Here is a 72089-nt window from a genome sequence, read left to right as displayed (position 1 = left end):
TGTTTTCTGCATGTCAATGTATCTGTTCCCATGACCATGAGATCATGCAACTCTCGGACACCGGAGGAATACCTTGTGTGTTATCAAACGTCACAATGTAACTGGGTGACTATAAAGGTGCTCTACAGGTATCTCCAAAGGTGTTTTTGGGGTTGGCATGGATCAAGACTGGGATTTATCACTCCGTGTGACGGAGAGGTATCTCGGGGCCCACACGGTAATACAACATCACAACAAGCCTTGCAAGCAATGTGACTAAGGAGTTAGTTACGGGATCTTGTATTACAGAACGATTAAAGAGACTTGCCGGTAACAAGATTTAACTAGGTATGGAGATGCCGACTATCGAATCTCGGGCAAGTAACATACGGAAGGACAAAGGGAACAACATACGGGATTAACTGAATCCTTGACATAGAGGTTCAATCGATAGAGATCTTCATAGAATATGTAGGAGCCAATATGGACATGCAGGTCCTGCTATTGGTTATTGACCGGGGAGTGTCTCAAGTCATGTCTGCATAGTTCTCGAACCCGCAGGGCCTGCACACTTAAGGTTCGGTGACGTTTCGGTATTATTGAGTTATGTGTCTTTGGTAACCGAAAGTTGTTCGGAGCCCCGACTGAGATCTCGGACATCACGAGGAGCTCTGGAATGGTCCGGAGGTAAAGATTGATATATAGGGAAGTGGTTTTTTAACTCCAGAAAAGTTTTGGACATTTTCGGTAGTGTACCGGAAGTGACGAATGGGTTCCGGGGGTCCACCAGGTGGGCCCACCCACCCCAAAGGGTCTCATGAGCTGTGGGAGGACGTGGACCATCCCTTAGTGGGCTGGCCGAAGCCTCCACTAAATCCCAAGGCGGATTGGAGGTGGGAAGGAAAGAAACCCAAGTGGGGAAGGGAGGAATCCTACTAGGAGTAGGATTGGAGGTGGACTCTTCCACCTCCTCCACTTCGGCCGAAGCATTTGAGGGTTTTTTGGATGCCTTCTCCCCTCCCTCCTTCCTATATATACTAGAGTATTTAGAGGGGAGAGCTAGCCCTAATTGCCACGTGCTTCCTCTACTTCTCTCTAGATCTGTTTCTCCTCTAGTCAAGTTCAGCAGTGCTTAGGCAAAGCCCTGCTGGATTAGTTCACCACCACCACCACCACGCCGCCGTGCTGGAGAACTCATCTACCTCTCCGCCCTTATTGCTGGATCAAGAAGGCGGTGATCATCATCGATTTGTACGTGTGTTGAACGCGGAGGTGCCATCCGTTCGGCACTAGATCGGGATGGATCGTGATGGGATCGTGGGACGGATCGTGATGAGATCGCGGGACGGGCAGCGATTTGGATCGTGAAGATGTTCCGCTACATCAACCGTGTTATATACGCTTCTGCTTAGCGATCTACAAGGGTATGTAGATTCACTCTCCCCTCTCGTAGATGATCATCACCATGGATAGGTATTGCTTGTGTGTAGGGAAAAAAATTCCCATGCAATGTTCCCCGACAGTCTTCACCATCCGAAGCCGACCGTCTCGTCCGCGAGAAGGCCCAAGCCGAGAAGAAGGTGGTAGAGGATGTTGCCGCCGCCACCGCTGATGCGGCCAACTGGCCGATCGGAGGGTATAACTCGTTTATCCCGCTCCTGTTTATTTTAGTCCTAGTAGTACTAGTTATATGCGTATATGTTTCTACTATATGTGTAATACTTGCTAATATGCTCCGTAATCAGTATGTCATGAATCTAGTCAATGCCATGTTAGTGATTATTTCATGGATTAATCTATTCATAAAATTAACTATTTACACAACAAGAAGTATAAAAACTACAAGAAGAACAAAATGTGTCTAGAGTCATCGAGTTTCTACAAAACGTGCAATATAGTCATCAAACTCAGAAACTGCTCCGTGTAGGTCCTTAACCTCATAAAGTGGGCATATATGACCCTATATTTTGTTCAAAGCTCAAAATATATTTATTTATTATGAAATTATAATAAGTGAGTGTTTTCTCTCGGGTTATATGGCGTAATACAATGTTGGCCCTCCGATCGAGCACGTGAATCTCGTTGTGGTGACACCATAGCAACCCCATGATGCAAAACTGCCCTCTCCATTCCCTCACATATGCAAACGACGCAACGATTTGATATGTTGCTCCCTTCTGTGTGACGTGACATGTACCGTTATCCCATGTCCTCGTGTGTAGATGAAATTTTTGTTGGAATTATGCCCTAGAGGCAATATTAAATATAGTTATTATTATAATTCCTGTATCAAGATAATCGTTTATTATCCATTCTATAATTGTATTGAATGAAGACTCATTTACATGTGTGGATACATAGACAAAACACCGTCCCTAGCAAGCCTCTAGTTGGCTAGCCAGTTGATCAAAGATAGTCAGTGTCTTCTGATTATGAACAAGGTGTTGTTGCTTGATAACTGGATCACGTCATTAGGAGAATCACGTGATGGACTAGACCCAAACTAATAGACGTAGCATGTTGATCGTGTCATTTTGTTGCTACTGTTTTCTGCGTGTCAAGTATTTATTCCTATGACCATGAGATCATATAACTCACTAACACCGGAGGAATGCTTTGTGTGTATCAAACGTCGCAACATAACTGGGTGACTATAAAGATGCTCTACAGGTATCTCCGAAGGTGTTGGTTGAGTTGGTATGGATCAAGACTGGGATTTGTCACTCCGTGTGACGGAGAGGTATCTCGGGGCCCACTCGGTAATACAACATCACACACAAGCCTTGCAAGCAATGTGACTTAGTGTAAGTTGCGGGATCTTGTATTACGGAACGAGTAAAGAGACTTGCCGGTAAACGAGATTGAAATAGGTATGCGGATACTGACGATCGAATCTCGGGCAAGTAACATACCGAAGGACAAAGGGAATGACATACGGGATTATATGAATCCTTGGCACTCAGGTTCAAACGATAAGATCTTCGTAGAATATGTAGGATCCAATATGGGCATCCAGGTCCCGCTATTGGATATTGACCGAGGAGTCTCTCGGGTCATGTCTACATAGTTCTCGAACCCGCATGGTCTGCACACTTAAGGTTCGGCGTTGTTTTATGCGTATTTGAGTTATATGGTTGGTTACCGAATGTTGTTCGGAGTCCCGGATGAGATCACGGATGTCACGAGGGTTTCCCAAATGGTCCGGAAACGAAGATTGATATATAGGATGACCTCATTTGATTACCGGAAGGTTTTCGGAGTTACCGGGAATGTACCGGGAATGACGAATGGGTTCCGGGAGTTCACCGGGGGGGCAACCCGCCCCGGGGAAGCCCATAGACCATGAGGGTGGCGCACCAGCCCTTAGTGGGCTGGTGGGACAGCCCAAAAGGGACCTATGCGCCATACAAAGGAAAATCAAAGAGAAAGAAAAAAAAGGGAGGTGGGAAGGAAGGGAAGGACTCCCACCCACCAAACCAAGTCCAACTCGGTTTGGGGGGGAGCCTTCCCCCCTTGGACTCGGCCGACCCCCTTGGGGCTCCTTGAGCCCCAAGTCAAGGTCCCCTCCCTCCCACCTATATATACAGAGGTATTGGGGCTGATTTGAGACGACTTTTCCACGGCAGCCCGACCACATACCTCCACGGTTTTTCCTCTAGATCGCGTTTCTGCGAAGCTCGGGCGGAGCCGTGCTGAGACAAGGTCATCACCAACCTCCGGAGCGCCGTCACGCTGCCGGAGAACTCTTCTACCTCTCCGTCTCTCTTGCTGGATCAAGAAGGCCGAGATCATCGTCGAGCTGTACGTGTGCTGAACGCGGAGGTGCCGTCCGTTCGGTACTAGATCGTGGGACTGATCGCGGGATTGTTCGCGGGGCGGATCGAGGGACGTGAGGACGTTCCACTACATCAACCGCGTTCTCTAATGCTTCTGCTGTACGGTCTACAAGGGTACGTAGATCATTCATCCCCTCTTGTAGATGGACATCACCATGATAGGTCTTCGTGCGCGTAGGAAAATTTTTGTTTCCCATGCGACGTTCCCCATCAGTGGCATCATGAGCTAGGTTCATGCGTAGATGTCTTCTCGAGTAGAACACAAAAGTTTTTGTGGGCGGTGATGTGCGTTTTCCTACCCTCCTTAGTCTTTTCTTGATTCCGCGGTATTGTTGGATTGAAGCGGCTTGGACCGACATTACTCGTACGCTTACGAGAGACTGGTTTCATCGTTACGAGTAACCCCGTTGCTCAAAGATGACTGGCAAGTGTCGGTTTCTCCAACTTTAGTTGAATCGGATTTGACCGAGGAGGTCCTTGGATGAGGTTAAATAGCAACTCATATATCTCCGTTGTGGTGTTTGCGTAAGTAAGATGCGATCCTACTAGATACCCTAAGTCACGACGTAAAACATGCAACAACATAATTAGAGGACGTCTAACTTGTTTTTGCAGGGTATGCTTGTGATGTGATATGGCCAACGATGTGATGTGATATATTGGATGTATGAGATGATCATGTTGTAATAGAAAATATCGACTTGCACGTCGATGGTACGGCAACCGGCAGGAGCCATAGGGTTGTCTTTATACTAACGTTTGTGCTTGCAGATGCGTTTACTATTTTGCTAGGATGTAGCTTTAGTAGTAATAGCATGAGTAGCACGACAACCCCGATGGCAACACGTTGATGGAGATCATGGCGTGGCGCCGGTGACAAGAAGATCGTGTCGGTGCTTTGGTGATGGAGATCAAGAAGCACGTGATGATGGCCATATCATGTCACTTATGAATTGCATGTGATGTTAATCCTTTTATGCACCTTATTTTGCTTAGAACGACGGTAGCATTATGAGGTGATCTCTCACTAAAATTTCAAGACGAAATTGTGTTCTCCCCGACTGTGCACCGTTGCTACAGTTCGTCGTTTCGAGACACCACGTGATGATCGGGTGTGATAGACTCAACGTTCACATACAACGGGTGCAAAACAGTTGCGCACGCGGAACACTCGGGTTAAGCTTGACGAGCCTAGCATGTGCAGACATGGCCTCGGAACACATGAGACCAAAAGGTCGATCATGAATCATATAGATGATATGATTAGCATAGGGATGCTTACCACTGAAACTATACTCAACTCACGTGATGATCGGACTTGAGCTAGTGTAAGTGGATCATGAACCACTCAAATGACTAGAGAGATGTACTTTTTGAGTGGGAGTTTAGCAAATAAGTTGATTAAGTTAAACTCTAATTATCTTGAACATAGTCTAAGTCCACTTTGAATATATTTGTGTTGTAGATCATGGCTCACGCGACTGTCACCCTGAATTTTAATACGTTCCTAGAGAAAGCTAAGTTGAAAGATGATGGAAGCAACTTTGTAGACTGGGCTCGTAATCTTAAGCTAATCTTACAAGCTGGGAAGAAGGATTATGTCCTTAATGCTGCGCTAGGAGATGAACCACCCGCTACGGCTGGTCAGGATGTTAAGAACGCTTGGTTAGCACGTAAGGAGGACTACTCAATAGTTCAATGTGCAGTCTTGTATGGCTTGGAACCGGGACTTCAACGTCGCTTTGAGCGTCATGGAGCATTTGAGATGTTCCAGGAGTTGAAGTTTATCTTTCAGAAGAACGCCCGGATCGACAGGTATGAGACCTCCGATAAATTCTATGCTTGCAAGATGGAGGAAAACTCGTCTGTTAGTGAACCTGTGCTCAAAATGTCTGGGTACTCAAACCGTCTAGCTGAGCTGGGGATTGAACTCCCGCAAGAGGCTATCACTGACAGAATCCTTCAATCACTACCGCCAAGCTATAAAGGCTTTGTGTTGAACTACAACATGCAAGGGATGAACAAATCTCCCGGCGAGTTGTTTGCGATGCTGAAAGTCGCAGAGTCTGAACTCCGTAAAGAGCATCAAGTGTTGATGGTGAATAAGACCACTAGTTTCAAGAGAAACGGCAAAGGCAAGAAGGGCAATTCGAAGAAGAGCGGCAAGCCTGTTTCCAATCCGACGAAGAAACCCAAAGCTGGACCTAAGCCTGAAACGGAGTGTTACTATTGCAAGGGTATGGGTCACTGGAAGCGCAATTGCCCCAAGTATCTGGCAGATAAGAAGGCGGCCAAAGAAAAATTAGGTATATTTTATATACATGTTATTGATGTGTACTTAACCGGCTCTCGTAGTAGTACCTGGGTATTCGATACCGGTTCTGTTGCTCATATTTGCAACTCGAAACAGGAACTGCGGAATAGACGAAGGCTGGCGAAAGATGAAGTGACGATGCGCGTAGGAAATGGTTCCAAGGTTGATGCAATCGCCGTCGGCACAGTGTCACTTCAGTTACCATCAGGATTAGTGATGAACTTAAATCATTGTTATTTAGTGCCTGCGTTGAGCATGAACATTATATCTGGATCTTGTTTATTGCGAGACGGTTACTCTTTTAAGTCAGAGAATAATGGTTGTTCTATTTCTATGAGTAACATCTTTTATGGTCATGCACCTAATGTGAGAGGATTGTTCATATTGAATCTTGATAGCGATACGCATATACATAACATTGAGACCAAAAGAGTTAGAGTTAACAATGATAGCGCCATATTTTTGTGGCACTGCCGCTTAGGTCATATTGGTGTAAAGCGCATGAAGAAACTCCATGCTGATGGACTTTTGGAGTCACTTGACTTTGATTCACTTGACACGTGCGAACCATGCCTCATGGGCAAGATGACTAAGACTCCGTTCTCCGGAACAATGGAGCGTGCAAGTGACTTGTTGGAAATCATACATACCGATGTGTGTGGTCCGATGAGCGTGGAGGCACGCGGTGGATATCGTTATTTTCTCACCTTCACTGAAGATTTGAGTAGACATGGTTATGTCTACTTGATGAAGCACAAGTCTGAAACATTTGAAAAGTTCAAGCAATTTCAGAGTGAAGTGGAAAATCATCGTAACAAGAAGATCAAGTTCCTACGGTCTGATCGTGGGGGTGAGTATCTGAGTTTCGAGTTTGGTGCTCACTTAAGACAATGTGGAATTGTTTCACAGTTAACACCGCCTGGAACACCACAGCATAATGGTGTGTCCGAACGTCGTAATCGTACTCTATTGGAGATGGTGCGATCTATGATGTCTCTTACTGATTTGCCGTTATCGTTTTGGGGTTATGCATTAGAAACACCTGCATTCACTTTAAATAGGGCACCATCAAAATCCATTGAGACGACACCATACGAACTGTGGTATGGCAAAAGACCAAAGTTGTCGTTTCTTAAAGTTTGGGGATGTGATGCTTATGTCAAAAAGCTTCAGCCTGAAAAGCTAGAACCCAAAGCGGAAAGGTGCGTCTTCATAGGTTACCCAAAAGAGACAGTTGGGTACACCTTCTATATCAAATCCTAGGGAAAAGTGTTTGTTGCTAAAAACGGAGCTTTTCTCGAGAAGGAGTATCTCTCGAGAGAATTGAGTGGGAGGAAGATAGAACTTGACGAGGTTGTCGAACCTCTCATCCCTCTGGATGGTGGCGCAGGGCAAGGGGAAACCTCTGTCGTTGCAACGCCGGCTGAGGAGGAAGTTAATGATGATGATCATGAAACTCCAGTTCAAGTTTCTGTCGAACCACGCAGGTCGACGAGACCACGTGCTGCTCCAGAGTGGAACTGTAATCCCGTCTTGTCAATCATGTTGTTAGACAACAATGAACCTGCGAATTATGAAGAAGCAATGGTGGGCCCAGATTCCAACAAATGGCTAGAAGCCATGAAATCCGAGATAGGATCCATGTATGAGAACAAAGTGTGGACTTTGGAGGTACTACCTGAGGGCCGCAAGGCTATTCAGAACAAATGGATCTTTAAGAGGAAGACGGACACTGACGGCAAAGTGACCGTTTATAAAGCTCGACTTGTGGCAAAGGGTTTTTCACAAGTTCAAGGAGTTGACTACGATGAGACATTCTCACCCGTAGCGATGCTTAAGTCCGTCAGAATCATGTTAGCAATAGCTGCATTTTTCGATTATGAGATCTGGCAGATGGATGTCAAAACGGCGTTCCTTAACGGTTTCCTTAAGGAAGAGTTGTATATGATACAACCCGGAGGTTTTGTCGATCCTAAGAATGCTAACAAGGTGTGCAAGCTCCAGCGATCCATTTATGGACTGGTGCAAGCATCTCGGAGTTGGAACAAACGCTTTGACGAGGTGATCAAAGCATTTGGGTTTATACAAGTGGTTGGAGAATCTTGTATTTACAAGAAAGTGAGTGGGAGCTCTGTGGCGTTTCTAATATTGTATGTGGATGACATATTGCTAATTGGAAACAACGTGGAGTTTTTAGAGAGCATAAAGGATTACTTGAATAAGAGTTTCTCTATGAAGGACCTAGGAGAAGCTGCTTACATTCTAGGCATTAAGATCTATAGGGATATATCAAAACGCCTGATAGGACTTTCACAAAGCACATACCTTGATAAAGTTTTGAAGAGGTTCAAAATGGAACAGTCCAAGAAAGGGTTCTTGCCAGTTTTACAAGGTACGAGATTGAGTAAGACTCAGTGCCCAGCAACTGATGAAGATAGAGAGCATATGCGCTCCGTCCCCTATGCTTCAGCCATAGGTTCTATCATGTATGCAATGCTGTGCACTAGACCGGATGTTAGCCTAGCCATAAGTATGGCAAGTAGGTTCCAGAGTAATACAGGACTGGATCACTGGACAGCGGTCAAGAATATCCTGAAGCACCTGAAAAGGACTAAGGAGATGTTTCTCGTGTATGGAGGTGACGAAGAGCTCGCCGTAAAAGGTTACGTCGATGCAAGCTTCGACATAGATCCGGACGACTCTAAGTCGCAAACCGGATACGTATTTATTCTTAATGGGGGTGCGGTAAGCTGGTGCAGTTCCAAGCAAAGCGTCGTAGCAGATTCTACATGTGAAGCGGAGTACATGGCTGCCTCGGAGGCGGCTAAGGAGGGTGTCTGGATGAAGCAATTCATGACGGATCTTGGAGTGGTGCCAAGCGCACTGAATCCAATAACCTTGTTCTGTGACAACGCGGGTGCCATTGCCTTAGCAAAGGAACCACGGTTTCACAAGAGGACCAGACACATCAAACGACGCTTCAACCTCATCCGCGACTATGTAGAGGGAGAGGACGTGAATATATGCAAAGTGCACACGGATCTGAATGTAGCAGACCCGCTGACTATACCTCTTCCACGGCCAAAACATGATCAACACCAGAACTGTATGGGTGTTAGATTTATTACAATGTAATTCACATGATGATGTGAGGGCTAGATTATTGACTCTAGTGCAAGTGGGAGACTGTTGGAATTATGCCCTAGAGGCAATAATAAATATAGTTATTATTATAATTCATGTATCAAGATAATCGTTTATTATCCATGTTATAATTGTATTGAATGAAGACTCATTTACATGTGTGGATACATAGACAAAACACCGTCCCTAGCAAGCCTCTAGTTGGCTAGCCAGTTGATCAAAGATAGTCAGTGTCTTCTGATTATGAACAAGGTGTTGTTGCTTGATAACTGGATCACGTCATTAGGAGAATCACGTGATGGACTAGACCCAAACTAATAGACGTAGCATGTTGATCGTGTCATTTTGTTGCTACTGTTTTCTGCGTGTCAAGTATTTATTCCTATGACCATGAGATCATATAACTCACTGACACCGGAGGAATGCTTTGTGTGTATCAAACGTCGCAATGTAACTGGGTGACTATAAAGATGCTCTACAGGTATCTCCGAAGGTGTTGGTTGAGTTGGTATGGATCAAGACTGGGATTTGTCACTCCGTGTGACGGAGAGGTATCTCGGGGCCCACTCGGTAATACAACATCACACACAAGCCTTGCAAGCAATGTGACTTAGTGTAAGTTGCGGGATCTTGTATTACGGAACGAGTAAAGAGACTTGCCGATAAACGAGATTGAAATAGGTATGCGGATACTGACGATCGAATCTCGGGCAAGTAACATACCGAAGGACAAAGGGAATGACATACGGGATTATATGAATCCTTGGCACTCAGGTTCAAACGATAAGATCTTCGTAGAATATGTAGGATCCAATATGGGCATCCAGGTCCCGCTATTGGATATTGAACGAGGAGTCTCTCGGGTCATGTCTACATAGTTCTCGAACCCGCAGGGTCTGCACACTTAAGGTTCGACGTTGTTTTATGCGTATTTGAGTTATATGGTTGGTTACGGAATGTTGTTCGGAGTCTCGGATGAGATCACGGACGTCACGAGGGTTTCCGAAATGGTCCGGAAACGAAGATTGATATATAGGATGACCTCATTTGATTACCGGAAGGTTTTCGGAGTTACCGGGAATGTACCGGGAATGACGAATGGGTTCCGGGAGTTCACCGGGGGGGCAACCCACCCCGGGGAAGCCCATAGGCCATGAGGGTGGCGCACCAGCCCTTACTGGGCTGGTGGGACAGCCCAAAAGGGCCCTATGCGCCATACAAAGGGAAATCAAAGAGAAAGAAAAAAAAAGGAGGTGGGAAGGAAGGGAAGGACTCCCACCCACCAAACCAAGTCCAACTCGGTTTGGGGGGGAGCCTTCCCCCCTTGGACTCGGCCGACCCCCTTGGGGCTCCTTGAGCCCCAAGGCAAGGTCCCCTCCCTCCGACCTATATATACAGAGGTATTGGGGCTGATTTGAGACGACTTCTCCACGGCAGCCCGACCACATACCTCCACGGTTTTTCCTCTAGATCGTGTTTCTGCGGAGCTCGGGCGGAGCCCTGCTGAGACAAGGTCATCACCAACCTCCGGAGCGCCGTCACGCTGCCGGAGAACTCTTCTACCTCTCCGTCTCTCTTGCTGGATCAAGAAGGCCGAGATCATCGTCGAGTTGTACGTGTGCTGAACGCGGAGGTGCCGTCCGTTCGGTACTAGATCGTGGGACTGATCGCGGGATTGTTCGCGGGGCGTATCGAGGGACGTGAGGACGTTCCACTACATCAACCGCGTTCTCTAACGCTTTTGCTGTACGGTCTACAATGGTACGTAGATCATTCATCCCCTCTCGTAGATGGACATCACCATGATAGGTCTTCGTACGCGTAGGAAAATTTTTGTTTCCCATGCGACGTTCCCCATCAATTTTCATGTGCTTTAATTTGTTCACACGGATCCAGAACAAGTGAAAAAATAGATCATGGCAACTTATGTGTTTAGGCTCGTATACATGGCACTTACACTACTGGAATTGATAAATTTGCCATCTGTCGTGCCTTTGTCGTCTGCTGACGCATGGCAAAGATGCTCTTTGCCGTTAGTTGGTACAAAGCGGACGGCAAAGAGGTTGCCGATGGCAAAGGTTTTATTTGCCGTCTGCCACCTCTTTGCCGTCTGCTGATGCATGGCAAAGGCCCTAAAGGCGGACGGAAAAGAGCACGCGGACGGCAAAGGGGCACCACCCTAAGGGCCAACTCACGCCCCACCCCACCCACCCCTTTGTCATCTGCCTCCCAGCCTTTGCAGACAGCAAAGGAGCTCCCCCTAACGGCGCCGAGCCCCCACCCCCCGCTCCCCTAATGGCCAACTCGCGCACTGCCCACGCACCCCAGCGCAACTCCTCCACGCGCACTGCCCACTCCAATGCCGCCGCCACCACCATCGGAGCTCGCCGGAGCTTGCCCTCCCCTCCTCCCCGCGCAACTCCTCCCCGCGCCCGTCCTCCACGCGCCCCTCCTTCCCGTGCCCTGCCCACCCGAGTGCCGCCGCCGCCACCACCGGAGCCGCTCCGGCCCACCACCGCCGTGCGGCCGGAGGTCGCCCTCCCCTCCTCCCCCCGCACCTCCTCCCCGCCGCCCAGGGCCGGAGCTCGCCCTCCCCTCCTCCCACTGCCCTCCGCCCCGGCCGCCCACTGCCCCTACGCAGGTAAGGTTTTTTTTTCTTTTTCGCTTTATTTCTTGTTTTTTCTTTTAAATTAGATAGTTAGTTTATTTTGTGTTTTTCTGTTAAATTGGATAGTTAGTTTTTTCTTCTTCTGTGTTTATGTTAAATTAGATAGTTAGTTTATTAAGTAGAAAAAGTAGATAGAAAAGAAAAAAAATAGATAGAAAAAAGAATTGATAGATGAAGAAGGGTATGGGCCCCAAAAAAGAAATGGTAGATTTGCATTTGAAGTAAATGTGCATTTTTGACAGAAGTTGCATGTTAAGCTTTTGGTCTGAAGATAGGAGGTGTTGACATAAACCTCATGCATGAAGCATTGATGTAGTTTTATTTGCACCTCTTAGATCTTAGCCTTTTGAGGTTCTATTGTGATAGAAACATGTATGTTTGTGCTGAATTGTATGTTATGCTCCTACTCTACATGCTTTATCTAGTCAAACTTAGAAGAAAATAAGAGAATAATAAACTAGAAGAAGAAAGAAGAAGAAGAAGAAGAAGAAGAAGAAAGAGGAGAGGAGGAGAAAGATAAAAGAAAGAAGAAGAAGAAGAAGAAGAAGAAGAAAGAGGAGAGGAGGAGAAAGATAAAGGAAAGAAGAAGAAGAAGAAGAAGAAGAAGAAGAAGAGGAGGAGGACGAGGAGAAAAAAGAAGAAGAATAATAATAATAAGATGATCAAGAAGAAGAAGAAGAAGAAAAGGAGGAGAGAGGAGAAGAAGAAAGAAGAGGACCCTGACCCCCGACCCGCGGCCCCCGACCACCGGCGCCCGACGCCACCAACCCCCGACCCTCGACCCCCTACCTCCGACGCCACTGACACCCGACTCCCGACCCTCGACACCCGACACCACTGACCCCCGACACCCGACTCTCGACCCCCGACGCCCGACGCCACCAACCCTCGACGCCCGACGCCACCAACCACCGACCCTCGACCCCCGACCCCCGATGCCACTGACACCCAACTCCCGACCCCCGACCCCCGACGCCCGACACCACTGACCCCCGACCCCCAACTCCCGACGCCCGACACCACTAACCCCCGACCCTCGACCTCCAACCCCCGACTCCCGACCCCCGACCCCCGACCCCCGACGCCACTGACCCTCGACCCCCGACCCCCTACCCCCGACCCCCTACCCCCGACCCCCGACGCCACTAACCCCCAACCCCGGGCCCCCGACACCTCTTTGGCCTCTTGTTGACCAAAAAGACCCCAACCCCGATGCTAGTGACCCTCGACCCCCGATGACACTGACCCCCGACCATCGACGCATTTAACCCGACTCCCGACCACCGACACCCGACATCACCGACCCTCGACGGCACTGACTCCCGACGCCACTAAGCCCCGACCCCCGACACCTCTTCTGCCTTCTGTTGAACGAGAAGGTGCTTTTCGGCCTTCTAGAGGCCCACGGGGTCATAATTTTGTAAATTATGAGTTAGGTCACATATTTTCCGATTATGTTAATTATAAAAAAATCGTATTTGTGTTGATCGGGTGAATTTCAATGTGCAGTTGTTCGACGACCTCCACGTGCGTTGGACGAGCTCCGCCCTTGCGTTTGTTGGTGAGCACAAATGACTTCTCCTCCTACCCCCTTAATTTGCTCTGTCCCGGTCTTCGTGCCGATGAAACTTGCTAGCTATAGGTTTCTTCAATCATGAGCATGCGTGACCAGTATGCGTCTCCCGTTCGAAAGGGCGGCATCTATAAATATGCATTTCTTTGCATATTTATAACCGCCATCCTTTCGAATTGTCCAACATTATCCATGGACAGCCCGAGTATGTGTAGATTGGGTTTGTTTTCCCGTATGTTGTGCTCAGGATCCGATGCGGAATTTCGTCAGTGCCTCCCCTGTTGTTCTCCGGGTACACATCCTCTCTGCTTATTGCCGAGACGTGTATCAGGAGAACAGCGGGGAGGTGCTGCCGAAATTCTGCGTCGCATCTGGAGCAGAGCATGGGAAAACGAACCCAGTCTACACATAGTCGGGTGGGATTAGGACCTATCTTTACCTATTAGCGTGTAGGTTGCATGGACGTAATAAAACTGACAAACTTGATTAGCGTATGAATATAGATGATGAATTATATATTTATTTCTTGTGCCCCCATAGGTAGCTAGGCAACATGAGTGATCGTGCTTGGATGTACATTGGTCACCCTAGTCAGAAAGACATGACCCATGAATGGTTAACAAAAACCAGGGGGTTTGTGAGAGCCGCATTTGCAAATGGCCAGCATAAAACATGGTGCCCCTGTCCCAACTGCGACAACTGGAAAAAGCAGACAGAGTTTGAAATGGGTAAACACCTGCAGAAGTGGGGTTTTACGCCTAATTATACGGTGTGGACTTTTCATGGTGAGTCTGACCAACGTGCCAGAGCTGAGGTGATTCGTCGTCGCACCGACGAGCATGGTACCGGGATTGAAGACATGGTGCAAGACTTTGATGATGCTCGTGATTCAGACGATGAGATGGAGGAATCTGCAAAGGCCTTCTATGAAATGCTGGAGTCTTCAAAATGTCCTCTCCACGAGCAGACTGAGCTTTGTCAGCTGGATGCCATCGCACAAGTAATGGCTCTGAAGGCTCAATTCAACCTAGGCAGAGAATGCTACGACGCGATGATGACGATATTTGGACGCTTTCTACCCAAAGGCCATGTACTGCCTGCAAACCTGTACCAGTCAGAGAAAATCCTCCGTGTACTTAAGATGCCCTATGAGAAGATACATGCCTGTGAGAATGGATGTGCCTTATTTAGGCTTGAGTATGCGGCCTTGAACTATTGCCCCATTTGCAATTCTTCCAGGTATATTGTGGTAGACAACGGCATGGGTGAGAAGAATCAGACCAAAATCCCCATTAGTGTTCTTCAATATCTGCCAATCGTACCAAGACTTCAACGTCTTTTCATGATCGAAGAGACGGCCAGACAGATGACATGGCACAAATTGGGCAAAAGAACCGAACTAGATGCGGATGGGAACAAGATGCTGGTACACACTTCAGATGGTTTTGCGTGGAGGCACTTCGATGCATTACATAAGGATAAATCGGAAGATCCAAGGCAACCTAGAGTTGCCATCAGCACGGATGGGTTCAATGTGTATGGTATGACGGCAGCACAATACAGTTGTTGGCCTGTATTTGTCATTCCACTAAATTTGCCACCCGGAGAGATTATGAAAAGAAAGAACATATTCCTGACGTTGATAATTCCAGGGCCCAACTATCCGGGGAAGAATATGAATGTGTACATGCAGCCGCTTAAGGATGAGTTGCAAGAAGCCTGGGATAATGGGATCAAGACCTACGACGCGGCTACCAAAACAAATTTCAAAATGCATGTGTGGTACATGTACTCGACGCATGATTATCCGGCGTTTGCGCTATTCGCTGGCTGGTGTGTGCATGGAAGGTTCCCGTGCACCACATGCAAGGCAACTCTTCAGTTCCGTTGGCTGCAGGCTGGTCGCAAGTATTCTTGCTTCGACTTGCATAGACAATTCCTGGATCCTGACCATAAGTTCAGAAAAGACAAGAAGAATTTCATCAAAGGTAGAGTTGTCAAAAACACTGCACCAGCTGCGTTGACAGGCCAACAGACCCTTGATCAGTTAAACGCTCTCGAGCCTGATCCTTTGCGTCCAGGATACTTCAAAGGGTATAATACGGAACACGCCTGGACTCACAAGTCATGCTTATGGGATCTCCCTTACTTCAAAGACCTCCTTTGCCCACACAACATTGACGTGATGCACACTAAAAAGAATATTGCGGAGGCCATTTTTGGTACATTGTTCGGCATAGAGGGGAAGTCAAAAGATAATCCTAAGGCTAGAATTGACCTGGAGGCTCTATGTGATAGACCGTTGCAAAACTTGCGACAACGGAAAGGAAAGGAAAGCATAGCGAAGCCAAAGGCATGGTTCAATCTTGAAAGGCCAGCTATGAGGGAAATGCTATTGTGGGTGAAAATGCGGTTGATGTTCCCCGATGGGTATGCTGCGAATCTAAAGAGGGGATCGAGTCTTGAGAAATTGAAAATATTTGGGCTCAAGAGTCATGATTGGCACATATGGATTGAGCGGGTAATGCCGGTGATGTTGCATGGCTTTATCCCTGAGGATGAATGGCTAGTACTGGCAGAGCTGAGCTATTTCTTCCGTTCTCTTTGTGCGAAAGAACTATCGCCTGGCGTGCTAGATGAGATGGAAGAGTTGGCGCCAGAGTTGATCTGCAAATTAGAAAAGATCTTTCCACCGGGCTTCTTTAATCCAATGCAACATTTGATTTTGCATCTCCCGACCGAGGCAAGAATGGGGGGCCGTTCAAAATCGATGGTGCTACTCAACTGAGAGGATGCAGAAGACGCTTCGAGCTAAGTGTAAAAATAAACGTAGAACTGAAGCATCGATGGCCGAGGCATTCATTACTAGGGAGGCGGCAAACTTTGTGACAGCACACTACGAAGCCAAAAATCATCATTTGCATAACCCGAAGCCTCGGTACAGTGATGGCGATCGAGAAAAAGTTTGATCGAACCTCAGCCTATTCAAAGGTAAGCTCGCACCATCTGGTGCTTCGAAAGGGAAATCGTTGGATGTCGAAGAATGGCGGACCATTTCATTGTATATCTTCACCAACCTAACAGAAGTGCGGCCGTACATCGAGTAAGTTCTCGGTAATTTATTGTTCCGCAACTTCTAATTGCTTTGAACTATTCTTATTCCCGGATATTTGATATAGTCGATACGTCGCCGAATTCTCGGATGGAGCGGTCATCGAAAAGGATTCCGTCGAAGAGTATGAGCTTCTCGCAAAGCATGGAGGCGACTATCCCGGTTTCATCTCTTGGTTCAAACAAAGGGTAATTTATTACCATTAAGGGCCCATTTGATTTATTGGCCTAATTTACGGCTAATGCATCCATTCTTTCGTATTAAACTTGTAGGCTGATGCAGAGTCTATGGACGCCGAGTTGAGACAAGTCGCTAATGGTTTTGACTATAAGGTCCATTCATTTGACAAATACAACATCAACGGGTATCACTTTCGTACCTTTGGCAAAGAGCTATCTATGCCCGACCTAAAGACTACAAATTGTTCTGTCTCTGCTATCGGCGAAGGAGACACCGAGTATTATGGAAGAGTTGAAGCAATTTATGAACTTCTATTCTATGGTGAAAACCCACCGACCGTCGTAGTCTTCAAATGTTATTGGTTTGAGTCGAGGGAGACTAGAAGGACTCATGAACATATAAGACTAGTTGAAATCAACCAAAACACCCACTTAGATGTTCCCGATGTCTATATTACGGCTCAACAGGCGACACAAGTTTTCTATCTACCGTGGGCCTGCCAAACTGATCCAAATCTCGAAGGTTGGGATGTCGTTTATGAAGTGTCACCACATTTTAGACCACCTACCCTCAATGAAGAGGATTACGAACCTCACATTAACCCAGACACATATGAAGGAGAATTCTTCCAAGAAACACGTATGTCCAAGAAACGTTTCAAGAACCGCTCTACTTCACCCCAGAACATTGAAGTAGACAGCGACGGTGAATCCGTCTTAACCCCTAAGCCCGAACAGGAAGAGTTGGAAGAAGAAGAGGTTACTACTGCGGATGACCTGTCACTTCTTGACCGATTACATAATGGTGTCCTTCCACATGTTCTTCGTGATAGTGATGATGATGATGCATTTATTGATGATAGTGATGATCATGATGCATTTATTGACCCCGAAGCATATATAGACGAGGACGATTGTTATTAGTTCATGTCAGGTATTCAACTATTATACTATATATAAATTTTGAGTTCATGTTAGGTATTCAATTTTTATTAGTCATGTTGGTATTTATGACGATGATACACTTAAATTATATACATTTTATTACTCCTGTTTGTATTTATGTTGTACTAATTTCATTTACTCTTTGTCATGACAGGTGTTGAAAGATGGTGGGAAAGGGTCGAAAGCACTCCGCGGCTGCTTCTTCGTCGGCGGGTGATGGGATGGGTACTTCCATTCCTGCCTCGCCTCTTCGGAGAGTGTTGCTCTCTACTTTGCAAGGAGCGCCCCCCGTGAGAGGAGGTCGACCCCCCGCGAAGCCGAGAGGCACTAAACGTACACATTGTATTCATGTTGGTATTTATGTTGTACTCATGTTGTATGCACATTGGTATTTATATACATTTTATTACTCATGTTGGTATTTATGTTGTACTAAAGGTACACGTGGCCGCAGGAGAGGTAGGGCTACACGGTCTCCGCCACCACCCCAAGCTGATTCACCTGAGCACAGGACTTCTAGGGTGGATTCATCTGAGGTGGAGGCTACACGGTCTCCGGTTCACGAGCCTCGGGTCGACGAGCCTCAGGTCGACGAGCCTTCGACCCACGAGACTCCTGTCCCAGAGGCTTCCTTCCAGGCGACTCCGGAGCAAAGCAGGGATGAGGGTACGTCCCAAGAGACCCAGTGGGATACCTGGCCTGAGGCAAGTGGCCATGCTGGTAGCGACGAGGAGCTGGGTGAGGGGGCTACCGTCTACCAGCGTGGTAGTTCGGGGCTCCCGCTCGTGCCAGCGATCCCCGAGCAGAGGTGGTCGATTAGGCCAAATGGGGACAAGTAAGTTAATTTACTCTTATTTAACCTTTTGCCTTCGTGTTTTCTCAAATATCTAATGTTTTGGCTTTAATTTGTCATACTGTAGGGGTTAGATTGTTGCCAAGGGTGTCCGCAAGCCCAACAGCGTCCTTGGTGTTTTTTGCCATCAAAACTCCAGGGTTTGTTACGTTGCCTGGTCGGGAGCGAGAGGTAGGAATGACCTGGGAGCACTACTTGGGTGCCCCGGCCCCGCCGGAGGTGGAGATCGACGATGTTTTGTGTGACACGAGAGCGGACATGGTGATCCGAAAGTTCTGGGTAATTTCTCTTTCACACAATTATAAATCAACCATAGCTATTTATTGTACTAATCGGTGTTGTCTCGTTTGCAGACCTATTACAGGTGTGAGGAGGGATACGAGGAGGACGCGGTAAAGGTTATCGAAATCGAATGTCGCAGCCTACTTCAAAACCTTCGGCACGAGGCTCGGGTGCAGGCTGTTCGAGACTACTATGCCACGCGGCGTATTAGGCTTGACAAGGCGAAGTGCCGTGATGCTAAGATGGAGAAGGAGCATTACATGAAGGTAATTACATATTATTAAGGCTTTGTAGTTAGTTTCCTTGATTTGGTTCTTACGCGCTCAAATTTCTCTTTATTAACTTAGGTGCCCCCGAGATGGTGTGTGGATAAGATGGATTGTTGGGAGGCCTTGGTGGATCAGTGGTGCTCCGAAACGTGGGAGGCCAGCCACAACAACGCCAAGGAGAGGCCTGGCAAAATGGTTGGCGTGCCACACCATCAAGGGAGCGTCAACTTAATCCAATTTGGCGAGAACTGGGTATGTGGTTTGCTTCATGCCTCATGCAATTCATTCTTAATGCTATCTTGAGCTCTTTACCAATACAATTTTCCTCTCTCTCTCTCTTTTAGGCGCGTCACAATAAGACGGAGGCGCCACAGATGTACGACCTGTATGCGATGGCCCATACTGCCTCGTACAAGAAGGTCAAGGCATTCTCTGAGTCTGACCTCGAGCATCCAGAAAACTTCACCAACATCTCCTCCCACGACAAGCTCGTGAAGTACAGAGATCACGGGAAGGCGAGGAAAGGGGAGGACTTTAACCCGAGCGAGGGGCCTATTGATCCAGAGCTGGTGATGATAGCTGGCAACGGGAGGCCCAATGGCTCGATCGCCATTGGAGACGGCCTTATACGTTGTCCTAGCTCTCTCCGGCAGATAAAGGCACGCCAAACGAGCTCTTGTCCGGAGATAACACGTCATGCACGGCCAGTCGAGCTCGCCATCGAGGTTAGTTTAATGGACTCAAATATCTTTCCGCATTATGTTGTGCGTTGGAACCAATATGCTAACAATGAGTTGTGTTGTAGGCTGCTATTCAGAAAGAGAGAGAGGCAATGCAGGCGGCTATGGCGGAGAAGGACAAGGAAATTAGGGAGCTAGAGGAGAGGACGACTGCATTGGTGGAGGCGGAGAGGGCACGAAATGATGCGTCTACCAGGGCCATATACGAGCTCTTCGTGGTAAGTTTCTTCCTCATGTTATTTCAAATCTTGCATTTGAATGTCCGTTTCATTAATAAATAAAAAGTTTGACTTGTCGAAACCAAATGTACAGTCTATGTGCGAGAAGAACGGCCAAGTCCCTCCATCAATGCCAGTCGTTAACGTGGCGGGGACGGTGAGTTTCATTTCAGTGGAGTGATCTTAAGAGTGTCCTCATGCTAACTACACATTCCAAACGATGTTTGGTGTAGAATATGTCCCGAAACGCATCGCACGACCCTTCTACAATCGAGCCTTCTCCAGGGCAGCCTTCTCCACGTGAAACAAGCCAGAGCCACCGAGCTTGACCCTAACTTAGGTATGTTATTTCAAGTGTTTTAATAAAACATAGCTAGATGACATAATTAGCTTAGTTAGCTCCTAAATGGTCTATTTAATAAAAAATGACCTATACTTAGCTAAGTTCTCTCCTAAATGACATAATTAGCTCCAAAAAGGCATTCTTAGCCAATTTAGCCCGAAGAAGGGGACGAGAGGAGAAGAAAGAGGAAAAATGAAAGGAAGGAAGAAGAAGAAGAGGAGAAGAAGAAGAAGGAGAGGGAGGAGGATAAGAAGAAGGAGGAGAAGAAGGAGAAGGAGCTCCTCCTTCTCCTTCTTCTTCCTCCTTCTTCCTCCTTCTCCTTCTCCTTTTCTTCTTCTTCTCCTCTTCCTTCTCCTTCTCCTCCTCCTCCTCCTCCTCCTCCTCCTTCTTTCACTTCTTCTTCTCTTTCTCTTATTCTACGTAGCTTAGACTCATCCAACAAAGCCTAAATTGGCTAATTATACATCTAAATGACATAATTAGCTTAGTTAGCTCCTAAATGGTCTATTTAATAAAAATGACCTATACTTAGCTAAGTTCTCTCCTAAATGACATAATTAGCTCCAAAAAGGCATTCTTAGCCAATTTAGCCCAAAGAAGGGGACGAGAGGAGAAGAAAGAGGAAAAATGAAAGGAAGGAAGAAGAAGAAGAGGAGAAGAAGAAGAAGGAGAGGGAGGAGGATAAGAAGGAGGAGAAGAAGGAGAAGGAGCTCCTCCTTCTCCTTCTTCTTCCTCCTTCTCCTTCTCCTTCTCCTTCTCCTTCTCCTTTTCTTCTTATTCTCCTCTTCCTTCTCCTTCTCCTCCTCCTCCTCCTCCTCCTTCTTTTACTTCTTATTCTCTTTCTCTTATTCTACGTAGCTAAGACTCATCCAACAAAGCCTAAATTGGCTAATTATACATCTAAATGACATAATTAGCTTAGTTAGCTCCTAAATGGTCTATTTAATAAAAAATGACCTATACTTAGCTAAGTTCTTTCCTAAATGACATAATTAGCTCCAAAAAGGCATTCTTAGCCAATTTAGCCCGAAGAAGGGGACGAGAGGAGAAGAAAGAGGAAAAATGAAAGGAAGGAAGAAGAAGAAGAGGAGAAGAAGAAGAAGGAGAGGGAGGATGATAAGAAGAAGGAGGAGAAGGAGGAGAAGAAGGAGAAGGAGCTCCTCCTTCTCCTTCTTCATCCTCCTTCTTCCTCCTTCTCCTTCTCCTTATCCTTTTCTTCTTCTTCTCCTCTTCCTTCTCCTTCTCCTCCTGCTCCTCCTCCTTCTTCTTTTACTTCTTCTTCTCTTTCTCTTATTCTACGTAGCTTAGACTCATCCAACAAAGCCTAAATTGGCTAATTATACATCTAAATGACATAATTAGCTTAGTTAGCTCCTAAATGGTCTATTTAATAAAAAATGACCTATACTTAGCTAAGTTCTCTCCTAAATGACATAATTAGCTCCAAAAAGGCATTCTTAGCCAATTTAGCCCGAAGAAGGGGACGAGAGGAGAAGAAAGGGGAAAAATTAAAGGAAGGAAGAAGAAGAAGAGGAGAAGAAGAAGAAGGAGAGGGAGGAGGATAAGAAGAAGGAGGAGAAGGAGCTCCTCCTTCTCCTTCTTCTTCCTCCTTCACCTTCTCCTTCTCCTTTTCTTCTTCTTCTCCTCTTCCTTCTCCTTCTCCTTCTCCTCCTCCTCCTCCTCCTCCTTCTTTTACTTCTTCTTCTCTTTCTCTTATTCTACGTAGCTTAGACTCATCCAACAAAGCCTAAATTGGCTAATTATACATCTAAATGACATAATTAGCTTAGTTACCTCATAAATGGTCTATTTAATAAAAAATGACCTATACTTAGCTAAGTTCTCTACTAAATGACATAATTAGCTCCAAAAAGGCATTCTTAGGCAATTTAGCCCGAAGAAGGGGACGAGAGGAGAAGAAAGAGGAAAAATGAAAGGAAGGAAGAAGAAGAAGAGGAGAAGAAGAAGAAGGAGAGGGGGGAGGATAAGAAGAAGGAGGAGAAGGAGGAGAAGAAGGAGAAGGAGCTCCTCCTTCTCCTTCTTCTTCCTCCTTCTTCCTCCTTCTCCTTCTCCTTCTTATTTTCTTCTTCTTCTCCTCTTCCTTCTCCTTCTCCTCCTCCTGCTCCTCCTCCTTCTTTTACTTCTTCTTCTCTTTCTCTTATTCTACGTAGCTTAGACTCATCCAACAAAGCCTAAATTGGCTAATTATCCATCTAAATGACATAATTAGCTTAGTTAGCTCCTAAATGGTCTATTTAATAAAACATGACCTATACTTAGCTAAGTTCTCTCCTAAATGACATAATTAGCTCCAAAAAGGCATTCTTAGCCAATTTAGCCCGAAGAAGGGGACGAGAGGAGAAGAAAGAGGAAAAATGAAAGGAAGGAAGAAGAAGAGGAGGAGAAGAAGAAGGAGAGGGAGGAGGATAAGAAGGAGGAGAAGGAGGAGAAGAAGGAGAAGGAGCTCCTCCTTCTCCTTCTTCTTCCTCCTTCTTCCTCCTTCTCCTTCTCCTTCTTCTTTTCTTCTTCTTCTCCTCTTCCTTCTCCTTCTCATCCTCCTCGTCCTCCTCCTTCTTTTACTTCTTCTTCTCTTTCTCTTATTCTACGTAGCTTAGACTCATCCAACAAAGCCTAAATTGGCTAATTATCCATCTAAATGACATAATTAGCTTAGTTAGCTCCTAAATGGTCTATTTAATAAAACATGACCTATAGTTAGCTAAGTTCTCTCCTAAATGACATAATAAGGCTTATGTAGCTGCAACATGACCTATTGCCCCTAACTTAGGTATTAAATGGCCTATAATTAGCCTAGCTAGATCAAAAATGGCTTAATAAGCATAGTTTGCTCCGGAATGACCTATTTTACCCAAGTTAGCTCCGAAACGACCTATAGTTAGCTAGGGTTCCACCTAAATGACATAATTAGCTTAGTTAGCTCCTAAATGGTCTATACTTAGCTAATTTCTCTCCGAAATAACCTATATATACACTACTTCATCTAGTATTATTCTTCTAACTTTCTTATTTGTCATTTTGCAGATTACCTTCACTTCACGGGAAGCTTGGAAAATATTGATGGAATGCTTGAAGATGATTTATTGTACCATGGGTTGTATTAAAACTATTGTAGTATATGAATATATGTAACTTTGTATGCACGTGGATGAAACTGGTGTAATATATGAAACTTTGTATGCACGTGGATGCAACTTGAAAGCTGGATATAAGAGGTTATTTTAATATGGTTATGAGTACGGAAAGAAATTTATTTATGTCAAATATATATATATATATATATATATATATATATATCCTGATTATTGTTAAAAATGCTGGATATAACAAACAATAAATAAATAAGGGGCTGGTTCCCCTCTTTGTCGTCTGCCCCCACATGGCAAAGGGGGTGAGCAGACGGCAAAGGGGGGAATCTGCCCCCTCTCTCTCCCCTCTTTGCCGTCTGCCCCCACATGGCAAAGGAGGGAGGCAGACGGCAAAGGGGGCGAATCTGCCCCCTCTCTCTCCCCTCTTTGTCGTCTGCCCCCACACGGCAAAGGAGGGGAGGCAGACGGCAAAGGGAGAAGGTCTGCCGTTAACACTTAACGGGGACGTTGCACCCTTTGTCGTCCCAGTTAATTTGCCGTCTGCCCCCTCATGGCAAAGATTCTTTGCCGTCCGCTTTGGGAAAGCTGACGGCAAAGAACCTCTTCACCGGATTTTTTTTACTGTCTAGTTTGCCGTCTGCTGACCGACGGCAAAGCCTTTGCCGTCCGTGGTTGCACCCTTTGCCGTCCGCTTTGGCAGACGGCAAATTTCTGAATTTCAGTAGTGTTATCTACTCTATAACATTGCATGTTAATTTCTAAAAAGCTGGCATTTTCACCTCTTATATAGCATGTTGATTCCTACATAGATCTTGAATAGGTGGCTATTTAGAGCATGGCGGATTTTGTGTTTTCAAGCTTTTTTACATTTAATTATCTAAGCTATAACATGGCATTTTTTTGTGTTGCAGCATGGCAATTCCTAAACATGGTGGCAACTTCTCCGTTGTAGCATGACAACAAGTGGCAACTTTCTCCTTGTGTATCATGGCAATTCTCTGTGATGCAGAATCGACATGTTCTAAATCCGTAGTCTGGCAATTCTCTAAGCTATATCATGGCAATTCCTCAACATATGTGGCAACTTTCTCTGCTGGAGCATGGCAATTCTCTAAGCTATATCATGGAAATTCCTCAACATATGTGGCAACTTTCTCTGCTGGAGCATGGCAATTCTCTCTGCAACATGGCTTTCTTTCTTTGTTACTTTTTTTCGTGTGTATGCAAATATTGTGTATCTTTCGTCGATAAATAGGAGAGTACATCAGTAACATCTCGGAAGGGGGCGGGAGGCCAAGTCCAATCATCCTCGAAGAAGGTTGGAGCAGCACGGACCGGAGGAGGGAGTCAATCTTGGTCTTGGGCCATAGTCATGGAGATGATATCCTCATTTGACGATTGACGTGGAAAAGGAGCATCGGTGAGTGCGACCAAGGCCGACATCGCAACAGCCTGACCGTGTTCACATGGGGCATGGCCTCCTTGCTTCTATCGAGGGGGGTTCATGCAACGCTCAAACGCCTCAATTGTCCTTTCTTTTGGATTTGTTGCTCCTTCGTCACGAGCTCCCAATTATCTACATCTACAGTTCATTGCTTTCTATATAGCGCCTAATGCAAGATCACCTAGGAGAGGTGAGATGGCGTCCATGACCTCCCCGTACAAAACGCCACCCTCCTGCAAAATCCCTAAGGCCTTGTTCGGATAGGCAGCGCTTGAAGAAGTAAAATCCCCCTCGAACCTTTCCAATCCGCTTCAATCCTTGTGGTGAGGGGATTGATGGAACATGGCCTAACACAATGGGAAACGTATCCCGCGGACGACCGGCCGAGCGCTCGGCCGGTCGCCCCTCGCTCACTCGCCTCTGTACGCAGAAGCGACTGGGCCAGGTGTGTTGGGTGGGTCGGCTATGTTTGCATTTTTGCTTCATTGCACAAACCAGCATCGGAATTTTTTTCTATAATTAGTTTCACGTTGTGCTACAGTCTTTTCAGATTGCTACATAGGCTAGGATGGTGTTAGGGCGAGGAGGGACGACGGTTGTCATGTGTTTTGCTGCATTGGTTCTTTTTTGCTCGAACCAGCAACCATTTTTACTACAACCGTGTTGTTTTCTGCTGCAACCATGCTAGCTTTTGCTACAATCAGTGTAGCAATTTGCTGGAACCGGCGTCTCGTTCTGCTACAAGACATAGTCGGCGTTCATTGTTTGCTACAACCATGCTAGCTTTTGCTACAATCGGCACTTCTTTTGCTACAATGCACCACCGACGGCGACAGTTCGAGGACGACGACGTTGCTCCGACCAGCACTTCCCTACTACAAGCACCTTTTATGATGCTACAATCTGCATCTCATTTTGCTACAACCATGCCGGATTTTTGTTACAACGCATCGCCGATGTCAATTTCTTGCTACAACGACGTACGCTTTTTGCTACAACCTACATTTTGTTTTGCTACCACGCACCATCGGCATTTTTTTTTCGTTACAACCATGGTTTTGCTGTATCTGGGGCCGAATTTTGCTACAACCAAAGCTTGTTTTTGCTACTATCGACGATTTTTTTTACATGGTTCAATCTTACGGTTTTTACATGGTTTAATCTTACGGTCTAACATGGTTCGATCTGATGGCTCGTGTGTGACGGTCAAAAGTTTCGGCCGGTGCACCCAGCACTCCCCTAACACAACTCACAAACCACCTAATAACAGTGGTTTACCTCCCTAACACAACTCACAAACCACCTCGAACGGTGGCTATATGGCTAGCGTGTGGAAAAGCTTCCTTGAGCTGGGCACGGCACTGTGAGGTGAAACCATAGCCGCGAGCTTTCCCGCTCTCTTCTCACACACCATCAAACCTCAAACCTCAGTGGCGCAGCGCCATCACCAAGTTAATAATGGAAATCGTTAGAGGAAGACCCCCTATATGACTTTTTTTTCAAAAAGGAGGAATAACCCCCGCCCTATAGAACTTGAAGAAAAAGGAAAACAGTTCCACCGAATATCGACATCTGAGATGTCCTACTTCATCATACACTTTATTTATACTGTACTGAACTAAAGCACATGCCACTCGCATGCCTACACCACAGGACGGGTATAAATATAAGAACTAATGTGTCCAGAACAAAAAATATAATTACACAGCGAAGCCAGGAATCCTGTACAAGAAAGCAGCAGTTCAACAGGGCCGGGCCTTGCAGCCTAGCGTCAGCGAACCAATTTACAGGGGTGGTTGCCTAGGTTGCAAGACTCTGCAGAAGAATCCTCGACGGAATCTGCAAGCTCGTTTCCAGAAGATGCCTTGGACAGAGCTTCCACAAAATTGCAGCCTTTGGTGACGTTAGTGCTTCAGAAGGACCGCGGTCTGAGAAGATCACTTTCAAGTATCGCAGTTAAGAACGCTTTCCCTCCGATTAGCTTTGATCATTTTGGCGATTGGGCTTTGGCTAGTATCACTTAGCAGATTGTACAGCTGTTTTTTGCCTGGCAAGTACTCTCTCAAACTCAGCACAAGCTTCAGGAGAGTCTTCTTCGCTGGGTGGCACCAACTGCCAGAAGAGTGGCAGATATGCCTCCCACTCGCTCAGAATTTTAGCACCTTTCGTGCTGCCCGTTTTTTCCTATTAAAAAAGGGACATCCAAAATATAAGAACATGGGCAGCGGCCAATCCTGGCACTAAACATTCAAAGAGTGCACTAGACTTACAACATAGGCCTCAATCAAGCCCTTGAGCTGCATCTGCCCAGCTGGAGCATTAACTCTCTGCATCTTGACAATCTCCTTGTTAACCTATTAAAACACTTGCACGTTATAATCTTGAGATGTGAAATGCTACAGGTCAGCTGAAGGTATAGCTAGACATTTCAAATTTGTGTACCTTTGGGACTAGTGTATCATCTTCATCCAACATGTAGGCTAGGCCACCGGTCATTCCGGCTGCAACGTTTCTTCCAACTCTGTGGATTGAGAAATATATATCAGGACAAGAAGGGTAATACATAAAGTGGGGAAAATGCAGACTGTGTACTTACTTGCCGAGTACAACTACACATCCACCAGTCATGTACTCGCAGCAATGATCTCCTGTGCCCTCGACCACTGCTTGCCCAAGAGAATTCCGAACTGCAAATCTTTCTCCTGTCTTGCCTCTCACAAATACTTGACCACCCGTAGCTCCATACAGACAAGTATTCCCAACTATAGCAGCATCCTCCGGAACAAATCCTGTATCATCTACAGGAACTACAACCAGCTCTCCACCAGCCATACCCTGTGAAAATGAAATAGAAAGCATTATAAAGCTGCTGGTCAAACAGTATTTTCAGTCCAGTTGAGCATTCAGTACCTTTCCCACATAATCGTTGGCCTCTCCTACTAGGCGAACATTCATGCCAGGTGTCAGAAAACAACCAAAGGACTGTCCTGCACTACCGGTGAACCTGAAATGTTTGAAATTCTTTATTTCCTATCTTCTCACAATAGAAGTTAAAGGGCACAGAATTATGCAGATAAGAAAGTAGTTGACATACGTAATGTTCAGCTGGCCTGCAAAGCCTGTGTCTCCGTACTTCTTAGCAATGGCACCAGCTACACGGCCGCAAACAGCCCTATCAACATTATAAATTGGATATGTCTTTGAAACCTCTTTCTCATTCTCAATTGCATCGGATACCTGCAAAATACAATTATACAATTTAAGTAATGCTTCATACAGCAGAGCTTGGTTCCTAGTAACTATGCATTTCACTTTAAGGCAACAATAGCTATTGATCAACATCACAGTTCTTTGTTCCCGAGCAAAAAAATATTGGGTGTACACAATCTGCTCAGGAGCACAGTTGTTAATCGATGTAACTAAGAAAAGCTATCAAAAACATTACCTCAGGATCCGCAAGGATTGTCTCGTCAAGAACAGGGCCATTAGAGTGGACGTCCTGGCTCCTTATCTGAGAGCTGCTCCATTTGGGTAATCCAGAATTCTGAAACGAGAACGCCAGTAAATATAACAAGATAGGCATGAAATGCCAATAACTCAAATGAGAAAAGCTATCAACTCCATACCATTAATAGGTATGCAAGATCAATGTGCTGTGTTTTCACCAAAGAGATATGCTTTGGCTGAAGTAAATCTGTTCGCCCAATTATGTCATCCAGTTTCTCATAACCCAACTGGGCTAATGTAGCTCGTACCTGGAACATAAGCATGAGTACTTGAAATATGAGTCATGGTTACTACAAAAAAATGCATGACCAAATTTGCAAAATCAAGCACAGGAAGTGGTTAAAAGAAAAGGCACTAGTAATGCCGGTGATGTCATACCTCCTCCGCAACAAAGAGGAAGTAATTCACAAGATCACCAGGAACGCCAGGAAACCTAGCGCGTAGCTCTTCTCTCTGCAGGAGCATAGAGTGTAAGGTATAACCAAGCAAGACAAATAAAAATATCAGTTGTGCTGTTACTACCTGACTAGCAACTCCAACTGGGCAATTGTTTGTGTGGCAAATGCGTGCCATGACACATCCGGTAGCTATCATAGCTACAGAACCAAAACCATATTCATCAGCACCCATGGCAGCAGCCAAAAGGACATCTAGCCCACTCCTGAATCCGCCATCCACCCTAAGTACCACCCTCTCTCTCAGTCCATTTTGTATGAGTGTCTGGAGGAAGGTAACTAGTTTTAGAAGAAAGAAAATGATTTGGCATTAAAAGAAACTGATTATGTCAAACAATTAAATGTAGAAACCTGGTGTGTTTCTGTAAGACCAAGTTCCCAAGGACCCCCAGCATGCTTGATTGAGCTAATTGGGCTAGCTCCAGTACCACCATCATGACCTGATATCTGTATAATAAAATGATAATATTAGATCACCAAAATATGTATTAATAAACCTCTAGTTCACCCATGAGTACAGTAGACTTCGGATGAAACCACTAGCAACAAATTAAATAAGAATTTATACCATGGTTTGTCTCAAGAGACTTAAATGATGTAATCCATCAGGTTTAATGTGCTTGTCCAATTCATTAACTAAATCGGCATCTTGATAAGTGGTTGCATAACTTATGGTGTCTGCGTGTGCAATAACCATAGCTATATTTTTGGGATTTTAGTCAATTTCTGGGATTTTCCACCCAAAGATCCCTAACAGATTATTGCATATAATTCACTACAAAGTGATGTCTGTTACAGGACAAGTACCGCTATAGCAATGTCTAAGAAATAGCAGAAGCCGGTTTATATAGCCTCATGAGGGCCAACTTAGCAGATAGCACCTTACAGCAAAAGGTTAAGGGCACAAAGAAAATGTAGAATAACACTAAACCACAAGAGCATACCACTTAAGGGATACAGATCTATGTCCAATGATGGTATCAGATCTACGTCCTAACAGATTATTGCATATAATTCACTACAAAGTGATGTCTGTTACAGGACAAGTACCGCAATAGCAATGTCTAAGAAATACCAGAAGCCGGTTTACATAGCCTCATGAGGGCCAACTTAGCAGATAGCACCTTACAGCAAAAGGTTAAGGGCACAAAGAAAATGTAGAATAACACTAAACCACAAGAGCATACCACTTAAGGGATACAGATCTACGTCCAATGATGGTATCAGCTAAATCAACTAACTTATTAAAATAATTGATGTTTAATCTACCTGAATTACGTCTGCATTTGCCTTAGATACTCCAGAGGCTACAGTTCCAATTCCTGCTTCAGCTACAAGCTTTACCGACACCTTCGCTTTAGGATTGATCTGCCCAGTCACATATGAATTAAATATTTGATTAGTAACAATAAATGGATTTTCTTCTCAAAGAAATCAATAATTAAACAACACTGCTGGTTGACATATAGACAGCTTAAGGACTCTAATTCTTATGTCACACACATAAAACTTATTTTAAAGCTATATCAGTTTTCACTTAGCACCAGCATTACTACTGTAGTTGATATTGTACAAGTAGTTGTGCAAAACAAACCTGATGTAGGTCAAAAATCAACTGCGCGAGATCCTCGATAGAATAGATGTCGTGGTGTGGTGGTGGGGATATGAGAGGAACGCCAGGTTTGGAGTTTCTCAACCGAGCTATGTATGCACTGACTTTTTTCCCTGGAAGTTGACCCCCTTCACCAGGCTTAGCCCCTTGTGCAATCTTTATCTCAATTTGTTCAGCATTAACTAAAAATGTTGGTGTAACACCAAAACGTCCAGACGCAACCTGTGAAAGGATAGTACATATGAGAACCAACTCAAATATATCGACCCACTGGAAAGTGGATATAGTGTGCCTTTGATTCGGGACACGTAAAGAAAGAGGTGGACAATATGCGTCCTACGTGTTAGATACTACAGTGCAGAATGAAAGTACCAAAACATGCTCCTGCTTCTTTCCTTTTTCAGAAAAGCAGTACAATAATCTACAAGGAAAATTTGGATATGCTGCCACTGCAAAGTTTCATGTTTGAGAAATGCCTTGGGTGCTGACTGCCATATGGCCCTAGCACCCTGCACATAACCAGCCCTGATAGACCTCCAATCCATTCTGGAAACAGGTGCATCCAGGACAGAAGTGCAGGTGCCGAATTTTATTCAGTTACAGTAGCCAAGGTAATCTTGGCCTGAAAAGGCTTGTACCATTTTACAGGGAAAAAGCATATTCAACAGTGTGTGAACTTCCCCATATGTTGAAGGAGAATTGGCTACCAAACAAGTTCATCTACAAGAATGATACATAACTTAATCTCAAAAAAGTTTGGGCTTGTTCACAGCATTGGTATTCAAAGTGCTCTTTTTAACCGGTATCATAACAAAATTGAGTGGAATCCTACTCAGTATTTACTGAATAACTGATAATGTAGCCATTATGAGAGTGTGGTAATCTCCCAGTGATAATTAGAGGAATCCATCCTAGTCATGGTTTTGAGTAAAGAAGCCTAATCTGCATCAAAATCATATACATAATAGCCAAGGTAAAGTGCAAAATAAAGCAGTTGCTGCTGCACCTGCTTAATGGCACTTGTGGCGGTGTCCCCGTTCTGAAGACCTTTGAGATGAGGAAGTGTCGCAGAATATCCATCAACAACATCTGTAAGGGGACTCCAGCGGATTGGGTCCTGCAAAAGTAAGCAAGTCCATAAGCAACTCTATTTTGCAGTTTCCACTGGAGCTGCTTGACATAAGTAAATAGCTTTATTTTTCTAATGGATAGTTATATGACCCACCTCACCACCTTCTCCTGAATTAGATTTTCCACCTATCCTATTCATTGCAATTGCAATAGCTTCATGGGTTTCTCTGGAAATAGCGCCCAAGGACATTCCACCTGTGCAAAAACGCTCAACGATAGAGGTTGCAGGCTCAACTTTGCCAATAGGAATAGGCGTCCTTTCACTCTTTAGTTCTACAAGATCTCGAAGAACCTGCAGCGTAGAAGATATGGTAAACCAAAGGTGATAACGAAAAATTCTACAGGTTGCCCACCTGCTAAGTGAAGATAAGCACAACTAACATTGACAGGACGGCTTGCAAGATGTTGTTGGTAGATGGTGTATGCATTATCACTTTTTTCACGAATTGCTTTGTGCAGCAGCTTTGACATCTCAGGATTATTTGCATGAAATTCACCTATTCAGGAAGCAGCACCATGTTATTTCAGTAATAAACGGCAAGATAATATTGCACTGCATATGATTTGACAAATTTATTAAAATGCAACTTCTTCAGCAACAATAAGTGTAACTTTACAGAGGAGTCAGGAGTAGGTATTGTTAGTATTCATTACATGGACATACCTTGGTACCTATCACGCTAAAAAAGATAAATGGATTTAGCTATCACGTTAAGATGTAAGCATTTTTTATCCCTGGTTGACTAGGACAAATCCGAACATTGCAATCGTGCACCCCTGAAAAACAACACCCAGAACACCAAGGGCCCCTCCAGTACACATCCTTCTCAACGAAACAAATTAACAAGAGACGAGAGGATCCATGAAGACACTTTGCTATTGGTGAGTCAAAAGTAGGACTCAAGAGAAACATAGATTTCTCAAGTAGCTGTGACCTTTATATGTGTTGATTTCACATACAATTTGCCGCAGCCAGATCTCAGGTCAGTAGTTGATGTCATTTTATTTTAAAAAAATCATGCTGAATGAAAACTGGCAGAACACAGGCACCCAACTCACAAAACCTAACTTTTGTTACAGATGATGAAAGAGATACTACCTCCAGGTCTGGATTGGATGAATCCGAAGTTTTCCAGCCTCTTCGCGGTATCTTCTGAGAAAGCCCTCACCCAGAATGATAGTGTTTCTCGACCCAGCTTTACAAGAAAAGGATAGAATACAAGAAATGGAGAATTATCAGTAGGTAACAGTCTCAAAAGAGATAACAAGGTACATGAACCAACTCAAGTGTTAATCTATTTAAACACTCTTCTAGACAGACGATGTACCAGGTCAACAAGAATATCGATACCGAAACGAAAGGTGTTGAAAAACTCACGACTATATCACTATATGCATAATTGTGAATTACCTCATTAAGGGTGAGTCCTCCAATTTTCGATACACTCCCACAGAACGCAAGGTCGACAACTTCTTGGCCAAGACCATATATTTCAAAGATCTGAGCTCCACAGTAACTATCCGAAAGATGTGGACTCATTAAACAATTGCAGAAGTACTTCAACATACTGGCAACATTATTAAATTACACTGGATGGCAAAGATAAAACAAACCTTGAGAGCAAGGATATGCCCATTTTTGAGAGTATCTTGAGCAGGCCAGATTTTACTGCCTGAAAAACATAAACCAATTAATAACAGATGCAAAATGGAACACAAAAGATCACACTTGAACGATCGACTACAGCATTAATGCACAAATGTAGTACTGAGTCCAACTATGTTCACACATGTAGGGGCAGCAGCGCAACAACATGCAACAAACTAGTCAAAACTCACAACTTACAAGCCATAGAAAACATACCTTGATAAAGTTTCTTTGGGCCTGCTCGATGGTCACTGTGGGCATCTTGCCATTTCGCATCAAATTGACAGTTTTGTTGCTCAGCCTCCATTGCCGACATGTTTCCAATGCCAGATATGGGCATATAGCACTAATGTGCAACATAAGAATGAATGTTAATAAATCTAGCAACTGACACAACATTGTAACTTGAGAACTAAATAGTTCCTGGAGAATGTGCACAGTTGAATATAAGTTCTAACTACAAGTTGCTGAAGAACCAAAGGAATGATTGGATCTTCAAGAAATCCCTCCCAGTAAATTGGTTCTAATTTGCCAATTTAAACTTGCACGAAGTCCAATTCCTCTACCTATCGTGGCTGCTTCATCTAACTGAATTATTTTTATCCTTTCTTCCTCTAACTCTGTACTTCTTTTGGATGATGATTCAGATATTTCAGTAAGGCTCCTCCTCTACCATTTTTCACAGAAAAGAACCACACAGAAGCACTGCCTTGAGGGTATTCTCATTGTTTGTTGACAGCTTAGTATGAGGACTTAAGTTGTCCTATGTTCTACTCCCTCCATTCCTAAATACTCCCTCCGTCCGGAATTACTTGTCACACAAATGAATAAAAATGGATGTATCTAGAATTAAAATACATCTAGATACATCAATTCCTATGACAAGTATTTCTGGACGGAGGGAGTATAAGACGTTTTGGTAGTTCAAAGATTCATTCTGCAAGTCCAAACTGCACGCCCAGTTACCAAGTGGCTATGGTGCATTGGCTTGAAAAGGGAATTAGTTTCTTCTGGAAAAAAACTTGAATCAGTTTGATGTTTTATCCTGGAATAAGATAGTACTCCCAGAAGATTTGCCATGTCATCCTGGAATAAGATAGTACTCCCTCCGTTCCTAAATATAAGTCTTTCAAGCGGTTTCATTAGAGGAAACCATACGAATGTATATAGACAATACTTTAGAGTAAAGATTCACTCATTTTACTCCGTATGTAGCCTCCTAGTGAAATCTCTAAAAAGACTTATATTTAGGAACAGAGGGAGTATTGGATATCTGAAGACAGAAATCATAAATATATATTGCAAAAAGTTGACATGCAAAGACATAAGCAACCAAAAGTGATGGCTGACATTAGTCCACCCTGATTGCATTGTATGTATTCAACAGTCATGCTGGTTTAATAATCATGTTAATAAACTAACACGGAGTGGGAGTTTATATATTCATCTATGCTGGATCAGAATGTCAAGTGAAGAGGACATACGTAATGATCTAGCTGTACTGAACAAATCTTTTTAAAAATGAAAGTCATACCTGGCTCCATATCCTATCAAACAGGCAAATTGATGGGTGCTGAAACACTGAGCAGTGTCAGCAACAATTGAAGCTGACATGCGGAGGCCATTCTGAATCAAATGCTGGTGGATGGCGCCAACAGCTAAAAGTATTGGGACGGCAGGCCGTGTGGGTTCCTACATTATACATTCATTTAATTACAATACAGGAAGTGTGTAAAAAAAAAATCTATCTCCGTAGTTTATTGCATCGGACAAGAGAGATTCTGAAGTTGACAAAAAATAAAGGCTTCATAACCTAGAACTAGATTGTGATGTTTTTAAGTATCTGTATGCCAGGAAAAGTAATGTCTGTATTTTCTAGTCACAAGACCAAATAGTTTAAAAGTGGAAATCATATTACTAGATATGGCAAGCAATGTCATAAGACAGCCGATCAGACATTTGACAAGAAGCTAAGGGCTGTTCATGAAGGAAGCTGGATATTTCAATGATACTTCCAAGATAGAGACAGCTAATATGAGGTGAAGAGGATACACATATAACGGTGTCACCAACAAGAAGCTACCATGTACATCTACATGCATCAATCATTATAGGCATATCATATTGATGCGCAGGTGTTTATATTATTTTGCACAATTATGTGTACATAAATTGTGACAATAAAGACATTGTGATATCCAGTGTCCAGTTTGGTATAAATCAAGTTTCTTAGGTTAATTTTTGGATAAACTGCAAAAGACAGGATTTGAACTCGAGACCTTAGGTTCCGATACCATGTTAAGAATCATGCACTAGCCAACGCAACCAAAAGTCCAAACTAGGACAGGTCGTCCGTTAAGCGCCGAGCTGTAGTCCAGCCCTTCAAATTATATAGAGTACTACCATATATAGTGAATAGTGCTCCTGGTGGATGCATAATTAGACAAAGGTAGCCCATGAATAGTAACTAACTGATACTTATCGAGGTACCAGTAGATCATTTTGTTTAAGTACTGTACTGGTGCACCATAGATGTAGATGGTAAGCATACATTTATTTGGATCTGGTACACTTCTAGAAATCAGTATTGCCCATTATGGAGCGAAGTAAAAAATAATTTAAGTTCAAACCAAGCACATTCACTGCTTCTTACCCATTATAAAAAAAAGGTGAACAAAAATATGAAAGCTACTTAAAATATAGTTCGAGTCTATAAACAAGGAGCATAAAGATTGCTGTAGATATCTGTGTTAACACATTAAGAAGTCAGAAGCTACTCACAAGTGCTTCAGAACGATCGGAAAGCACAAGAAGTTGAGAACCACTCCGCACAGCAGCATCAGCTTCTTCACAAAGAGCCTTAATTGCATTCTCAAGGGAACCATCTAGACCTTTACGGATATTGAAGTATGTCGATAGTACTTTGGGCTTCAATTTTGGGTCCTTCAATAGTGATTCTAGTTCACCTTCATTCAGCACAGGACTTGATAGGGTAACCTGAGAAGTCAATAAGATGATATCTAAATAATGCCCCAAGAATACAGGTCAAATCATTACCTTCAAAACTAACTAACCTGGTCAGCATTTTCAGGGCCAACCTCCAAGATGTTGCCTCGTTTACCAATGTTAACTTCAAGAGACATGACTAAACCTTCTCTGAGTGGATCAATTGCAGGATTTGTAACCTAGAAATTGAGTGAGATACATTCATAAGACAAAGCTGACATCATGACTTTGATTAATAAGATAATTTGTAAATGAGGACCCGTTACTGCTGTGCATAAATCACACTGTTCATGCAGGTCCAGCTGGTGCAGTTTTAGTTGGCAAGTAGAGATCACACTAATAAGTTCCCTTGTTTGTTCGGTCTACTTCCTTATTGAGTATCATATATTGTACTTAGATTTACACCTCCATATAGATATACACCGTCTAAGGTATGTTTCTACGAAGATGGAGAGTATTTCTTAGGCCCCGCTTGGAATGGGGGTAAATTTATACACCCGTATTACTTTTACGGGTGTATATCACCAGTCGTATGTGATTTCAAACCGGAAAAGAAAACGACCGATTGAGGTATGTATCTTTTACAGGTGTAAAAGTGTGGAAAACGACAATCCAATCAGGCGCTTAGGGGTCAAATCAAGTCATCCTATAAATGAATGGATTGAAGATTGGATGTAATTAGTTATTACTTCAAAATAACCTTGAAATGTGACTATGGAGATGTGATTTTCCCAACTAATTGTACTGTGGGTAAGAATTTTTTGGCAAGGACTGCCAATATCGTGCAAATATTTCAGGGTAATAGAGGAAGGTTCATAACCTAGATTTTTTTAACACTATTACTGAAATGTTAAGGATTTACTGACCTGTGCAAATCTCTGCTTGAAATAATCAAAGAGCATGTGTGGCTTTTGCGACAACACAGCTAATGGAATGTCATCGCCCATGCAAAATGTTGGCTCCTTCCCTTGTGAAGCCATTGTTTCAATTACCATTTGCACATCTTCACTGGAATAACCAAATGCCCTAAAAAAATATAGTAACGTTAAATTAAACATCAGGTCTGACTGACCATCAAATATCTCTAATTCTTACAATGTTTGAAACAACAACATAGGTAGGTTGTAGACATGGAGCACACGTTAAAATCAGCCACATTCTTTGGCAATATATTTCTTGGCATGACATGATCAAAAGTAACATTTTTGGGGTTTATCTTCTGAAATCTTTAGGAAAAAAAATGCCATATACTTCTGTATCAAGCTAGGTTTACTTCAGACATCCCATGATGTAATCTGTGGAAATCTTCTTTATGGATACAATATGTTGACCCAAACGATTTTATGTATATAATTTAAAAAGGTTTACATAACAAAACAGAAAGAGCAGAAGGCATTGCAATATACCATCACTGAAATAGTCAGCCACAAGTCGACAACCTTCTCAACATAAGCATCAGGCATATTGCCAGACATACATACATACATGCTAACTCTTGGAAAACATAAGCAAATAAGTACAAGGAGAAAAGTAAAGAGGAGTTCAATAGAGCAATGTTTCATGGTTCTTACTGCTGATGTCTCAAAATTGTTTCATTGTCCATGACAGGAGAGGATTGGAAGTTGACAGGCTTTATTGAACGTGTACTTTCTTGCAACCAAGTTCCATAGGGTTTTGCTGAAGCCACATTTTTCTTCACTTCTGTGTTTTCAAGGACCTGGGATGACTCGTGAGGTTTAGAATCTACATTTTAGAAGACTCTGATGATCAAAGGCGAGACAAGGAAAAGATTGTTTTGTTCTATTCTAACCTGACCAGTCTCTAGGTCAACTGTTATCATCATTCCAGGACCCAATCTTCCTTTCATTACTACCTTCGACTCATCCATCGGTATAACACCAACCTGTAGATTTTCATTAATACAGCTAGTCAGTTGGTGAGAATCCTACAAAGTAATACTTGCCAAACTCTGGTAGAACATTTGAGAATGTTTCCACGCAACAACAAAAAAAAATTGAGAATGTGATCCAAGGTTACTTAGTCAACTATTAGCATATAGTTAAATGACATGCTTTAGAAATTGATCAGATCAGATTCAACTACCCAAGAGATGGTCAAAGGTATTACTAGAATATAAATTCACATCTAATAAGCTAGACTAGTCAAACTACAACCATAAGAAGCATCATGTATGGTAACTAACAGTTTTATCTTTTACTCTCTGAGTAATATAAGCATCAGCAGAACAAAGGATCTGGTGTGAAGGAAGTTTATTCAAGACAAAGGGAGCATAAAAAAGTACTCCCTCCGTCCCAAAATAAGTGTCTTAAGCTTAGTACAATTTTGTACTAGAGCTAGTACAAAGTTGAGACAGTTATTTTGAGACGGAGGGAGCAACTTTCAGTCTTGGTACTGGGTACTCTCTAGTCAGATCAAAGTACTGCACAATATGAGAGAACAAGCTGAGAAGTGTAGCCCAAAATTCAAGTTTGCGTATACTCTCTAATAGGATGAAAGTACTGCACAATATGAGAGAACAGCTGAGAAGTGTAGCCCAAAAATACGCTAAAATGTCAAGTCTACATGCCTACATCCAGGTCAAGTCTTGGAACGCAAAAAACAGATTAATGTATCTAACTTTATTCAAACAAAGTTTCACACGACCTGGCACCATAGAATGAATTTGTCGCCACAAAGGCAAGAACAGAAACCCATGTAGGATCATTTAAGCTTGCTGCCACAAATGCATGAGCGACATTGCATTCAAATAGCAATCAAACACTAACAAGTAACTTCATAATTTGTCTTAAATCACCTAGTGTAGCTGTGAGACCTAACACTTCAACAAATAGGCACAATACTTACTGAATATTACATTAAGTTTAGCTTGTGACATCTGAACTCTGCGATTTGGTATAGAAGGATGTCAGTATATCTGCAATAAGTTATTGGCAGATAAACCAAATGCTCCAATTTCAGAATTTCAAAATGGACACTTCACTTATGTGTGATATAAAATCGCCCTACGATAACATTGTAACCAAACAAAAACTGTAGACAGTAGAAGTAACTTGAACCTACCTCAGATGCAACATAAACAAAACCATCTGATGTTTTCCAATAGCGTGCTGGACGCAGCCCATTTCGGTCAAGGCATGCCCCTACCGTCCTTCCGTCACTACATAGAGGTATACAAAAGAGAACATGTAAATCTAGCCCACTCTGTTGCAAGAAATAACTCAGTTGGGGAAAACAGCATTTGGATGTCTTATGCTTTAAATAACACAGCACGGACGAAAAATTACAGCTATTTTCCCTACTCTGTTTGACGACGAATACATGTTTGGAAACTTCTATGTCAGAGGTTTCAACTTCGACAACTAAATATTGTCCACAACTTGTGATGCTAGCACATAAACATCTATGTGTTCTGATTCTCCATCTTTGCAATTAAACACCTATTTGCCGTATCTTTTAGTTCCTGCAGTTAGGTATATACTAGCTCCCTTCCCCAATACATGTCATTGTAGCACACAAATTTGGTTCCTAATTACAAGTCCAACTTGAATGTGTTAAATAAAGGTTATACGTACTTAAGCCTAGAAAAACTAGCTATGACCTAAGGCTATTATGTCTCCAAGATAGGTTTGGGCCATTGTTTCCTTGTATTCCCCTAACATTGGCCCATTTCTGATGTCACTTGTTACAATGGAGTAGACTAACATACCATCCCAAGAATAACAAGTAACCCCATGAAAGGGAGTAATGTGGTCTTTCCTATATGTGCCTTGATTGTTTTGCAGAACTTCTAAATGACGGCTATTCAGAAACAGGGGGACAAAGTGAGAAGGAAGCAAAACCTGCTAATGCATGAAATGACTTTAACCAAACTAGTAAAGAAACTGTCTTTACATGAGAAAATAAAGAATAGCAAAAAATATAGAACAGCAAATCACAGATCGACGAGATATTACCTAAACAAAAGTAAAGCAGGCCCATCCCAAGCCTCCATTTGACCTTTGTAGTATTCATAGAAGTCAATTACCTAAAACACAAACCAAGAGAAGCTTCAATTGGACACAATTGTTTGCGTAAGTTAATTATGGCATGCCCACAACATATGCTCACTTGCATCCCATACCTCCGGGTATTTTACTGATAATGTCGGATGGTTCTTGTATGCCTCGGGGACGAGCATCATCATAGCTTCAGCAGGACTTCTACCACTTCTTAAAAGTAACTGGTGCAAGAAAGGATGTGATGACTCAACAATTACACCAGTAATTAAGGTAGAAATACATACTCTAAATAAAGGCGGGGGTGCTCAATGCACACTAAGAATAGCATATATGATTTGTTATGTACAGTGAAGACAGATAAGTCAGATTGCCACTTAGCAACAACTTGCGTGTTTCTAGCATTAATTCGAGTAGACAAAGTACCACTTTGCTACCCAAAATTTCAAACGCTTTGCTTCAAAATAACATAAATGTTGCATGTATGTTTGAAATTTACGAAACTACTTATCTTTCAGTCCATTTTATCTCTGCAAGTGAAGGTGCAGAAAATAGTCAAGTTAAAGTAACATCTTATTAAGTATCCATTAAAAGCCAATTTGTTAATCTCTTGTAACAGCTTCACAGATGTCTGAGTTATGTTCCGTTAAGCATGTTCAACAGAGCCCAAAAGGCCTTGGAATATTCAAGTATTGACAAGTATGCAAAATCGTGTGAATGTCGTGGTTGTACAGACAAGAAGCAAAAGAAATGCATGCTTTATGTTACGATATTAATGAATGGTATGCAGTCTCGTACTTCAGCAGCATTGTCAAGGTTTGCTGAATCAGATGCTTTAGGGTCACCAAATGGGCGTAATTCATTCTCACGGCCTCGCCATACAGGAGATTGTATTGTGGCTTCCCTTGACCGCATCCAATTCAAGTTTCCCTGCAAAGAAAAGGAACACTATGAGTAATGCCCAAAGTATGCCTAGCTTTCAGTATCAAACATTTGACGAGCATCAAGGGAGACACTAAACGATAATGTAAGAAACAGGGAGTAAAAATTAACAGTAAGTTGAAGAAGTTAATGTAAACCTGTATCGTGTTAATCTCTCCATTGTGTCCAAGCAACCTCATTGGTTGTGCAAGAGGCCATCTAGGGCTTGTATTGGTACTGAATCTTCGATGATATATGGCAAAAGGAGATTTGTACAGTTCATTCTGAAGGTCCAAATAGAACTGCCCAAGAACCTCAGATCGAAGCATTCCCTTGTAAATGATAGTTCTACTTGACAAAGAGCAGAAATATAGTTCATCTGCCCAACTTGCAGATTTTGTAGCCCTCTCAATCAGCTTTCGGCAGATGTATAATTCTCTCTCTATGTCATCAGCGTCATCTTCTTTCGCAATTCTCACAAATATCTGGAGTATATTAGGCATTGTTTCTTTTGCATTGCGGCCTACCACTGATAGATTGAAAGGAACGGGTCTCCAGCCAAGAACCTCAAGGCCTTCATCTGTAAAAACCTTCTCAACAGCTGCAAAAATGAATAGACTCTTAGTAAGCTGTGTGTGTTGTGATACAGTAGAGCTGAAAAATCACATGTGTAATTTGACTGTCAATACAAAATAAATAAATTCCTTTTGGAAAGTTCTTATACCAAGGGCACAAACTTTTCCTGCAAAAAAACTTTCCAAGCATAGGTTTCAAGCACCACGATGGCATTGCAACCAAAGTATGGCAGCATTACGAGTCCGAAGAGATCGGACTCAGATTTACTAGGACATGCATCGCCAAGCAGAAATCTCGGACCATATAAAACTAGGAAGTGTCGCACTTTAAAGACAAAATCCCGGCAAAAAAGGAAGACAAGAAATTATCCACAATGTGGGCGGCGTATTGTGGTAAAGCATCAGAATCATTACCAGCTTTTGCTTCTTCCATGGAATTCTCGTTTTGTGGAAGGAAGACCATGCCTACACCTGTATGTGTTCTTTCAAAAGGAGCAAGCCCTTCCTTGCTGGCCCAGTCATCAAACAAGTCCCATGGTATGCCGCTCATCAATCCTGCCCCGTCACCAGAGTCGTTGTCGGCTCCACAGCCACCACGGTGCTCCATGCACCCAAGAGCTGTAAGAGCATCACGGACAACGTTGAACGAAGGCTCATTACTCAAGTTTGCGACAAACCCAACACCACAAGCTCCACGTTCTGCTAAGATATCGTTCAAATCCGCAGCCTGAAAAAAAAAAAGCAATTCCTAATGTCAAATATAAAGAACAGCACATATGGTTTATTACTCATGACTGTCACAGCTCACAGGTCAGAGCCCATTCAAACACATTCCAGAACGGTCATGGAGAATTGGTAGTACTTTCCAAATTCTCCACCTATGCATTACACAATGTCGTACTCCAGGAACTTGATCGTGATTAGTACCTACCACCACAGCTGTCACCTAACCTTTCATTAGCACGCACTTGTTTATTGCACCTGCATTCGCTGTGTTTTGTGCACTTGCCATACTATGTACTTTAAAAATCTCGTGAAAGTAACACCACATAACAAAAGCGATAGTATGCAAGTGCATCATCATGAGCTAGGTACCAAAAAATACTAGCACATGCAATGAACTAGGGAGTCAACATAGAACCTTATCACCCGATACAGTAGTCAGGACTCAGGAGATACCTGGGCTTGACTCCTGAATCCTGGTCTCGCCCAAATTTCCCAACGATTTTTTTTTTGCAATCAGAAACATATTACAGCGCAAAAGGCTATGATCCGTCAAAACAGACCATGACCCGTGACCTCGTATAAACAAACCAATCTGATAACCGCACCTTGCAATCCGAACCTAGGAAAACCCCAACCCTCGAAACCAAACCCAATCGCGAGACGAGCACCTGATCGGCGGGTGGGGAAGCAAAGCGAACATACCTCCTGCACGGGCTTCTGCGGCGCCCGGCGGCGCGGCAGGTCGAGCACGGCGCGGGCGGAGACGGCCCAGCTCCGGCGCGTGGCCGCGAGCGCGGGCGTGCGGGCCCCTCTGGCCCGGAGCCTGCGGGCGGCGGCGCGGCCCGCGAGGAGCAGCGGCGCGGCGCGCGGGAGCGGGAGCAGCGCCGGCGGCGGCGCCACCGCGCGCGGGAGCGTGGCGGCCATGATCCGGTCAGGTCACGCGCGACGCGAGAGAGCGAGTCGTCGTTCCCCCCTACCGGAACTTCTAGCTAGATATCAGCACCACCACCACCACCACCACCACCGCGACCACCACTACACGCGGCTGCGGGGGCGCGCGGCAGCGAGGTAGATATAGGAGGGGCCGGCGCTCGCGTGGTGGGGAGGGAATGCGGAAGCGGACAAGGCCGGGATCGTGTGGAAGAGGAGAGGATAGGGCGCGGGGAGGCGAGGGGAGGGGAGGGGGAGAGGGGTGGGTGGGTGATGGGGGGTGGTGCGGAGGGGAGGAGAGGAGGGGAGTAGTTTATAGACGGCGACGAGCGAGCGCGGGCCGGCTTGCTTGCTGCTGCGCCTCTCGGGCGCACGGAGAGGCGAGCGACGGGCAGGCGCAGGGAACCGCGACCGGGCGGATGGATCAGGAAAGGGGCCGCTGGGCGAACGGGAGGGCGAGGAGGGGGGTGGCCGCGGTTGGGTTTGTGTGGTTTTTAAAACCGGGGTGGGGCTTGCGGCGGCTTTTGGTGGGGCCTCTGGATGGGGGGAGGGGAGGTGGCTGGGATTTTGGACCGGGGTTTAGGGGTTTTGACGTTTTGTAGAGGGGTGATTATTGGGGAGACGGATGGGGGCGGTGGACCGCAGCGTGGTTCATGTGTTGCTCGTCATGGGAGATCCAAGAATGACACGAAGTACTGTGGACGGGGCCACGGCGTGTTCTGTGTTGGGCCACTTTGTTTGGTTATTTTTGGGCGGTTGGATGAGGAATGCATTTGCCAGTGTTTTTAAGGGACGCGTACTTGAATGTGTGTTATGTTTTTGTTTATTTATTATACTCCCTCTGTCCATGAATAATACCCCTTCGTTCGGAATTACATGTCGCATAAATAGATAAAATATAATGTATTTAAAACTAGAATGCATCTAGATACATTCATTTTCATGACAAGTATTTCTAGACAGAGGGAGTAGTAGTTAAAAAAATAAACTAGTTCTCCTCGACTACAATTATTTAGATACAGAGAAAGTATTAATTTATTATATGTAAATATGCTAAGATTTTATTACGGATAGACATGTTATGATTTGTTTGCCTTTATTGTGTTTCTAACGAATGTGTATGTAAATGTGTTATGATTTGATTTTAGGAATCAAATGAAAATTGTGCATGTGTGAGCGTCACATCATATGAATTATTTGTGACGGTCAAATTTAACCCACACCAACCATCACATGCATACACATTAAACATGAAAAACGGGACCTTCGCTAAGCTTTGGGCCTATCTATGGAAATGCGAGATTTTATTACTCTAGTAGAGTGTTGGATCAGCTAATACTGGATGTGAAACAAGTTCGGCCCCTATGTCCAAATCTTGCACGTTCTCTAAAGCAATTGCAGCCATGTTTTGCTCTCTACCGGTCTTTTGGAAAAGCGAGCACATGAATACCGTAATATGTCTAATTCCATCGAGAAGGTTGACGAAATGCGCCCTTTTATTTTATATTGCATGATATGGAGTTGATTTTTTGTAGGGCAGTATGTATGAATGATGATTTGCAAATTATTCCACTACATGGCCAAGGCAATGCCCTCCATAGTCACACTTATTCCTATCACAAAGTGCTCGGGAGAAGAGGAATAAGCATCTACATGTTGTGGATACAATGTGTCGATCTCATTCCTGGAAATCATACTAGCACCGTATGAGCCATCTACTACACTATAAGATCCATCCAATATAAGTATTGGTGAACTAGCTTGATGTCTCAGACATGTCATTAGCTGTTTCTTCCATTTGAGAGGATGAATTGACATGCATGGAACAATCATCTATTTGCCATTCAACCAGGGGCAATATTTGAACATTGATAGGGGATGAGGAAGATACTGGATGTACTCCTGATGTCTAATTATTATAACAGAAGTTTAAACAAGCTACTCACACCCTTTCGGTTTAAAGGGACCAGCTCAAAAATCTCCCCAACCAAAGTAGATGGTGAGTGATGGAACAAATTTGGTAGTTTCAAAAAATACACAATTAGTGTTCCCTTTATTGAGAATTTGCCCTCTAGGCACTTTATTCAATAACAGGAGAATTCATATCCGATTGAACATGAACAATCAGATGATCGGGGATTACAAGAAAATCACAAGTACTAGGACCATGAACAACATCCTCTTTTGCCGCAACATGAGTAGTTGCATTAGCGCACCTCCTAGTGAACTGAAGCTTGAACCCCTGGAATGTCTAGAGAAGAGATCTCATCTTTCTAAATATATGGTATCCTGCAAAGTTATCGATCACGTATTACCAAAGCTTCACCACGTACTGACAATCCATTTCGATGATCACCTCTTGGAACATCACTGTCAATAGCTAGCGACAAAGCATCTCGGCAGGCTAGCAGTTCAATCCAAAGGAATATGAAACTGATACATACTTGTTGCATCAGCTTCTAACAAAACTCTGTATACGTTCTATTGCCACCATGCCAACTGAAAGAGATGGCGCCCTCATGTTTGGTTTTGGTAACTGATGACAATCCCTATGGACTAATGGTTGCCTTGAGTTGTATTTGAAGGGCTTGTACATAAGCATTGCTTGAAGACCATTAGTTGGTTTCAAGGTTATAAGAAGAAGATTATGTGTTGACCAAGGTGTTATTCAAGGAGCTATCCAAAGATTGGTCATGTGAGAGTTGAGACTATTGCAAGCATGACTTAGAGAAGAAGATTATGTGAGCATCCATGTTTACCTTCACACATCATCTTTATGAAAAGAGAAGATAAGATATAAGGTTGATCAAGACTAAGTCAAAGAGTGATTCAAGTTGATCAACATACAAGGTTAACATTTCTTACTTAATTTCTATTTTTGGGGCCATGCATCATAATTATTTTTCCACCATCTGCATTCCTCGCACGAGTTAGGCCAGAGTGGGACCCACATGTGGTTAATTCCCCTTTAGGACTGGGTGCCTATATATACTAGAACTAATCATAGGAAAAAATGTGATGTTCTAGTTGGCACATGACACCAAATTGATCTAGATTGACTTGGAAGACTCCTCCAAAAAGATGGTGTGAATTGAAGTTGGACTCGGCCTATTGAGATGTGACGACTCCAAAAGAAAGTCTTGAAGTCGGGTCAACCACTGATCAACATTGAAATTTTCATTCAACGATTCAGTATAAAGCGACCTATTGTCATGTTCACAGCAGGACACTTCTTATCATTCGGGTTGCTATGAATTCTGTTGTTTCGAAGAGCCCACTGGATCATTTTTTCATCAATAATTCTTGTGAATATGGGCACAACTCAAAACTAATAGTTAATAATCATTGAATGAACATAACTAATACATTTTTGGCCCAATTGTGTCAATACTTCGGAAAGGAAGGGTCATTCCAGCCAATCGAGTTTGAAAGCATTAATGAAGTGATCCTATTACATCAAGTTATTTTTAGACCCTTTATTATTTTTTACGTTGCTAATCTTCTCCTAACGCAGACCGAGGTGGGATCATGTTCTACCTCAGATCCTTCTCAACGTGTGTGTATGTGAGTGTATATGAGCATCGGCGTATGTATTGTGTTTCTAGAAGAAAAAAAACTAATTCTAATAAGACTTTCCTATCAGCATGGTGCTTCAATGGCTAAATTTTGAGTTGAGATTTTCTAGCCATAGATGCTTCTTTCTTTGACTTGTGCATTTTAGCTAGGAACAGGACGTCACATTCGCAAGATGAAGTCGAATAGTCTAGTCATGCTGACTGCTTGGCCCATTAGAAGGAACACAAGAACATGGTTTTCAACGGCAAAGCTAATTCCCTCGATCAAGTTATTAACCAGATCATATACGACACGTTCTACTGGTCCAAGGCCAAGGCTTTGTTTTGTGTCACTCTTTAGGCCTTCTTTGATTTGCAAGATTTTCAAAACATAAGAATAAGAAAAGTATAAGATTTGAGCGACATCTACACTTGAATCCTATAGGATTAGCATAGATTGTTTGATGCCACGGAAAAAACAAATTAAAGTGGATGTTAGATTTCCAATAAAATATAGTACACTTGGCTTCATAAGAAAAAAGATCTTATAAGATTCAATCCTATGAATCAAACGACAAACATAAGAAAAAAATCATATGAATTCTAATCCTATGAAATTCCTTTGAATCAAATGAGCGTTTGGCTAGGTCATTTGCCTTCAAGTTGTGGACTAAAGCCTTCAAGTTGTGGACTAAAGCGATTATGATCGATTTTACTAATGTTCTATCATGATGTTGTACTGGAGTACATTCTAGTCCTATACTCCTTCAGGATTTGTATTTCTTCTCTATATTGATTACATGCAGCTCTCCTGCACGGTTTAAAAAAAAAACTTCTAATGGTGACGATACAGCAAATACATGGTAAAAATGGATAAAACTCGATGTAAATGCAGTCGTGCAACAATGATTCGTTTGGTACATATCTATGATTAGTGCGATGCCGCGATGCCGGTGGTTGAACGTTTTAGCGCTGTATGAGCGATCATCTTCACGAGAACCGATGCTATATACGGTGTGCAGCCCACGCTACCAGCGACGTTGTAATCAGAGAAGTATAGTCCGAAAAAAGAATGACGAGTATCTTCGCTGGTTTACACTTATATAAGGTCTCGTGGCAGCCTACTAATTAAGATTCCAGTGCACAGACTATTCTTCCAGAGTTCTGTATTCTTGCGCCACTTGTCATTGTTGACCGACTTGTTTATTCTCTTAAGCTCGTCCATTCATACGGGCATCAACATTTCTCACGAGTTATGCCATTACCTTATCAGTTTCATTAAGGACACACTTTCATTGTTCCCTTATCTAAATATGGAAAAAAGGTATTGTACAGGAGGAAAGATAATTGTTTTTCTCTTGGCGGCTGCTACAAATCTATCGACAGATTTTTAAGAAAACCACTCGGCTTCAGAACAGTCTGATCAGACCCCTCCTCCCATGTGAATCTCCTGTGAACATCATAGTCTTGCATCAGCCGCAACACCATAGCTCGTCTACCAAAGCATAGCTTCCCTGCCGTCGGCGAGATCCATGGGTCACAACACCAATAACACTGCACTGCACCTCTCACCGTCCGATGAGGTCCACCGGTTGCCGCACCACATATTGCACTGCAGCTCCGCCGTGCCACCAATGAAGTCAGTCACAGCAGCATGAACGCTACACTACAACTCCCCCTCCTCGCCGGCAAGGTCCATCGGCAGCACCACGCGTTGCACTCTAGCTCTGCCGTGCCGTCACTGAGATGGTCGCATCACCATTAACGTTGCGTTGCAGCTTCCCCGCCGGTGAGGTTCGCCGGCCGCAACACCTTGTGTTGCACTATGATACGTCTCTGTCGTATCTACTTTTCCAAACTCTTTTGCCCCTTGTTTTGGACTCTAGTTTGCATGATTTGAATGAAACTAACCCGGACTAACGCTGTTTTCAGCAGAATTGCCATGGTGTTGTTTTTGCGCAAAAATAAAATTTCTCGAAACGATCTGGAAATTTACGAGAATTTTTTGTTGAATATATAAAAAATACTGGCGCAATAATCAACCGGAGGAGTGAAGCGAGGAGCCCACAAGCCCACCAGGCGCGGGCCCCCCTGGCCGCGCCTAGCAGGCTTGGGGGCCCTCAGGGCTCCGCCGCCTCCAATTCCAGCTCTATTTTAGTCCCTTTCGTCCGGAAAAAATCAAGGAGGAGAGTCCATCGCGTTTTACAATACGGAGGCACCGCCACCACCCGTTCTTCCTCTGGAGGGCAGATCTGGAGTCCGTTCTGGGCTCCGGAGAGGGGAGATCGTCGCCATCGTCATCACCAACCTTCCTTCATCGCCAATTCCATGATTCTCTTCACCGTTCGTGAGTAATCTCATCGTAGGCTTGCTGGACGATGATGAGTTGGATGAGATCTGACACGTCGCCATCGTATCTACTTTTCCAAACTCTTTTGTCCTTGTTTTGGACTCTAATTTGCATGATTTGAATGGAACTAACTTGGACTGGCGCTATTTTCAGCAGAATTGCCTTGGTGTTATTTTTGTGCAGAAATCAAAGTTCTCCAAACGTCCTGAAAATTTACGGGGAGCAGTTTTGGAAAATAAGAAAAATATCTGCGCCAAGTTCCACCTCAGGGGGTGGGCCGGTGGGCCACAAGCCCTTGCTCCGCCACCACCCCCCTGGTGGCGGTGGGCAGGCTTGTGGGGCCCACACGGCTCTGCCGCCCCCCACCTCAGGTCTATAAGTCCCCTTTCGTCCCAGAAAAAATATAAAGAGAATTTTTCGTCGCGTTTGCGATACGGAGGCGCCGCCACCACCTGTTCTTCATCTAGAGGGCAGATCTGGAGTCTGTCTTGGGCTCCGAAGAGGGGAAATCGTCACCATCGTCATCATCAACCTTCTTCCCTCTCCAATTCCATGAAGCTCTTCGTCGTTCGTCAGTAATCTATTCATAGGCTCGCTGGGCGGTGATGAGCAGGATGAGATCTATCATGTAATCGAGTTAGTTTTGATGGGGATTGATCCCTAGTATCCACTATGTTCTGAGTTTGATGTTGAGACTACTTTGCCATGCTTAATGCTTGTCACTAGGGCCCGAGTGCCATGATTTCAGATCTGAAATTATTATGTTGGTCACCAATATATGTGTGTTTTAGATCCGATCTTGCAAGTTGTAGTTACCTACTATGTGTTATGATCCGGCAACCCCGGAGTGACAATAACCGGAACCACTCCCGGTGATGACCATAGTTTGAGGAGTTCATGTGTTCATCAAGTGCTAATGTGTTGGTCCGGTTCTTTATTAAAAGGAGAACCTTAATATCCCGTAGTTTCCTTTTGGACCCCGCTGCCACGGGAGGGATGTACAATAGATGTCATGCAAGTTCTTTTCCCTAATCACGTATGACGACACACGGAATGCATGCCTACATCACATTGACGAACGAGAGCTAGCCACATATCTCTCCGTGTTATAATTGTTGCATGATGAATATCATCCAAACAAATCACCGACCCATTGCCTACGAGTTTGTCCTACTGCTGTTGTTACTTGTCTTGCTGTGCTGCTGCTACTACTGTTGCTACTGCTGTTACTTGTCTTGCTCTGCTGCTGCTACTACTACTGTTGCTACTGTTGTTACTTGTCTTGATCTGCTGCTACTGTTGCTATTACGGTCGCTTGCTACTGTTGCTACTTGCTACTCCTGTCACTACTGTTGTTCCTTGTCACTCCTATTGCTCGTTACACTGCCGTTACTCGCAACTTTGCTGTTACTACTGTGCTTGCAGATACTAATCTTTCAGGTGTGGTTGAATCTGACAATTCAACTGCTAATAGTTGAGAGTATTCTCTCACCTCCCGTCGTGCGAATCAACAATTTTGGGTCGAATACTCTACCCTCGAAAACTGCTGTGAACCCACGCGTTGGTGGGCCATCAACAACATTCTTCTAGTTCCGTTGCCGGGGAGTGCTAGCAGCATTCTTCTGGTGCCGTTGCAAGGGAAGGTTTGTTGTCATCAGCATTCGTCTAGCCATCGCCAGAGATTGCAATCAGCATTTTTTGTGGCGCCGTTGCCGGGGAGGTATTGCTATATTCTCTGAGTTACTTGGGATTTATATCTGCTGATCACTATGAAGAATCTGAAGGATCCGAAGACCAAAGTCTTGCCCTCAACTACGAGGGAGGTAAGGAATTGCCATCTAGCTCTGCACTTGATTCACCTTCAGTTATGAGTAAGTTTGCGACATCACCTCCTGCTAGAAATCTTGACATGTCGCTTGTGCTTGATGATGCTTATGATGCTACTGCTAGAGATGCTATGCTTGATACTATGCCTGATGATGCTATGCTTGATACTATGCCTGATGATGCTATGCTTGATACTATGTCTGATGATACTATGCTTGATACTATGGCTGATACTGCTAGAGATGCTATGCTTGATACTGCTTTGCCTGATGATGCTCGAGATGCTATTTTGCCTGATGATGCTATGCTTGATACTGCTAGAGATACTCCTTTGCCTGATGTTCCACTAGGAGTGTTCCTTGATGCTCATATTGCTAGAGTTACTGCCAATGCTCGTGATGCTTCTGATACTGCCGATACTATTGATATAGAACCTGCTTTTGCTCCTGCTAGATCTAGCTCTCCTAGATATGAATTGCCTGATATACCTGAGGGTTACGTTATGGAGGGAGAGATAGCTGAGGATTTTCTTTCGTGTAAGGATGCCTATGACGCTGAGAAATTACTTCTCAAGTGGAAGGAAAAATCTCGGGAAGCTAGGATGAAAAATGACCCGAAGTTTGCCACTTCGCCTATCTTTGTCACCGATAAGGATTATGAATTCTCTGTCGACCCTGAGATAATCTCTCTAGTCGAATCTGATCCTTTTCACCGTTATGAGTCTGAGACGGTCATAGCCCATCTTGCCAAACTATCCGAAATAGCCAACCTTTTCACTAATGAGGAGAAGATCCGCCACTACTATATCCTTAAGTTGTTTCCTTTCTCTCTAAAGGATGACGCTAAAGTTTGGTTCACCTCTCTTGCTCCTGGATGTGTGAGTAGTCCCCAGGAGATGGTTTATTACTTTTGTGATAAATATTTCCGTGCCCATAAGAAGCAAGTTGCCTTGCAGGAAATATACAACTTTGCTCAACTCCAAGAAGAGAGTCTTCCACAAGCTTGGGGGAGGCTCATCCAGCTACAGAATGCTTTGCCTGATCACCCTCTTAAGAAAAACGAGATACTTGATATCCTCTATAGCGGACTTACCGATGCCTCTAGAGACCACCTAGATAGTTGTGCCGGTTGTGTTTTTAGGGAACAAACTGTAGAACAAGCTGAGACCCTACTAAATAACATCTTGATCAACGATAATGCTTGGACTATTCCCGAACCACCTCCTAAGCCAACTCCAAAGATTAGAGGTATTCTATTCCTCAGTCCCAAAGATATGCAAGAAGCCAAGAAATCTATGCAAAAGAAAGGCATTAGATCTGAAGATGTCAAAAATCTACCACCTATCGAAGAGATCCATGGTCTCGATAACCCGATACAGGTAGTAGAAGTGAATTCACTGCGTAGGTTTGATGAGAGTGATATTCCTTTTGATAAACCTGCTAGCCTATGCTTTGATGAATTTGACAACTTTGTTGCCAAACAACAAAGTTTCAATGATTATGTTAGCAGACATTTGGAACAAAGTACTCGTATGCTTAGCCATTTAAGTGCTTGTGTAGACAAAAATGTCAATGATCTGAAGCTTCTGAGTAAACATGCCTCTATGATTACTACTCAGGTAGAACAAGTACTTAAAGCTCAGAATGACTTGCTCAATGAATTAAATGACAATACTGTCAGAGTCATTACTAGAGGAGGCAAAATGACTCAGGAACCTTTGTATCCTGAAGGTCATCCTAAGAGAATTGATCAAGATTCTCAAGGAATCAATGCGGATACACCTAGTCATCCTAAGGAGAAGAAGAAGGATGATAGAAACCTGCACGCCAGTTCACCAAATATTGTCACACCTGAAGAACCTAATGATATTTCTGCGTCTGATGCAGAAACACAATCAGGTGATGAACATGAACCTGGTGACAATATGGACAGTGATATTCATAATAATGCTCAACCTAGCAATGATGAGGATGTGGAGATTGAACCTACGATTAATCCTGATAATCCACAACCTAAGAAATACGATAAGAATGACTTCACTGCTAGGAAGCATGGTAAAGAAAGAGAGCCATGGGTTCAGAGACCTATGCCCTTTCCTCCTAAACCATCCAAGAAAAAGGATGATGAGGATTTTGAGCGCTTCGTTGAGATGATAAGACCCGTCTTTCTGCAGATGCGGTTAATTGATATGCTCAAGATGTCTCCTTATGACAAGTACATGAAAGATATTGTGACTAATAAACGGAAGATACCAGATCTTGAGATCTCCACCATGCTTGCCAATTACACTTTTAAAGATGGAATTCCTAAGAAACTTGGTGATCCCGGAGTGCCCACTATACCTTGCTCCATTAAAGGAAACTACGTAAGAAGTGTCTTATATGACCTTGGAGCCGGTGTTAGTGTTATGCCACTCTCTCTTTATCATATACTTGAGTTGGACAAGTTGACACCCACTGAAATTTCTCTGCAAATGGCCGACAAATCAACTGCTTTCCCTATCGGTGTTTGCGAGGATGTGCCTGTTGTGGTTGCTAACACCACTATCTTAACAAACTTTGTTATCTTGGAAATTCCCGGGGACGATGCCATGGCTATCATCCTCGGAAGACCCTTTTTAAACACTTCAGGGGCTGTTATAGATTGCAACAAAGGCAATGTCACTTTCCATGTCAACGGTAATGAGCACGCAGTGCACTTTCCGAAGAAACGATGTCAAGTACATTGCATCAATGCTATCGAAAAGACTTCATCGATTCTCATTGGGAGCTTTGAATGCCCTATTCCTCGTGTCAAGATGAAGTATGATTTGCTTGTTGGGGAGATACATATCCCCATTGAGGTGACTTAGTGACTATTCGAAAATTCTCCGTTCTCTCTTGCGATTCGAGGAGGTTTTGTCATAAGGACTTGATCAATCCCATTGACGGATTTCTTTCGATGACCATGAAACGGATGAATCAAGGAGTCACATACCTCTGTTTTAAGCTTTCTTTTTCTGCTGTTTAGAAGAAAAATGATAGAATTAGTTTAGTTTTTCCTGTTTTCTGTTTTAGCGTCCCGGAGAAAAATACCTCGAAAATAAAAGTTCTCCGATGGTCCTGAAAAGTTAGCATGATTTTTCTGGAATTTTTGAAAATTTCTAGTACTGAGAGCTGGCCTGGGGGCCTGACCAGTGGGCCACAAGCCCTGCCACCGCCACCTACCCCGTGGTGGCGGGGTGCAAGCTTGTGGGGCCCACAGGCACCCCCTCCACTCATTCCAGCTCCCAGCCTCTTCTTCCACCTCCAGAAAAAAATGTTTCGCAGCTCAAACCCGTGTTCTTGCTCATTTGGCTGTGATTTTTGATCTCCTTGCTCAAAGCACTATTCTCCGAACCGTTTTGGGGAAATTACTCCTTGGTAAATGACTCCTCCATTGGTCCAATTAGTTTTTGCTCTAGTGCTTTATCCTTCGCGAATTCTTGCTACCTTGGTGACCCTGTTCTTGAGCTAGAAAGGTTGATTTTAGCCGGTCCCAAGTAGTTGTAGCACGGGATACGGTCTCTAGGCACTAGTAGGAGTAGTTGCTACAAGTTGGGTTAATCTTTATTCGCTTTTCTTTCGAAGTCTCTAAAAATTTCAGAATTTTTCAGAGCTAGAAAAAGGAAAATATGAGGAGGTTCTTGAGAGGCTCCTCAAGCCGTAACCCCAAGGAGGACGAGAAGAACCACCCCAAGTACGTAGTCCCTCGAGTCACAAAAGTTCGAGCGTGCGACTGGCCAAGTGATGAATTTTTGCGCACCGCCGGACTTTATGAAGACTTTTATTACTTGGTGCAGAACGAAGGTCTTACTACGTTCGTTGAAGATAAGTGCCCACAATACATCCTCCTCACCAATATTTTCGTTCAAAGCTTCAACTTTTATCCGAGGAAGAATCCTCCCATGGTTGAGTTCATGATAAGAGATGTCCCCCAGTGCATGACGCTGCAGGACTTCTGCAATGTATGCAAATTACCTTATGTTGGGGACATCCGAGACCCTCGTCCACGGGACTTGGAGGATTTCATTGGTTCTATTGCTGTTGGAGAGGTGAGAGGAGTGTCTCGCGCTAGAATTGCTAGCATACATTTTCCTGTGCTTCGGTACTTCTCACTATTTGTGGGAGAATGTTTGATTGGCCGTGGGAGGCTGGATCACTTAGTTCTCCAAACCTTGCGGTTTTGCGCGAAGGCCTTTATAACAATAAGACTTATAGCTTGGGCGTTATAGTAGCTCAACGGTTGAACCTGAACCGTTCCAAGGGTGTCGTCTATGGAGGTATCTACGCTACCCTACTTGCCAAACACTTTGAGATACCCATTAGACTGGGAGAGGAAGGAGAGATGCTTCTCCCTGAGAGATATCTGGATTATGACAACATGGTTCGCCATGATTTTCTGGATAGAGATGCTAGTAGACGGATGATTTATAACCTGGTGTTTAGTCAGGGTACTCGAGAGACTATTACTTTGCCTGCTCCTTCTTTGTTCGATCTTCATGAAGGCAGGTACACTATTATGCCCGCGGACATGTACGCATATTGGGGCTTGGCCCAACCATAGGCGCCCGTGCCCGAGCCGCCAGTCGAGTACCAGACGCTAGTTTATCAGTGGGAGCCAGAGGAACTCACACAACAGTGGCATCCACAGTCTGCTCCGGAGTATCCTGGAGCTGGTTATTTCCCACCTTGGGAGTAGACCAAGCTAGGCTAAAAGCCTAAGCTTGAGGGAGTACGTGTTCTCACCGACTTTACATTCATGCTTATGCTTTCACTTAGTTAGCCGGTGTTTACACTTTGCCACTGTATTATCCATGCTAGTTTCTTTTCATTTTCTTGTTTTCTTGTTTTGTGTCCTTTTGAGAAAATCCAAAAAGATTTTTCTTTCTTCTTTTGCTTGTTGAGAGCTTTCCCGTGTAAATAGTTTTCTTTTTCTTTGTGTCAAGGTAGAAGATATTGGTTACAATGTTTAGTGGTTCTTACATGCTTACCTGTTTAGCTTTCAAAGAGCCATATTACTTTGTCTTCTCCTTTGTGTTTGCCTACAGATTCAGCTTAGTCCAATGCGCTTATTATTGTTCACATCGTTCGATCGTGCAAATGAAAGGCAACAATGATGATATATGATGAAGTGACTGAGACTGAAAAACTGGTATGAACTCTATCTATTTTGTTTTTGTAAATATGACTAGCTTGTTGGCCCAGATTTAGCTTTGTTGTGAGAGAACCATGTTTGCAATGACAACTTAGAGATCATAGTTTCTGATGCCATGCTTATTTAGCTGAGAGCTTATAATGGTTTGTCTTGAATGCCAACATAGATTTTGAGATGACTATGATGTAGTATGATAGGATGGTATTCTCCTTTGAATGTTTCAAGTGGCTTGACTTGGTGCATGTTCATGCATGTAGTTGAAACAAAATCAACATAGCCTCTATGATGTTCGTGTTCATGGTGATTTATATCTTGTTCATGCTTGCATTCAATGTTAGTCAAACTCATTGCATCTTGATGACTGTTGTCACTCTCTAGTTGGTCGCTTCCCAGTCTTTTGCTAGCCTTCACTTGTACTAAGCGGAATACTGCTTGTGCATCCACCTCCATAAACCCAAAAGTTTTTCCATGAGAGTCCACCATACCTACCTATTTGCGGTATCTACCTGCCGTTCCAAGTAAATTTGCATGTGCCATTCTCTAAACCTTCAAGAAATAATCTGTTTTGCATGCCCGAACCGCTCATGTGGTGACACAGGGCTATTGGTATCTTCCATGCTAGGAGTGTTATCCTCGACATGTGTTTATTCACAGTCATTCACGAGAAAGGGGCCGGTAATTGGAATGCCCAATTCCACGCTTAAATCGAAAACATAACTGTAAAACAAGACTCCCCCCGGATTGATGTTAGTATGGACGATACCCGAGGATTCGGCTAGCCATGGAGTGTGATTGATTGGTGGTGGGGGAGTTAAAACTTTACTTTTCTGTTTGGGAACCGCCTATAGCATGAGTAGCATGGAAGATATTGAGAACTCTTGGTCATTGCGTTGACAATGAAAGCATGCCACCCAAAAATTATTATCTCTGTTTTCAAAGCTTGAGCTCTGGCACCTCTGCAAATCAATGCTTCCCTCTGCGAAGAGACTGTCTATTTATTTTCCCGTCGAGTCATCCTCCTCTTATATAAGCACCAATTAGAGAGCACCTCTGTCATTTTTATGTTATGCTTTTGATTGATATTGAGTATGACTACGACTGGATCTTCGTTGCTATGAATTACAATGTTTAGTCAGCCCTTGATCTTTGAAAGTGCTCTGCATTTATGTTTTGCAGTCTCACAAAGAGCTAGCGAGATACCACCTATTCATATTGCTTCACACTTGTTTTTATTGAAGTGTTGGTATTTGAAACTCATTATTATTTGCTCGTCAGCTGATTATGCCATTGATATTAGTTTACCGTGAGACCTTTGTGTCATTTGCTTATGTGGTTAACTTGTGATCTTGCTGAAATTCTGGTTATGAGTTAGACATAGTTGCAACAACAAGATCAAACAGAGTTTGTCAAAGTTTTTCGTTCTCTCTCAGTTTTGTCAACTGAGTTGCTTAAGGACAAGCAAGGTTTTAAGCTTGGGGGAGTTGATACGTCTCCATCGTATCTACTTTTCCAAACTCTTTTGCCCTTGTTTTGGACTCTAATTTGCATGATTTGAATGGAACTAACTTGGACTAGCGCTATTTTCAGCAGAATTGCCTTGGTGTTATTTTTGTGCAGAAATCAAAGTTCTCCAAACGTCCTGAAAATTTACGGGGAGCAGTTTTGGAAAATAAGAAAAATATCTGCGCCAAGTTCCACCTCAGGGGGTGGGCCGGTGGGCCACAAGCCCTTGCTCCGCCACCACCCCCCTGGTGGCGGTGGGCACGCTTGTGGGGCCCACACAGCTCTGCCGCCCCCACCTCAGGTCTATAAGTCCCCTTTCGTCCCAGAAAAAATATAAAGAGAAGTTTTCGTCGCGTTTGCGATACAGAGGCGCTGCCACCACCTGTTCTTCATCTGGAGGGCAGATCTGGAGTCCGTCTTGGGCTCCGGAGAGGGGAAATCGTCGCCATCGTCATCATCAACCTTCTTCCCTCTCCAATTCCATGAAGCTCTTCGTCGTTCGTGAGTAATCTATTCGTAGGCTCGCTGGGCGGTGATGAGCAGGATGAGGTCTATCATGTAATCGAGTTAGTTTTGATGGGGATTGATCCCTAGTATCCACTATGTTCTGAGATTGATGTTGCTACTACTTTGCCATGCTTAATGCTTGTCACTAGGGCCCGAGTGCCATGATTTCAGATCTGAAATTATTATGTTGTCACCAATATATGTGTGTTTTAGATCCGATCTTGCAAGTTGTAGTTACCTACTATGTGTTATGATCCGGCAACCTCGGAGTGACAATAACCGGAACCACTCCCGGTGATGACCATAGTTTGAGGAGTTCATGTGTTCACCAAGTGCTAATGTGTTGGTCCGTTTCTTTATTAAAAGGAGAACCTTAATATCCCGTAGTTTCCTTTTGGACCCCGCTGCCACGGGAGGGATGGACAATAGATGTCATGCAAGTTCTTTTTCCTAAGCACGTATGACGACACACGGAATGCATGCCTACATCACATTGACGAACGGGAGCTAGCCACATATCTCTCCGTGCTATAACTGTTGCATGATGAACATCATCCAAACAAATCACCAACCCATTGCCTACGAGTTTGTCCTACTGCTGGTGTTACTTGTCTTGCTCTGCTGCTGCTACTACTGTTGCTACTGCTGTTACTTGTCTTGCTCTGCTGCTGCTGCTACTATTGTTGCTACTGTTGTTACTTGTCTTGCTCTTTTGCTACTGTTGCTATTACCGTCGCTTGCTACTGTTGCTACTTGCTACTGCTGTCACTACTGTTGTTCCTTGCCGCTGTTGTTGCTCGGTACACTGTCGTTACTCGCTACTTTGCTGTTACTACTGTGCTTGCAGATACTAATCTTTCAGGTGTGGTTGAATCTGACAATTCAACTGCTAATACTTGAGAGTATTCTCTCACCTCCCGTCATGCGAATCAACAAATTTGGGTTGAATACTCTACCCTCGAAAATTGCTGTGAACCCACGCGCTGGTGGGCCATCAACAACATTCTTCTTGTTCCGTTGCCGGGGAGTGCTAGCAGCATCTTCTGGTGCCGTTGCAAGGGAAGGTTTGTTGTCATCAACATTCGTCTAGCCATCGCCAGAGATTGCAATCAAGATCTATCATGTAATCGAGTTAGTTTTGATGGGGATTGATCCCTAGTATCCACTATGTTGTGAGATTGATGTTGCTACTACTTTGCCATGCTTAATGCTTGTCACTAGGGCCTGAGTGCCATGATTTCAGTTCTGAACCTGTTATGTTGTCATCAATATATGTGTGTTCTTGATCCTATCTTGCAAGTTGTAGTCACTTACTATGTGTTATGACCCGGCAACCCCGGAGTGACAATAGCCGGAACCACTCCCAGAGATGACCATAGTATGAGGAGTTCATGTATTCACGAAGTGCTAATGCTTTGTTCCGGTTCTCTATTAAAAGGAGAACCTTAATATCCCGTAGTTTCCATTAGGACCCCACAGCCACGGGAGGGATGGACAATAGATGTCATGCAAGTTCTTTTCCCTAGGCACACATGACTACATACGGAATACATGCCTACATTACATTGACGAATTGGACCTAGTTACATATCTCCCCGTGTTATAATTGTTGCATGATGAATGTCATCCGACATAATTATCCATCACCGATCCAATGCCTACGAGTCTTTTCCTACTGGTCATTGCTGCGTTACTTGCCGCTACTGCTATCACTGCTGCTACTATTACTCTGTCGCTACTGCTGTCAGTGCTGCTACTATTACCGTTGCTACTGTTGCTATCACACCACTTTGCTACTGATACTTTGCTGCACATACTAAGTCTTTCAGGTGTGGTTGAATTGACAACTCAACTGCTAATACTCGAGAATATTCTTTGGCTTCCCCTTGTGTCGAATCAACAAATTTGGGTTGAATACTCTACCCTCGAAAACTGTTGCGATCCCCTATACTTGTGGGTTATCAAGACTATTTTCTAGCGCCTTTGCCGGGGAGGCATAACAATATTCTCTGAGTCACTTGGGATTTACGTTTGCTGATCACTATGAGGAATCCGAGAGATCCAAAAACTAAAGTCTTGCCCTCAACTACGAGGACAGGTAAGGAAGTGCCATCTAGCTCTGCACTTGATTCACCTTTAGTTATGAGTAAGTTTGTGACACCACCTCCTGCTAGAAATTTTGATGTGTCGCCTGTGCTTGATGATGCTACTTCTGTTGTCCATGATGCTTGTGATGATGCTTTGCTTGATACTGCTTTGCCACTAGGTGCATTCCTTGATGCACAAATTGCTAGAGTTGCTGCTAGATGTGATGTTACTTCTGAAACTGCTGAGATTATTGAAGTAGAACCTGCTATTTCACTTGTTAGAACTAGCTCTCCTAGATATGAATTGCCTGATATGCCCGAGGGTTATGTTATGGAGGGATAGATAGCTGAGGACTTTCTTGCTTGTAAGGATAACTATGATCTTGAGAAATTACTGCGCAAGTGGAAGAAAAATCTCTGAACGCTAGGATGAAATACGACCCGAAGTTTGCTACTTCGCCTATCTTTGTGACCGATAAGGATTATGAATGCTCTATCGACCCTGAGTTAATCACTTTGGTCGAATCTGGTCCTTTTCATGGTTATGAGTCTGAAACGGTTGTAGCACATCTTACTAAGTTGCACGATATAGCCACCCTATTCACGAGTGAGGAAAAGATCCGCCACTACTATATCCTTAAGCTGTTTCCTTTCTCGCTAAAGGATGATGCTAAGACTTGGTTCACTTCTCTTGCTCCTGGTTGTGTGCGTAGTCCCCAGGATATGATCTACTACTTCTCTGAGAAATATTTTCCTGTCCATAAGAAGCAAGCTGCCTTGCAAGAAATATATAACTTTGCGCAAGTTGAAGAAGAGAGTCTCCCACAAGCTTGGGGGAGGCTTGTCCAGCTACTGAATGCTTTGGCCGATCACCCTCTTGAGAAGAATGAAATACTTGATATCTTCTATAATGGACTAACGGATGCTTTCAAGGACCACCTAGATAGTTGTGCTGGTTGTGTTTTCAGGAAACGAATTATAGAACAAGCTGAGATCCTATTGAATAATATCTTGTGCAATGAGAACGCTTGGTCTATTCCCGAACCACCTCCGAAGCCAACTCCTAAGAAAAGAGGTATTCTATTCCTCAGTCCTGAAGATATGCAAGAAGCTAAGAAATCTATGAAAGAGAAAGACATTAAATCTGAACATGTCAAAAATCTACCACCTATCGAAGAGATCCATGGTCTTGATAACCCAACACAAGTAGTAGAGGTAAATTCTCTTCGTAGATTCAATGAGAGTGATATTCCTTTTGATAAACTTGCTAGCTTATGCCTAGATGAATTTGATAACTTTGTTGCCAAACAACAAAGTTTCAATGATTATGTTAGCACACAATTGGAACAGAATGCTCGCATGCTTAGTCATTTAAGTGCTTGTGTGGACAGAAATGTCAATGATCTTAAGCTTTTGAGTAAACATGCTTCTATGGTTACTACTCAAGTAGAACAAGTACTTAAGGCTCAAAATGACTTTCTCAATGAGCTGAATGACAATTCTGTCAGAGTTATCACTAGAGGTGGTAGAATGACCCAGGAACCTTTGTATCCTGAGGGTCATCCTAAGAGAATTGAACAAGATTCTCAAGGATTTAGCACTGATGCACCTAGTCATCCTAAAAAGAAAAAGAAAGATGATAGGAACTTGCATGCTAGCAACCCTGCTGTTGTTACACCTGAGAGTCCAAACGATGTCTCTGTTTCTGATGCTGAAACGCAATCTGGTGAGAACATGAGCCTAATGATAATATCGATAGTGATGCTCATGAAGATGCTCAACCTAGCAATGATAAGGATGTGGAGATTGAACGTGTTGATCTTGATAACCCATAGCCTAAGAATAGAAGATACGATAAGAACGACTTCACTGCTAGGAAGCATGGTAAAGAAAGGGAACCATGGGTTCAGAAACCCATGCCTTTTCCTCCCAAACCATCCAAGAAAAAGGATGATGAGGATTTTGAGCGATTTGTTGAAATGATTAGACATGTCTTTCTGCAAATGCGTTTGACAGATATGCTCAAAATGTCTCCGTATGCTAAGTACATGAAGGATATTGTGACTAATAAGAGGAGGATACCTGAGGTTGAGATTTCCACCATGCTCGCTAATTATACCTTCAAGGGTGGAACTCCTAAGAAACTAGGTGATCCCGGAGTGCCCACTATACCATGCTCCATTAAAGGAAACTATGTTAGAACTGCTTTATGCAACCTTGGAGCCGGTGTTAGTGTTATGCCTCTCTCTCTTTATCGTAGACTTGAACTGGATAAGTCGACACCCATTGAAATCTCTCTGCAAATGGCCGACAAATCAAGTGCTTTCCCTATCGGCATTTGTGAGGATGTGCCTGTTGTGGTTGCTAACGTTACTATCTTAACAGACTTTGTTATTCTGGATATTCCCGAGGATGATGCCATGGCGGTCATCCTTGGAAGACCCTTTTTAAACACTGTAGGGGCTATTATTGATTGCAACAAAGGCAATGCCACTTTCCATGTCAATGGTAATGAGCATACGGTGCACTTTCCGAAGAAACAATATCGAGTACATTGCATCAATGCTATTGAAAAAACTTCATCGATTCTTATTGGGAGCTTTGAATGCCCTATACCTACTATTAAGATAAAGTATGATTTGCTTGTTGGGGATATGCACATCCCCATTGAGGTAACCTAGTGACTATTCGAAAATTCTCCGATTTTATGCGATTCAAAAAAGTTTGTCAAGGAGACTTGATCAACCTCATTGACAGATTTCTTTTGATGACCATGATGGATGAATATGAGAGTCACAACCCTCTGTTCCAAACATTTACCTTCGGTTGCTTAGAAGAAAAATGTTGTATTTAGCTTTAGTTTTTCCCGTTTTCTGCTTTTTGCATCCTCTAGAAAAGTGTCCCGAAAATAAAAGTTCTCCGAATGCCGTGAAAATCAAGTACCTTTTTTTTGGAATTTTTGAAAAATTCTGAGACGGAGAGCTAGTCAAGGGGATGCACCAGTGGGCCACAAGCCCAAGAGGCGCGGGCACCCCCCTGGCCGCGCCTACCAGGCTTGTGGGGCCCACGTGTCCCCCCTCCACTTATTCCAGCTCCCATCTCCTTCTCCTACCTCCAGAAAAAATCGGAGAAAGTTTTGTCGAGGGGATTTGATCAACCCCATTGACGGATTTCTTTCGATGACCATGAGATAGATGAATCGAGGAGTCACAAACCTCTGTTCCAAGCTTTCACTTTAGGTTGCTTAGAAGCAAAATGATAGATTTAGTTTAGTTTTCCCTGTTTTCTGTCTTAGCGTCCGGTGGAAAAGTACCCCGAAAATAAAAGTTCTCCGAACGCTGTGAAAATCAAGTATGATTTTTTCTGGACTTTTTGAAAAATACTGGGACAAAGAGTCTGTCTGGGGGCCACACCAGTGGGCCACAAGCCCTAGGAGTGCAGGCACCCCCTGGTCACGCCACCCAGGCTTGTGGGGCCCATAGGCGCCTCCTCCACTCATTCTTGCTCTCATCCGCTTCTCCTACCTCCACGAAAAATCGTTTCGCAGCTCAAACCCGTGTTCTTGCTCCTCTTGCTGGGATTTCCGATCTCTTTGCTCAAATCACCGTTCTCTGAACTGTTTTAGGGAAATTACTCATTGGTAAGTGAATCCGCCATTGGTCCAATTAGTTTTTGCTCTACTGCCTTATACTCCGCGTATTTTTGCTGCATTGGTGACCATGTTCTTGAGCTTTGCATGCTAATTTTAGCTGGCCCCAAGTAGTTTTGATGCGTAATATGGTCTCGAGGCACTTGTGGGAGTAGTTGCTACGAGTTTAGTTGAGCCTTGTTCATTTTTCCTTTGGGTCACTGAAAATTTTAGAAAAGGAAGATGTTCAGGAGACACTTTCATGGTGTATCTTCAAGCAAGAGAGGTCCCCGTCTTGCGATTCGGGAGCCTGATCCTTACCAACCAAGGGACGCGCAGGTACAACCATGTGAATGGCCTTCTGATGAATTTATGATTGAGGCAGGCTTCAAAGATGAGTTTGATGCACTTCTTCACAACGTCGGACTCGAAGAATTCATCTCCGATAAATGTGAACAGTATGTTGCTCTCACTGCCTCTTTTGTTCATAGATTCAAATTTTCAGCTGGCCGTGAAACATCGGTACTGTTTGATCTCTATGATAAATCGTATACCATGGATTTAGAGGATTTCAGTAGAATTTGCAAAATACCTATTTGGGGTAGTCTCAATGATCCTCCTAAATCTTCTGTTAGAGATTTTTGCTCTGGTATTACTGTTGGAGAAACTAGAGACATTACACAAGCTACCATGGGGAGTATTAATTTTCCTGCCTTGCATTACTTTGCCCTCTTCATAGGCAGATGCATTAATGGCAAGATTGAGCATTGCCACCTTTGCGCACCCGACCTTAGTATCCTTAAGGGCGCAGTGACGGGTGACAAAAGCTTCAACATGGGAGCTATAATAGCAAGGAGGCTGAATAAGAATGCTAACAAAGGGGATTTCTTTGGTGGGATCTATGCCACTCGCATAGCAAATTTTCTTGGACTACTCATCCGCGAAGGAGATCCCCCGCTCCATACAGCTTTCCTTGACCGCGTCGCTTTGACACGCTACCAGTTCCTTGAGAGGGATGACGAATCCCTCCTATACCGTTTGATATTTAACCGCCAGCGTGTTTTCCATATTACCCTTCCTGCTCCTGCCTTCTTTGACTTTCAGGTAAAACGGAGATATTACATAACCAGAGGAGAGGCAAAGGAGTATGAGAGGGAGGCAAAGGTTGCTCGTCTCCGTGGGGCAGCTATTCAGGCAGTGGCTGCAGCGCTCCCGTATAACCCCCATTATGATTTTGGGTTTCGTCAGGACCATCCTTGGGAGTAGACCAACTTAGGCCAAAAGCCTAAGCTTGGGGGAGTACGTGTTCTCACCGACTTTACATTCTTGCTTATGCTTTCACTTTGTTAGCCGGTGTTCACACTTTGCCACTGTATCATCCATGTTAGTTTATTTTCTTTTTCTCGTTTTCTTTTTGTGTGTCTGTCTAGTTTAAGAAAAAACCCAAACATATTTTCTTTTCTTCTTTTGTTTGTTGGGAGCTTTCCCGTGTAGATAGTTTTATTTTTCTTTGGGTCAAGGTAGAAGATATTGGTTACAATGTTTAGTGGCTCTTGCATGCATACCTGTTTAGCTTTCAAAGAGCCATATTACTTTGTCTTCTCCTTTGTGTTTGCCTGCAGATTCCAGCTTTAGTCCAATGCACGAGCACGCTTATTATTGTTCACATAGTTCGGTCGTGCAGATGAAAGGCAATAATGACGATATATGGTGAAGTGATTGAGCCTCGAAAAGCTGGTATGAACTCGATCTATTTTGTTTTTGTAAATATGACTAGCTCATCATGCGTGATTCAGCTTTGTTGTGAGAGAAACATGTTTGCAATGACAACTTAGAGATCATAGTTGCTTATGCCATGCTTACTTAGCTAGGAGCTTATAATGGTTTGTCTTGGATGCTGATGTCAGCTATGCTAATGCACAAAAGTCCTTCCAATGGCGCCAGAAACAGGTGTGTCGACGGCACCAGGAATCCTTCAGCTGCGGCTACGCCTTAAGGGACTTCCTAGGCAAGTATGCAAAGGATTACCCCCGTGGCCTTGGAGCCTTGCGTTGGTGTTCCCTTGAGGCAGAAAGGGTGATGTAGCACAGTGACGGTAAGTATTTCCCTCAGTTTGAGAACCAAGGTATCAATCCAGTGGAGGAGTATCTCAAGATCCTGCACAAACACGAAAGCTTGCTCCCAACGCTATGAAGGGGTTGTCAATCCCTTATAGATTGTTTGCCAAGTGAGAACTGAAAGCAACAAAGTAACAAAGCAAAGTAAAAGCGGAGGTGTAAACGATGGATGTGAATAGAGCCGGGGGCCATAGTGTTTACTAGTGGCTTCTCTCATGAAAGCAAGTAGACGGTGGGTGAACAAATTACTGTCGAGCAATTGATAGAACCGCGCAAAGTTGTGACGATATCTATGCAATGATTATATCTATAGGCATCACGTCCAAAACAAGTAGACCGATACTTTCTGCACCTACTACTATTACTCCACACATCGACCGCTATCCAGCATGCATCTAGTGTATTGAGTTCATAAGAACAGAGTAACGCCTTAAGCAAGATGACATGATGTATAGGGATAATCTCAAACCAATGATAAAACCCCCATCTTTTTACCCTTGATGGCAACTACTTGATGTGTGCCTTGCTACCCCTACTGTCACTGGGAAAGGTCACCACATGGTAGAGCCCAAAACCAAGCACTTCTCCCATTGCAAGAATCATAGATCTAGTTGGCCAAACAAAACCCAAGACTCGGAGAGACTTACAAGGATATCAAATCATGCATATAAGAAATCAGCAAAGACTCAAATATATATCATAGATAATCTGATCACAAATCCACAATTCATCGGATCTCGACAAACACACCGCCAAAGAAGATTACATCGGATAGATCTCCATGAAGATCATGGATAACTTTGTATTGAAGATCCAAGAGAGAGAAGAATCCATCTAGCTACTAACTACGGACCCGTAGGTTTGAAGTGAACTACTCACGAGTCATTGGAGGGGCGATGATGATGATGAAGAAGCCCTCCAACTCCAAAGTCCCCTCCGGCAGGGCGCCGGGAAGGGTCTCCAGATGAGATCTTGCGGAAACGGAAGCTTGCGGCAGCGGAAAAGTATTTTCGAGGCTCCCTTGATTTTTTGCGGAATATTTGGGAATATATAGGCCAAGGATCTAGGTCAAGGGGCGGCCAGGGAGGCCACAAGCCTGCCCACTGCCGCCTCCCCCTGGTGGCAGAGTGGGGTTGTGGGTTCCCTGGAGCCCACCTGGCTTGGCCCAAAGGCCCCCTGATCTTCTTCCGTTCGGGAAAAAATCATTTCGGGGTTTTTCTTCCGTTTGGAGTCCGTACCAAAATCAGATCTGAAAAGAGTCAAAAACACGGAAAAATAGGAACTGGCACTTGGCACTGAATTAATAAGTTACTCCCAAAAAAGATATAAAAGGTACATAAAACAACCAAAGAAGACAAGATAACAGCGTGAAACCATCAAAAATTATAGATACGTTTGAGACGTATCAAGCATCCCCAAGCTTAACTCCTGCTCGTCCTCGAGTAGGGAAGTGATAAAGAATGAATTTTTGATGCTTTCATACTACCTAGCATATGTGTCCTTTGTAATTCCTCTTATGTGACGTGAATGTTCAGATCCATTAGATTCAAAACAATAGTTTGCTATTGACGTGGAAACAATAATAATTCAAGCAAACTACCAAGGTAATCATGAACTTTCAAAATAACAAGGCCAAAAGAAAGTTATCCCTACAAAAGCATATAGTCTGGCTATGCTCTATCATCATTGCACAACAAATTTAAATCATGCACAGCCCCGGTATTGGCCAAGTAATTGTTTCACAGCTTTACTTTCTCAAACCTTTTCAACTCTCACGCAATACATGAGTGTGAGCCATGGTTATAGCACTATAGATGGTGTGGAATGTAGTGGAGGTTGCGAGACAAAAAAGGAGAAGATAGTCACATTAACTAGGCATATCAATGAGCTGTGGAGATGCTCATCAATAGATATCAATGTGAATGAGTAGGGATTGCCATACAAATGATGCACTAGAGCTACGAGTATGTGAAAACTCTCAAAGAAAACTAGTGGGTGTGCATCCAACTTGCTTGCTCACGAAGACCTAAGGAAATTTTGAGGATGCCTATCATTGGAATATACAAGACAAGCTATATAATGAAAATTTCCCACTAGCTATATGGTGGTGACAAAAAGAGAGACTCTCAATCATGAAGATCATGGTGCTTAATATGCACAAGTGTGGAAAAAGTGGTAGCATTGTCCCTTCTCTTTTTTTCTCTCATTTTTTTGGTGGGCTCTTTGGCCTCTTTTTTTGGTGGGCTTCTTTGGCCTCTTTTATTTCCTCACATGGGACAATGCTCCATTAATGATGATCATCACACTTTCAACTCAAAACTTAGAGCAACTATGACGCTATATGGAATGCCTTCGGTAGTGTAGCGTGGCAATGATCTAGCATGGCATAGACATCAATGGAAACATCATGCTAGCTATCTTACGATCATGCAATGGCAATGTAGACGTGGTGGCACATGTCATGGTGGTAGTTGCATGGCAATATATCTCGGAATGACTTTGAAAAAGCCATAGTAGGTAGGTATGGTGGCTGTTTTGAGGGAGGCTAATGGTGGGTTTTGTGTACCGGCGAAAGTTGCACGACACTAAGAAGATAGTGATGGTGGAAGGTGAAAGTGCATCTAAACCATGGACTCAACATTAGTCATGAAGAACTCATATACTTGTTGCAAAAGTTCTATTAGTAATCGAAACAAAGCATTCAACGCATACTCCTAGGGGAAGGGTTGGTGGGTAAAAACCATCGCGCGATCCCGACCGCCACGCAAAGGATGACAATCAATATACTAATCATGCTCAGATTTCATCACATAGCGGTTCACCATATGTGCATGCTACGAGAATCACTAACTTCAACACAAGTATTTATATATCCACGACACCTTACTAACATGACTTCAATATTACCATAACCACAACTCAAAACTAATTGAGATGAATCAAACTTCTCTAACTATTCAATGCACATGAAGGTGGAAGTTTTCGTATCCCTTTGGATAACTACCCCTTTTGAGACTACTTTCAAAGCATAGATCAACTACCAAGCCACGCACCGCTGTGCTCTAAAAGATATAAGTTAAGCACATAGAGCAAAAGTATCTAGCTCAAAAGATATAAGTGAAGCACATGTGAGCTGAATTGTCTACCAAAAGATATAAGTGAAGCTCGACAAAATCACGATGTGTGCATGTCTCTCTCTCTAGGTGTGCAGCAAGGATGATTGTGACACAACAAAAATAAAAGACTCCTATGATACAAGACGCTCCAAGAAAAAACACATAACATGTGGTGAATAAAAATATAGCCCCAAGTAACGTTGATGGATTGAAGACGAGAGAGGGGATGCCTTCCCGGGGCATCCCCAAGCTTAGGCTTTTACGACATTCTTGAATCTCTTGGGGTGCCTTGGGCATCCCCAAGCTTGAGCTCTTGCCACTCTTTATCTCTTTGTCCATAAGAACTTCACCCAAAACTTGAAAACTTCACAACACGAAACTTAAACAGAAACTCGTGATAACATTAGTACAAGAAAGCAAACAACCACTTCCTTAGGTACTGTAGCAAACTTAAATTCTACTTGTACTGATGTTGCGTTACTGTAATTTCAATCTTCCATTGCTAATACCCCCCCGATACTATCCATAGTTTCATCAAAATAAGCAACCAACACAATAAAAACAGAATCTGTTAACAGCAGACCAGTCTGTAGAAATCTGTATATTTCGTATACCTCTGGCACTTCAAAAATTCTGAACAATTACGACATTCTGAAGAATTTGCGTAGAAATCAGCAGCAAAAAGAATGAACTCAAAAGCTCTTACAGAAAAAATGAAAATTCTTTTCGTGAGCGGAAAGTTTCTGTCTTTTCCAGCATGACCAAATGATCATCCCCAAGACTAATCATAACGGTTTTGCTGGGCACAAACGCAAAATGAAACACAAAAAACACAATCATAACAGAATTATGAAAGTGTGGGAAACACAAAATAGAAAGAAAAAGGATAGATTCGTTGGGTTGCCTCCCAACAAGCGCTTTTGTTTAACGCCCTTAGCTAGGCGAAAGGTGATGAAATCACGTATAGTCATCTTTGGTGCTCAAACCATAGGTAGTGTGATCATTTACCATCTTAAGATTTTCATCTTTATTAGATGACTCACCACTAACTTTAGGAACAAAAACAGGCTTGCCGGTCTTTTTGAGAGTAAGATTTGGAGTATTTTGCACATCGGCAAAATAGAAACCCAAGTTGGTTATGACATCTTCTAATTTGCCAATTCTAGAAGAATCATTAACTATAAGTTCCTTCTCCTTTAAAATTTTCAAAAAGTTTCCCACTTTGAATCCGTACTGAGTAATTTGATTGTGGATCTTTCTATCCAAACCCTCAATAAGTTCAACTATGGCAATTTTGTTTTCAATAGCATCAAGCCTTTGCATCACGTGTTCCAAGGTCAAGATAGTTCCATTAACCATGAGCTGGGGCGAGCCTACCAAATTAATGATAGCTCTATAGGAGTCAACAGTATGGCTCCCCCAAAAGTTCCCGCCTACAATGGTATCAAGGATATACCTATTCCAAGGAGAAATTCCAACATAGAAACTGCGAAGGAGGACGGTAGTGGATTGCTTACGAGTAGATCTACTTTGAGCATTGCAAATCCTGTACCAAGCGTCCTTCAAATTTTCTTCCTCATTCTGCCTCAAATTGAGAACTTCATTTCAGGGGTGTCGTTTGGAGTGGTGGGTCTAGCCATTGATGGACTATCTCACACACAAACGAGCAGGAAGTGAGAGTGAAACGGGCAAAAGAAAACAGCAAAAAGGCAAAAGAAAACGGCGAAGGAGAAAGGCAAATGAAAACGGCAATGTGAAGTGGGGGAGAGGAAAACGAGAGGCAACTGGCAACAAAAGTAAATGCAAGAGAAGAGTTTGTGAGACCTACTTGGATAGATCTTGATTTCTCCTCCCCGGCAACGGTGCCAGAAATGCTTCTAATGTCAGCTATGCTAATGCACAAAAGTCCTTCCAATGGCGCCAGAAACAGGTGTGTCGACGACACCAGGAATCCTTTAGCTGCGGCTACGCCTTAAGGGACTTCCTAGGAAAGTATGCAAAGGATTACCCCCGTGGCCTTGGAGCCTTGCGTTGGTGTTCCCTTGAGGCAGAAAGGGTGATGTAGCACAGTGACGGTAAGTATTTCCCTCAGTTTGAGAACCAAGGTATCAATCCAGTGGAGGAGTATCTCAAGATCCTGCACAAACACGAAAGCTTGCTCCCAACGCTATGAAGGGGTTGTCAATCCCTTATAGATTGTTTGCCAAGTGAGAACTGAAAGCAACAAAGTAACAAAGCAAAGTAAAAGCGGAGGTGTAAACGATGGATGTGAATAGAGCCGGGGGCCGTAGTGTTTACTAGTGGCTTCTCTCATGAAAGCAAGTAGACGGTGGGTGAACAAATTACTGTCGAGCAATTGATAGAACCGCGCAAAGTCGTGACGATATCTATGCAATGATTATATCTATAGGCATCACGTCCAAAACAAGTAGACCGATACTTTCTGCATCTACTACTATTACTCCACACGTCGACCGCTGTCCAACATGCATCTAGTGTATTGAGTCCATAAGAACGGAGTAACGCCTTAAGCAAGATGACATGATGTAGAGGGATAATCTCAAACCAATGATAAAACCCCCATCTTTTTACCCTTGATGGCAACTACTTGATGTGTGCCTTGCTGCCCCTACTGTCACTGGGAAAGGTCACCACATGGTAGAACCCAAAACCAAGCACTTCTCCCATTGCA

At 43.6% G+C, this 72089-nt stretch overlaps 1 protein-coding gene across 2 annotated transcripts; it reads right to left on the bottom strand.

Moving 5' to 3' along the window:
* Nucleotides 1-26559: 26559 nt before the first annotated feature.
* LOC123424922 (ferredoxin-dependent glutamate synthase, chloroplastic) lies at nucleotides 26560-43761 on the bottom strand. 2 transcript variants are annotated; one of them, XM_045108608.1, is made up of 33 exons: nucleotides 43306-43761; nucleotides 42292-42604; nucleotides 41461-41903; nucleotides 41180-41311; nucleotides 40507-40605; nucleotides 40340-40410; nucleotides 39447-39543; nucleotides 38176-38268; nucleotides 37937-38082; nucleotides 37232-37391; nucleotides 36434-36544; nucleotides 36141-36356; nucleotides 34894-35051; nucleotides 33576-33705; nucleotides 33326-33384; nucleotides 33123-33228; nucleotides 32811-32907; nucleotides 32093-32208; nucleotides 31806-32003; nucleotides 31587-31697; nucleotides 30563-30802; nucleotides 30238-30336; nucleotides 29320-29415; nucleotides 29036-29233; nucleotides 28892-28966; nucleotides 28633-28761; nucleotides 28452-28550; nucleotides 28101-28243; nucleotides 27917-28010; nucleotides 27603-27841; nucleotides 27449-27527; nucleotides 27277-27360; nucleotides 26560-27190 (listed from the first exon to the last, which is right to left on the bottom strand). In XM_045108608.1, exons 1-33 carry the CDS (start codon nucleotides 43525-43527, stop codon nucleotides 27023-27025), a joined length of 4821 nt encoding a protein of 1606 aa, XP_044964543.1. In that variant the 5' UTR covers nucleotides 43528-43761; the 3' UTR covers nucleotides 26560-27022. The 2 variants fall into 2 exon arrangements, with proteins under 2 accessions (XP_044964543.1, XP_044964542.1); XM_045108607.1 differs by having other exon boundaries at nucleotides 28892-29233.
* Between the last annotated feature and the right edge of the window lie 28328 nt (nucleotides 43762-72089).

The sequence above is a fragment of the Hordeum vulgare genome, chromosome 2H, assembly GCF_904849725.1.
Source record: "Hordeum vulgare subsp. vulgare chromosome 2H, MorexV3_pseudomolecules_assembly, whole genome shotgun sequence".
NCBI classification, from domain to species: domain Eukaryota; kingdom Viridiplantae; phylum Streptophyta; class Magnoliopsida; order Poales; family Poaceae; genus Hordeum; species Hordeum vulgare.
The sequence above is the reverse complement of the archived record's forward strand: the minus strand, read 5'-3'. Positions and strand labels throughout refer to the sequence as shown.

Bases quoted from the DNA above. Each gene is read 5' to 3' on its own strand.
- LOC123424922 (XM_045108607.1), bottom strand. From the start codon at position 43,527: ATGGCCGCCACGCTCCCGCGCGCGGTGGCGCCGCCGCCGGCGCTGCTC. The intron at 33,385-33,575 runs GTATGTTTTCTA...TATGTTTTTCAG, and splicing joins CCCAAAGAAACTTTATCAAG to GCAGTAAAATCTGGCCTGCT. The intron at 30,337-30,562 runs GTTTGTTTTGCA...GTGACTGGGCAG, and splicing joins TGATTTTTGACCTACATCAG to ATCAATCCTAAAGCGAAGGT.